This window comes from Balaenoptera physalus (genome assembly GCF_965194825.1).
Source record: "Balaenoptera physalus genome assembly, chromosome: 19".
NCBI lineage: Eukaryota > Metazoa > Chordata > Mammalia > Artiodactyla > Balaenopteridae > Balaenoptera > Balaenoptera physalus.
The window spans coordinates 17,071,729-17,138,724 of NC_138900.1; the positions used below are offsets into that span (position 1 = coordinate 17,071,729).

Genomic DNA, 66,996 nt, shown 5'->3' on the forward strand with positions numbered 1-66,996 from the left:
CCAGTTACCAGCACTGCCTCTCAATGTCAGGGGTGAGCTGGCCCTGGACACCAGGCTCTGCACAAGGACCAGGCCAGGGGTCTCAATCTGCCGTGGGTGGAATCCAACACTGACCCTCTCATTGGCCAGATCCCCCTGTGGCCCGCCCCTGCCCCCATCCTCCCTACCTCACCCAGGCTGGCTTCGTTCACTGTGGCCCCCAGCTTGGCTTTGGAGTCTGTGACTCCCTCACTTTACTCCTGGGGGCCCTGCCCCCCCCCCACTGCTGCTTTCTTCCACTCCTCGGTCAGGAATGATCAGAGACCATGGGGCAAAGACCACAGTGCTTTACTTCTTGTCGGAACAGAATGGATAAATGGGGAGCCAGTCAGCCTTCAGGGAGGGCAGGGCTGGGAGAGTAGGGGGCTCAGGCCACCAGTCCCGGCTCTGGCTCCATCCACATCCTACCTCTCAGGCTGGGCTTTGCTGACTAGTCTGTAGGTCCTTCGAAGGGAGGGAGGAGGCCAGGCACGGTGAGCTAGCGGGGGGTCAGTCTCGGGGTGCCCATCAGGTCATCAGCCCCCACTTCCGACGGACTCATCTGTCATGACTCCGGCATAACCGGGGCAACTGCCTACACTTGCCACCTGTAGGTGAAGGAAATGGTTCAGTCACGAGTTGGAACGATATTGATTATTGTGATCTGGGTGCTGGAGGACAAGCCTCCCCTTGGGAGGCTCCAAGGCAACTCTGAGCAAGTGACAAGAAACTGACGGGGGAAGAGCTGGTGCAAGGGTCTGCAGGGGGGACCTCCCCCCACCCCTACACAGAGGAGCCCTAGCTTGTGTGTCATTCGTGTGTTCAGCAAACATTTATTGTGCACCTACTCTGTGCCAGGCAGTGATCTAGGCACTGGGCACACAGCTGGGAGAAAGAATGGATAAAATCCCTGCCCTAGTAGAGCTTTCTAGTGGGGGAGACCGACAATGAGAAAAAGAACTAAGTCAAGTGCACATACAGTGATGTGTCAGACAGTGATGCATGCTATGAAGAAAAATAAAACAAGGAAGGATGCAGGGAGACCCAGGAGCTGAGGGCATCCTCATGGCAGTGACTGGAGGGGCCTCAATGAGGAGGTGAGGGGGGAGCCACATGGACATCTGGAGGAAGGGTGTTCCAGGCATAAGGAACAGTCAGTGCAAAGGCCCTGAGGCAGAAGTAGACAGGTGGGATTAAGGGAGAGCAGGAAGACCAGGGGGCTGGGCCAAAGCAAATGAGGGGGATCTTAGAAAACAAAGGGGACTTCAGAAAACAGCCGTCTCCCATCTCCTGGCTGCCACCCTTGCCTACACCTCCCTGTCCCTCTGGACTCACCTCCTACCCTTCTCCCGCTCACACTGCCCCAGCCACCCTGGCCTCTTCCCGTGGTTATTGCAACACGCTAAGCTCATTCCTGCGTCTGGGGCTTTGCACTTGCTGCTCCCTCTACCTGTTTTTTTAAATCATCTTTCTTATCAGAATCCATTCTGATTTTACCTCTTTAGAGGGAGTGCCTCTCCCTATCCTTCTCAATCCATCTTTATTTTCCTCCTGGTAATTCTCTTTTTCTGTATCTCTGCTCCACTCTGCTCATTAATGTGTTGAGCTGTTCATTGTCATCCCCCCACCAGCTGTGAGTTCTCCCCGAGGGTGGGGACCAGGGCCCCCAGCATCACAGCACAGGCTGGGCACAGAGTAGGTGCTCACAAACGTCACTGGAAGAGTTTATGGCCCCGGAGCTGACATTTAGGCTCTGCCCTCACACAGACCTGGGCCCAGTCACTCCCTGATGCTTATGTGCTGTGTGACCTTGGACAGACTTCTCAGCTCTCTGAGCCTCACTTTTCCTGCAGGGGAGAGAACAGGGTCTGGCACTAAGTCAGGATCTATAAGCACAAGTTGAACAACTGAGGCAACAGTGCTTGACTCCCTGATTCAACAGGATCAGACACGCATCAGCGATCTCTTTTTAATTCTATCAGTGTTCCGTCTCCCACCTTAAGGCAAAAAGCTGAGGCTGTGCCCATTTTCCTGATGAGGAAGTTGGACAAGAGAGGTCACTCATAAAACTTGGCGTGGGTTGTACAGCTTAACTGAGAGCTTGCAAACCGGTTGCCCGCGTGTTTTACTTAATCTGTAACATTTTTTAAACTTTTTAAAAAATTAGTTTCTCCACTTGTTAATCTCCCTTTGCCCCCCTTCCCAGCTCAACACTGGGCCGTGGGAGGCTGACTTGAGAGGCCGCAGCCCCCAGGCCCTGGAGGGAGAGAGGAGGGCAGGAGGAGAGAGAGGCTGAGGTATCTGATCCCCTCGACCCCTGCCCTGCTCCCTCCCGGTGGGCTTACCAGGAGGCATGGCTGGAAACCTCTCTCTGAAGCCACAGTTCCTGCCTGGGGCCCCCTCCTCCACTTCCATCTCTCATCAGGCCCTGGCGCAGCCATTACCTCTGCTCACTCATACAGCCCGGGGCCATCAAAGCTTCCCGCTATTGCTAATCCTGGGGAGCTGCACCATCGCATTGCCCTGCCACCGCCATGTGAACAAGCGCAGGCTAGCCTGCTGGAGGAGAAGACCACCAGGTGAAGAACTGAGGTGCCCATAGAAGCAGAGCTCCCTGCTGACCCGCGGCTGACCTCAGACGCACGAAGAAATCCAGCTGCAACCAGAAGAACCGTCCAGCTGAGCCCAGCCTAAGTTTCCAAATTGCAGAATTGAGAACTCAGTAAATGGTTATCATCTTAAGCCACTGAACCCTGGGGAGGCTTATATGGATATGCCTCCTTTAAAACAACCTTGCTCAGGGGCCTTCAAGAACCTACCCTCCGTCAGAGTCCAAGCCAAGGCCTCCTCCCTCCCAGTCCTGATGCCCCTCCCGCCCAAGCCCCCTTCTCACTGGTGAGGATGACGATGCCGGTGATGAACAGCACGGCTGCCACCAAGAGCCCCCGTTTCCGGAGGGTGTCCTCGTCTGCAGAGAGAGAAATGGAGGCGTGTGGCGAGAGGGGCCTGCACCCTCCTCTCCCCACAGCCTCCCATGGGTAACTCACCATAGGAGAAGGGGTCGTCCTCGCTTGAACCTGGAGGGGACAGAAGGGAGCAAAGGTTTGTGGAGTGAATCAGTGAGTGAGAGTCAGAGTCAGAGAGGAGACACCTGGGTCTCAGCCTTGGTGCACTTAGAGCAAAACTGAAGTCCTTACTCAGCACACAGTCTGGTTCCCATCACCTCTAACCTTTTCTCCTCACTTGCCCCCCTCACTCACTGTGCTCCACCCCCTCCCCCCACCCCCCGTTGGTAACCATGCAGACCCTTTCTCACCCCAGGGCCTTTGCACTGGCTGCTCCTGCTGCCTGAAGCTCCCTTCCCCAGATGTCCACATGGCTCCCCCTCAGCTCCTTCTCAGTGAGGTCTCCCTGGCCCTTTACAGAAAATACTCTCCAGTCATTCTCTCACCCTAAGCCTGCTTCGTTTTTCTTTTTTTTCCTTTTTTTCTTCATTTTTCTTGATAGCAGCTTAAAACCACCTGATATATAGTTATTATGATTCTTATTTATTGTCTCTCTCCCCATGAAAACGTTTCCTTCATTAGGGAAGAGATTTTCGTCTGTCTCATTCACTGCTGTAACCCTGGCACCTAGAGCAGTGCCCAGCACACAGTAAATGCTCAATGAATATTGCTTGAATGAATGAATGAACTCTCTATATGACCCGTAGGTGTATCATTTCCATCTGTTCACTGGGGTTGGCTGGACAGGAAGTGGAAGATAAGACCGGGAGGGGAAGAATCAAGGTGCCCCTACAAACCGAGCTCCCTGCTGAGCCCAACCTGCTCTCCAATGCACAAGTAAGTCCAGCTGAGACCAGAGAAGCACCCAGCCACGCCCAGACTAAACTTCTAAACTGCAGACTTGAGAGCTACATAAATGGTTGTCATTTTTTTTGTTGTTTTGGTTGTGTCGGGTCTTAGTTGCGGCACGTGGGATCTTCATTGTGGCATGCAGGCTCTTTTAGTTGTGGCATGCGGGAACTAGTTCCCTGACCGGGGATTGAACCGGGCCCCCTGCGCTGGGAGCGCGAAGTCTTAACCCCTGGCCCACCAGGCAAGTCCCTAAATGATTGGCATCATCAGCCGTTGGGTTTTTGGGTCGTCGGCACGCAGCACTCACTCATGCATTCATTCATCTATTCAGACACTCATTGTGTGCCTACCCTGTACCCACCCACAAGAACACCAGCCCTGAAGTCAGGTATTCGCCCGACACCTGTTTACTGAGCACTATTCTGGGCTGGGCAGTACTGAGGCGCTAGAAACACACAGTGAGTGGGAAATAGCCTGTGTCCAGTCTGGGAAGGGAGTTACTGACCAGTCTGCTTGAGGGCGGGGTCCGTCCTGACGTTTTTACGTGGGAGTCGGGTCTTGGGGGGCGTGGGGCCTTGAGTGGGATCAGCAGAGAGAGCGGCCAGAAGATGGTGGAGGGCAGGAGTGAGCCGTGGAGGGAAACAAGAGACAACTGAACGTCTGCGTCCGGGAGAAGCCCCTCCCCCACGCCTACCTTCAGGGCGCAGGCCGGGTATCCCCGCCTCCCACCCACACAGGCAGCCAGGAGTGGCAGGTATGGAAATACTGCGATAAGCCTGCACCCCCTGATTAGGACCAACGGCTCCGACTCCCGAGGAGCCCCTGGCTCCTCTCCTAGGACCTCCCGGACCACCCCGTGATCATGAATAAAGGGTCACATCTGTCAGAGCCACACAGGGGCCTCCAGAACCCTGATCCAGTTACAGAGCCTGGAGATACTTGTTAGAAAATATGTTGAATTTCGCCTCTCCTCCCAGACCAAAAACACCAGAGGGTTCCTCTCTTTAAAAAAAAAAAAAATCAATACCCAAGGAAAGACCTGCCCCTCTGGCACTGAGAAATGTCCTCTGTCATCCCTGACTGATGCCCCAGTGTGAAGCCAGCAAGCAGAGAAGCTGCCTCATGAACTGGCTCCCCAGGCCAGCCTCAGCACCTCGCTTCCTAAATACGAACCGACAGCCAAGGACTACGAGATGTTCAGGAAACCTTTTTCCAAGAAAAGGGATAAGCCAGATCAAGGGTAAAGATGGAGGGACCACAGGAAATGTAATAAAAGGACAGCCTCAGTGGATGGAGGGACCACAGGAAATGTAATAAAAGGACAGCCTCAGTGGATGGAGGGACCACAGGAAATGTAATAAAAGGACAGCCTCAGTGGTACATGGTGCTCATGCCCCCCCACCCCGCCCTCACCCCGGCCACCCTGGTGTGAGGGAACCTGGGCTCAAATTCTGGTTCTGCCACTTTGCACTGTGTGGCCTAGGGCCAGCCAAGTAACCTCTCTGGGCCTCAGTTCCCTTCCCTGTAAAATGGGGTACCGACAGCTCCTACCACATAGGGTAATTGTCAGCAGTGAACGAGTGACCACGTGAAAGCTTAGCACAGTGTCCCGCATGGAGCAAACCCTCAGCACGTTGTTGCTATTGTCTACTTGGCTCTCACTCCTCCCTTCTTCTGGCAACAGTCCCCTTTCTTTGGGGGGAAAAGTTCCTGCTTCCCCAGACCATCTGGGTCTCCTATTGTAACCCAGCCACAAAGGGGAGCATGTGACCCAGTCTCACCTTTCCCTACCTTTCAAATTCCAAGTAGGGCTTCTGAGCTGGCCATTTCCTTGCCAGGTGGAAAACAAGCTCCAGTGCAAGAGAGACAAAGATGAAGAAGGGACAGAGGCTCTGGGGGCGCTGGGCTCAGCAGTGCCTTTTACCACTTGGCTCCTTGAGCCCCCCTCGGCCCAGTTGAATTTCCATCACGTATAACCAGGAACGTGGAATACCACATAGGGTAACCCAGGTCAGCAAACACTCAGAGTAAGTGAACCCGGAGATGTGAAGATGTTTCCTCATTTGGAAAATGTGGAAACTGCTGCTACACCCCCAAACCCCACTGTTGTACAAAATAAAAAAAGCTCCCTTCCCCAAGACACCGTATTTCCATCTGTTGTAAAATTGTTTTAATAGACAGATTCTTTCAGAATGAGATGCTTTACTGCCATCACTGGGAAGTTGTAACAATGATAAAAAATCTACAAGGAAAATGGTGTGACCTTCTAGGTAGTGTTCTTGTGCAGTGCCCAGTCTGAGCAACCGTGCATGCAACTCAGCCTGGGAGTGGCCTATAGTACTTTCCAGTGGGGGCTGCCTCTCACATCTGGATCATCACACAGGCATTAGAGACGCCCTGCTACCTTTATTTCCGCTCATCCCCCTTTCCCACGCCTCTGGTAACATTAACTCACCTGTCCTGAGGGGAGCCACCTCTCCCCTGACTCTTGGTCTATGCAGATCAGACATGGGGCACAGACTCAGGCCTGAGCAGTCAGAGCTGTTCATCTCCCAGGCTCCCATTGGTCAGACATGGGCACATAACCCCAGCTGGGCCAATGAGAGTCAACTCTAGGACTTTCAGCTAGAGATGCACTCTAGCTGCTGAGTTTGTAGCCTAAACTCAGAGCTACGGGACCACCTTTGTCACTAAGAGGGGAAAAGTTGCTTGAGAATGAAGACAACAGAGCTGAGAGAGGAAGCAAGTCAGTCGTGATGACAGAGCTTGAGCTCTTTGACCCAGCTGTGCCTGGAATTGGTGCCTCTGTACTTTACAGAGCGTATATCGCTAATACATCTTTTTTCTTATTTTTTCCAGTTGGGTTTTCTGAGTTTTGCAACTGAACAGCTCCTGCTCTAACATTAAGAAGAGCTACACCAAGGGAAACACCTACAGGTACATTTCCCGCACCAGCCCTTCGAAGGGATCTGAATAAAGAGGGTTCCTGAGTCTACCAAGTTTGGAAAACGCTGCAAACTAGATGCTCCCTCTTGGGATGCCTGCTACAGACAAGCTTTATTACGACTCCGAGAAGTCCCGCCAGAGAGAAACGTGCTTAACTTTAACTCAGAGTTTCCCAAATACCTTTGACCGCAAACCGAGAAAAATTTTTTGAAAAATGTATTAATTCCCCAAACGGGTGCTCTGAGAAACGTACTCAGGGAAATGCCGACCTAGATGGAGAATTAAACACAACTCATACGTTGCTGTTCTCATCCCAGGCTCTACCTTGCGTCCAGCTCTTGTCTGTCCCCGGACCTGTTGTTAGAAGCACATCCATTTCCGTCGGTTGCTGGGTGTGGATCTCCATCTGGTTCGGGGCTGCTTCTACTCAGGTCGGAAGAGAAAGGAGGGGCGGGTGAGAAAGAAGCGAATCAGGGACCTGCAGAAAACGGCAAGGGGCCCTCTCCCCTCCTCAAGTTGGCAAAAATCAAAGACATCCATGTACAAGCGCTGCTGTGGGCGTGAGACAGGGGGACTCTCTCACACGCCGCTGGTGGCGGGGCAAATCAGTGTGCCTTTGCCCCACCGTGTCGTGGGTAAACTTTAGAGCCAGGTTCCTGGACCCTCATCCTAGCCGTGTCACTGGCTTTCGGTGACACCTTGGGTGCGTTACTCTGAGCCTCCTGTAAAGTGAAGATAATGCTCATTTCTACCTCAGAGGGTTTGTGTGAGGATTGAATGAGTGAATGCGGGTGAAATATTTAGAACCATGACCGGCACTTAATTTGTGCTATAAGTGCTCAAGGAGGAGGGGACAGGCTTGCTCATTGTGGCACTGCGAGCAATGGGAAGAACTGGAAGCAACCAAGATGCTCATCAAGATGGGCGTGGCTTCATCAGCTGTGCACCGGCACCCTGCAGAATGCCACGCAGTGAAAAAGACCAACACGGATGCTTCTATAGGACTGTGGGAAGAGCTTCCAAACACATTATTGCATGGGGGAAAAAAAGCAAGTTGCTGAACAACAGTCATACAATATCCTTAAGCTCCCACAACGACACCTCCCAGTTAGTATATTTTCCCCAGGTAATACACATGTGATACAGTATCACTGGGGAACTACTCCCAATATAACACTAACGGTGGGGACCTCTCAGAGAGCGAGGAGAGAATGAGAATGGGGAGTGGATGAAGGGATTTCATCTTGCCTGCAATATTCTTTTTATTTCCAAGGAGAACGTGTCTACGTACCACTAAACATTAATGGACAAAATTGGTGAACACTTTTTGAATGATGTTATACTCCAAGGAAGAGTTAAGAAATGATTTGAAAATTCAAAAAGGGAAAAAGATAAAGAGATAAAAGGAAGAAAATGAAGGGGTTGGCATACAGGGAGTTTCTAGGGTGTCTGCAAAGCTCTATTCCTTGACCTGGGTGATGGTTACATGGGTTCAACTTAGAGTCATTTAAGTTGTACACTTACGGTTTTTATATTTTTCTATAGGCATGTTATTTTTCATGATTTCAAACAATTTTTACAAGAAGTGAATGGAGTTAGCTGGCTGCCCCACGACAAAGTAAACCAGGGGATTCAGCATTGGGGGACTGAAATGGGTAATCAAGGACTCAGAGTGTCAGAGGAAGAGGGGCAACAATGTCTGTCCCAGGCCCACCTCCCCACCCTCTGCCCCTGCCCAACTCATTACCAGCCTGCAGGGTTGAAGTCTGAGGAGTGGGCTGGAGTTCTGGGTGGACGGTGTCTGGAGTCCGGAAACAGGAAGAGAAAAGAGAGAAGATGCAGAGAAGGTGCATGGATGGAGGTACAGGGGGATTTCCATAGCAACTCAAATTTGATGTCATGGAAACGAATTAATCCATCCATTTGCTAACTGCCCAAATGGGATGCCAGTATCTCCCTGGCCTCAGGCCCTTCCCTCCCACAGATGCCTTTTCCCCTACTCAGCACCCACCCGCCTCTGGTAAGAGCCCCCGGAACTTCCTTTGGGGAAACATCCTTCCCTGACTCTCAGTCCACTTGGTTCAATGGGCCTGGCACCAGCCCCGCTGGAAGTTAAACACGAGACCCGGGTCTGGCCAATCAGTTTTCTATGCCTGTGGCCACAATGATCAGCTCACAGGTGGGGGTGTGACCTGAGCCTGGTCAATGACACTCAGTTCTGGGACATTTGCTGGATTGGGGAAGGGGAAATTCTCTTTCCTCTGGATTCTTAGCAGGTAGGATAGAAGCTCCAGGTCTCTATGGGCCATCTTGGCTCCATAAAAGGAGAATCTGCCTGAAAATGAAGCCATCACAGAGAAAACAGAACCAGGAAATGGAGACAGGTTCCTCATAGCATAATTTGAGCCTAGATGGAGCCATGCCTGAAGGTCTATTCCTGGACTTTTCAGTTACACAAATCCAAAAAATCCCGTTTGGTCCAAGTTTGAGACTTTTGTTGCCATTGTTATTTGCAATGACAGAATCTTGACAGACCTGTCCCTCTTTCCTCACCTGGGGCTGGAGTCAGGGCATGAACGTTCTCAGTGACTGGGTCTGCTAGAGTAATGGATGTGGCCTCCTCCAATGTCTGTCCTGGGAAATGAAGGATGAGAAGTCAGGGAGGAGCCTCTGGTCCCCCTTCTCTCACCGATACCCCCACCCTGCCCTCCCTCCTGAAACCTTGAGGGATAACCAGGAAGTCCTGTCTGCTGGTGGAGCAGCAGACAGACGTGTGATTGATCAGCTTTGGTGGAAGTGTTTTAAGAAATGCTAATGCCCCAGCACCCTACCTGAAGCTGCCTCTCCCTGCCCATCCTTGTGGGATGAGAGAGGCAGTTTAGCCTAGGAGCCCAGGTGCTAGACTCAGCCAGGGCCCTGATCTCAAAATCTGTTCCCCATAACTTCCTTGCTGTGTGTCCTGGAGCAAGTGAAACCCCTCTCTGAGTCTCGGCTGCCTCATCTGCAAAGTGGGGATAAAACTTGAATCTACTTCTCAGGACTGTAGAGAGGGTGAAATGAGATGGAGGTGGGAGTGGTCTCCCCCACTGCTCAACATGCAGTCAGTGCTGGATAGAGCTGCTGCCCCCCACCCTGGCCCAGCCTCCATCCTCTCCTTCCTGGACCATCACACAGCCTCCTCCCTGGTCTCCCTGCTCCCATCCCACCCCCTACAGTCTGCTACCCACACACAGCCAGAGGGAGCCTGTGAACCCCTGAGTCAGATCGGGGCCCTCCTGGCTCAGAGCCCTCCTCTGGCTGCATCTCACTCCTAGTAAGAGCCAAAGCCCTCACCTGGCCCATAAGTCCCCCCTCCACCCGGTCCCCTGTCACCTCCCTGACCTCTCCTCTTACCACCCTGCCCCTTCCCACCCTAACCCTAACCCGAACCCTAACCCGAACCCTGGCCTGCCTGCTGTCACTCACACTCTCCAGACAGCGCTCGTTCCTTGCATACCTACTTGGCTTGTCCCCTCCTCTCCTTCAAGTGTCTGCCCAAATGTCACCTTCTGGTGAGGTCTTACCTGATCACCCTATTTAAACAATCCTCATTTCTCTCCTCTGTTTTTCTCTATAGCACTTTTCACCTTCTAGCATACTATATAATTTACTGATGTGTCAGTTACTGTGTGTCTTTCCAACTAGAATGTGCGCTCCTGTTTTATGCAATTGCTGTTTCCCCAGTGCCTAGAATAGGATCTGCTCAGTGAACACTTGTTGAATGACTGAATGAACACAGGGAAACCATTTTATCAAAGAGAAATGGGGCAGCTTCAGTGCAGAGTTTGCTCTGGGTTCCAGGGTTGTAGCCCAGCCCCTCCACTCACTAGCCTCTGGCACAGGGCACTTTCCTTCACTGAGCCTCAGTTTCCTCATCTGTAAAATGGTCACGACAACAGCATCATAGAGTAGAGCTGAAGCTGAAACAAGCGCCTGTCATGTAGAAAGCACCTGCAAAGGCCCACCACAGGTACTGCCTTCAGAAAACACTTCTCAGGCAAGGGTGAGACATCTCCAACTCCTGGACTGGCCCCAGCTCACCCTTTTCCCTAATCATATATCACCCGGGGATCCAAGGGAGCTGCTCTGCTGTGAGTCCGGTGTTCCTGGCTGCCAAGTAGGAAACCGACACCCATCTCCCCGCCAAATCAAACTCCGTGAGTCCTTCTTGGAGGTGAAACAGAGGATGCCCAGCAGGACAGGCCCTGGCCAGACGCGTTGGAAGCAGCCACCCAGGTCTGAGGTATCTAAACAGGGTGTAACCTTGGCCCCCTTATTGGGGCCCCCACTTCCTGGTGCCAGCTCAAGAGGGGACTGAGGACACAGGACAGAGCATCCAAATTCACCAGCCGCCCACCCAGCAACACATGCACTCGAAGTGGGGCTGGGGGCTCTGCAGCAGGGTGGAATCAAGGGCTGGGCCTTACCTCTGGTGGGGAGAATCAGGCCAACGAAGACCAGGAGACACAGGCGACCACAGGGCGACATCTATAGAACAAGCCAGAGCTGGGGTCAGCCATGATGTCAGTGAGGCAGGCCCAGGGCAACCCCTGGGGACCCTGCAGCCCCCTTCCTTACCCTGAGCAGGCACCTCTGGCTTCAAAGACCCCTGCCAGGGTCTTTGGCTGCAGGAAGGAGGGCCAGGGGGAGGGTCTCAGAAGTGGGGATCGCCAGCAGTCACTCCCTCTTTCCCTCTGCAGGTCCCCAAAGAAAACAAGAAGCATCAGACTAAACCAGGCTTCAAGCAGCAGCCACTGCACGGGGCTGAGGCAGAGGAGTACTCAAGCGCTAGCCAGGACCGACCCTGGAGGGCAAGGGGAGGGATCTGGGGCGCCGGAGTAGATCTGAGGACCTCGGTCCCTCCCTCCGGGGCAGTCCTCAGAGCAGAGGAGTCAGCTAGGAGGGGGAAAGAGGAAGAGTGAGTAATGCGCTCCTGATCTCAGAGGAAAAAGTGAGCTGGTGTTAGGGGCCTCCCTGCAGGGACAATAGAGCAGGATGCTGGGCAGATCTGGGAGGGTGAGAGGGATGGAGGCGAGCTGGGGAGACTGAGGCAGGAGGAGAGAAGCAGTGCCGAACCCGGTGGTACAGGAGAGCAGGAGGGACGGTGAGCATGAATGGGGGGGCGGAGAGGCGCCCAGAAGATCGGTCTTTACCCACCTGAGCCCGGCCCCTGGGCAGAGGGGAGCGGATGGAGGAGGATGGAGGAGAGACTCACGTCAGAGCTGGGGGTCCCGAGCCGGCAGCCTCGTGCGGAGAGGGCAGCTGCAGTGGCTGAGTCCGGGCGGAGGGTGTGGCCAGGGGAGCGCTGGCGGGCGGGGACCGAGACGGGCTCAGTCATTTCCTCTTGGGTTTCCTGGCTTCAGAGCCCGGGGTGGGAGCAGGAGGGGGAGACGTTGAGGGCTATGGGGGGGCTGGGGTGAGAGGCTGGGCGGAGGCCTCCACCCACCCGGCCTAGGGGAGGGTGGGGGTGGGGAACAGCAGGGCGGGCAGGTCTGGGCGGGGTGGGGCTCCTGTGGGGAGGGAGGGAGAGCGGGGGAGGGGTCTACTCTGGGGTCTCGGGGATGAGAAGGGAAGGGGCAGCCGGGGGCGGTGGCGCTGAGGGAGGGAAGGGAAGCTTGAGGGGCTCTGAGAGAGAAGGCGGCCAGTGGGGCACTGGGGGTGGGGAAGGAGAGGAAGGGGGAAAATCTGGGGATGGGGGAGAGAGCTCCCCAGTTTCAGCTTTGTCCCCTCCCCCGTTTTGTCCCCACAGATGAGAAGACACAGACAGAACAGGGGGAAAAACCAAATGCACATTTATTAAGCTCAAGACATAGACTCTGAGGGTGCGGGGAACAGGGAGGTGCCGGGGAGTAGCACACAGGGATTGCGGGGGGCTGAGGGTGGACTCCGGGACCCCAGGAGCTGGAGACCTGAGTCCCTGGGTCTGGGATGCAGACGGGCTCTTTGGGGGGTCGTAATTGCCAAGGCCTGGGGAGGTGCAGCGGCTCCAGCCTTGGAGTGGGTGGGACGGCTCATTCAGGGGAGCGCTCCCTGGGCAAGGCTGGGGTCCCCACCGCCTCCACCCGGTCCTCAGGCTCCCGCACTCAGGCAGGGACAGTAGTGGAGGTGCCCACGGCTGGTCTACACGCCGCCACCTCCAGGGGCTGGGGTGAGAGGGGGTGAGAGAGAGAGAGAGAGAGAGAGCCAGGGAGCTTCAGTGGGCAGCGAGAGGCGTGGAGGCAGCCCCCCGCCACACACTGCCAGGGGCCCTTCATGGAAGTCAGATCTCCAGATTGTCACCCTAGAGCTAGCCCTGGGAAGTTGTCTTGCCTCCCTGCACCCTAATATCTGGTCCATAGAGGGACACCTTTGGGGCTTTTGTCCTGTCCCACAGGGCACTGTCTTGAGAGGAACACATCTGTGATGAGGCCGAAGACCCCTGGCCCAGCCTGCGCTTTTCTGGGGTGTCCCCCTGCCAGAAAAGGAGTCTCCATCCCTCTCCCATGCTCCCAACGTCCTCCTATACCCCCACTCCTTTCCAGCACACCACCTCTGGAACATTTGGATACAAAAGGAATTCCCATGTCTCCCACCCACTTGGGCCCATCATTCAGCTGGAATGGGTCAGAATTCTGTACATACTCTTAGACTGTGGCCAGGCCAACCGTACCACCCCCCCATCATCCACAAAGTGACCCATTAATGTTCTTAAATCTCATTAAATAAATATGAAACTAAACACATGAAATTCCACATCAAATCCTCCAAATATGGAGTACCCCAAGGCCCATTTTTTTCCTTCTAAAAACTTTATAAGAGGCAGAGAGATTCCCATCTCTGATTTTTTAAAAGTCCCTGGAAAGGACACAGTTCCACTAAAAACAGGTCGAGATATTTTTACATAATTAAAATTAACACCCCCAAGGAGTCACAATCTTTCATCTACATGCTTATCCCCCCTCCTACATCCTACATCTATCCACCTGCACTCACTCTCCCCCTCCTCCCCCTCCCCCCTCCACCCCCCTTCACCCCACCCCCTCCCACATTCCACCCTCCTCCTCCATTCTCCACCCTTTCTAACGACTCCTTCCCCCTCTTCCTCTCTCCCCTCCTGCACCCTTCACCTCCTCTTACACCCCCATCCTCTTCACTCTTTATCCTATACTTTCCATCTTTCCATCTTCATACTCCTCATATTCTCTCCTATATTCTCTCTTTTCCAATATCAATTTTTAAAACCTGTATTCTATATGTCTCTCCTTTTGTTTTTTGATACAATTATTCACAAGCCTTCCTTCTTCCCTTTTTCTCAGTCATTTCATCCTAGATCTTCCCAACTGAACAGTAAAATCTGGAAAACATTCTATCTTCCTGCCTTCTCTAGTGCTCAACTCTGCCTTCATTCTGACTGCCAACATCCTTCTCCCATGTGGACCCCTCTCTCCACAGGCTGTGGCTTTCTCATCTGGGGAATTAGTTCATCCTTGCTTTTATGAGATTAGGTACTTGTTTCTGGGCAGTTTCAAGGACTCTTTAGGACATTTCACATCCCGCTAACTTCATGTTTTACCATGTTTGATCTGCAGGATCTCAGCTCCATCGTTGGTGGCCCCATTCTTAGGGGCATCCAGTGCAGTTTCCCCTCTGACTCCCCTGCCTGCCCCCACCCATCTTCCCAGAACTACACCCTTTCACACCCTCACCTGAGGAGGGAAGCTCCGACTTACAGGATTTGCATGTTGGGCTGTGGAAGCAAAGATGAGAGAGAAAAGTATAAAGAGGCTCAATTGCGCAGGCTTTCTGGGAAACACCTGGCAGGCCCTGGGGCCCCTTTTGTTTGGCAGCACCCCTGCGCCCCAGGCTGCTCCCATCCCTCCCCGTCTCTCCCCACTGCTGCCGGACCTCTCAGACCTGGAGTCCGCCTTCCTGCACTTCACCTTCTTGCCTGTTAGGATAGAGACAGAACAGAACAAGGAGAGAGGACATAAGGGTCTGGACAAAAGCCAGCAGGGGAACTGTAGGTGCTCGGGGCTTTGGAGCCCAGGAAGGGGTCACACTTACTGATGATGATGAGGATGCCCAGCAGGAACAATATGGTAGCCAGAGTCATGCCCACGGTCTGGACAGTATCATAGTCTGGGGAAGATATTGGAGGACATCAAAGTGGGGGCAGCACCTCAGCTCCCCTGGAGACTTGGCCTGGGTTCAAGGCTGCAGGCTCCTCCAGTGGGTCAACGTGAGGATCAAGTGCATGGCCTTGGGCATTGGGCGCTCCCCTTAACCTCTCCTCTTTACCCTTCTCTGGATTCTTTGGCCGTAGATATAGATATACATATGACCTTCCTCTACTGCATATATATATATGTATATTTTTCAGCAAACAACCTTCTCTGTGGTCTCTCTGTCACCCATCCCCCTACTCAACCCTCCAGCCATAGGGATCCTGTTAACACCTGAGTCTGATCAGGGTCTTCCTGAGTTCAGAGCACACCACTCCACCCGCTCCAACTTCCACTTCCACTGCATTGCAAGGAAAAGCCAAAGTCCTCCCCACAGCCCATGAGGCCCTGTACCATCTCATTCCTATCCCTTCTCAGACCTCATCCCACTCCACTCTCCTCCTCAATCCCCTACTCCAAGCACACCAGCCTCCCTGCAGTTCCTGGAGCCTATCAGGCATGGTCCTACCTCAGGGCTTTTGCACTTGCTGGGCCCTCTGCCTGAAAGCTCCTCCCCCAAATATCCCTCCCTTACCAACTTCTGGGCTTTATTCAAATGTTAGTGACACATTCTCTGGCTGTCTCATTTAGAATTTTCCATGCTCTCCTCAACATTTCCTAATCTCATTCTTTCTTTTATTTTCCTTCATAAGAATTATTCTTGTCTAGTATGCCGTAGTAAACATTTATCGAAATATTAATTTATAAAGCATCCACTCCGTACCAGCAGCAGCCCAGGCCCCTGCCCTCGGGGAGTTGTCATTCATATTGTGATAGACAAAAGAAAACCAAAAAACTCAGTCATGTGACCATGGCTAGATGTGGGTGTAGCCCCTCTTGCTGGGGAGTCAGGAGGGCCTCTCCTAGTAGACAGTCATTATTTGATCTGAGGCCTGAAGAAGAAAAAGGAGCTGTGTGGAGAGCTAGAGGAAGAGTATTCTGGCAGAGGGAACAGTAGGTGCAAAGACCCTGAGGCAGGAAAGAACTTGGCGTATGGAGAAGCAGTATGAGTGAGCAATGGGAGAGGGTAGGAGGGTATTTAGAGGGGGAACTGGGGTCAGTTCTGCTAGACCTGGAGTAATTTTTTGAGCTTCAGTGCTGTGGGGAAGATTTAATGATATCATCCGAGTAACTCTTTTCCACAGTCCTTATAGGTGGGAACCATTACTATTCTTTATTTACAGAAGGGCCCAGAGAGGTAAAGTTCCTTGCTCAAGGCCACACAGCTAGTGAGTGGATAAGCCAGGATTCAAATCCCGACAGCCTGGTGTCAGAGTTGTTTGCTTCTCTGACGACGCCAGTGCACCAGCCCAGAGTGCTGGTGAAGCCTGAAGAGGGTCCATAGAGAGTACCCCCTCCCCAAGTCTGACTCGACCCTCCATGAGCCCAGCTGATGTGAATTATATCCACATGGTCACATGGTCAGTGGGCCAGCACGTAGCATGTAGCCATAGCTGAAGCCACTTCAGCAGTGACCCATGGAGATCTACAGCCACCCCTCCATCCAGCCCCAGGGTACCCTCATCACAGAATCTGCCACTCACCGTAGTAAAATGGGTCAGGTTCCTGAGGAACTGTGGCAAGAAGGCAGAGAAAGAGAGAGAGGGGAAAAAAATTTCAGCAATGAGCTTCTTAACATTTTTGAGGATCCTGATGGGGCCACTGGTCCAGTGGTTTCTGTGTAGGAATCAGATAATGAGACCTCTTGCTCTGGATGATGTCGCCTCATGGCCAGACACAATACTTAAAGAGAGGAGCATAGGCTGGATTCCAGCCCCCACTCATTCTATTGGTTGATACCTTCCCTTGTACAGTGCACAACCTACCTAACCATACATGGCGGTCCTGGTCCTAGCCCCCTGTAGAAGTCTAATGCAAGCATGGACTCATTTCCTGAAATACACATATATACTCCCATTTGCATACGATGCTGAGACTCCAATCCCACTGCTGAGTGGACTGCTGAGTGTATCGGCTTCCCCTGAACACTCCCTGAAACTTCTCAGCCATCTGAGAGCTCCAAAAGGCAGACACTGTGGCTACTGCTCTCATCCACTTGCTCCTGCCACCAAATCCAGCAGAGCACAGCTGTCCAAAATTTTATATTATATTATATTTATTATATTATATCATACTATATTATATATATCCTATATTACTTATTTCTCAGACATCAATTTAAAGATTCAAAATTGACTCTGTAATAACTTTCCCAGTGTGTGTGTATATGCACACATATGTATGTAGCTGTACCACATAAAACATACTCAACCATTGGAAGACTCACTCTGATTTCATAAATGTTAACAGGTGGATAAAACTTGTGTGTGTCTGTGTGTCTGTGGATTTACTTTTCCCCAACGCCCACCTCCCTGTCTCAAACTCTATTCCCCTTCAGGAGAGCTCAGAACATCCTTCTCGTTCAAGAAACCCATCCTGATGCTTCCCTAATTCCTCTGACAGCTTTTAGTACACTCTGCCTTGATTAGAGCACAATTCTGCAAAACATGCACCACTAGGGGAGCGGGGGTGGGGGTGGGGTATCAGGAGTGCCAGGGCGATGCCAGATGTTGTCATTAATGTTCTTCCCCTATCCAGGCTCAGGAAGGATGGCTACCTTGAGGTTGGGAAGGGGGACAGATGACTAATTCAGGCCAATGAACTGTAAGTCCAGTCTGCAGCATTTAAGTGCCCACGCAAGAGCTCTCTTTTGCCTTTGGCCTGGTGATATGAATGTTCAAGATCGTGGCTTCTCCAGTTTTCTTTGATGAGTAGAGACCCCCCAGTTGACCTGTGGTGGCCGTATAGTCTAAATGAGAAATCTACCTTCATTGTGAGAAGCCACTGAGATTTTTGGTACTATTTGTCACCACAGCATACTCTAGTTTAGACTGACTCATGCAGGTGGCACCCAGGCAAGACCCTGATTAGCACTGATTCACAGTGTGTAAGTTCACCCTTCTCAGTTCCCTGTTCAATCTTCAAAGAGCAAGTCTTAAATAGGAGCTGATGTGACTCTACACCTTCCAACCCTTGTTAATCTCCCAAGATAAAACAGGCCTTGTGTTCAGGGCCTTCAGCAGGCAACAATACCTAAATAGACTGTTATGACGTTATTGGCTTTTCTCCTTTATTTATCTAAGCAGCATTTGATGGCACTGAGTCCATGCCAGGCTCTTTTCTAAGCACTTTACAGATATTAACACACTTAATCTTCACAGCAGCTCTCTGATATAGGCGCTATCTTCATTCTCATTCCACAAAAGAGGAACACTGAGGCTCAGAAAAGTGAAGTCACTTGTTTAAGATCATTTTAATACTTGCCTTCAATGTAAGACCAAAAAAAAAAAAAATCCTGATTTTCCATTGTGGTGGCAGTATAAAATAAAGCTAACAAAGTTTTTTAAAAGTTAATTCTTTGGAGGGAAAATGTTAAATAAATATCATTGTGGGGAACATTTGGACAGGGCAAAAATCATGAAGGTGGTATTCATAAGCATCAAGATGGGGAAACATTATTTTAGAGTCATCTGTGCTCTGTCTTAGCTCCCCCACCAGATGGAGAGTAAATTTATTTGATTCATCTCTACTGTTAATCCTGGCATTTATAAAGTTTTTCAAAGAAGTTTTCTAGAATGAATGAATGAATGGATGAATGAATGAATGAACTCCTGCTAGGCTGCAGGGAGACTGCATCAGAAGTGGAGCAGTTGAATTATCCTGCTTTTGTCTCCTGTGTTTCCACACATCCTGCCTCCCCAAACCATCAGAGAAGCCCAGTGGGTGAGCGCCTGCCCCAGAATCCTCTTTGGTTCCTCCCTGGATGCTCCTTGCTCCATGCAGAAGTTCCTTTTCTGGTCTCTGCTGCCCCAGCAATCTGGGTCCTCAGGACGAGGCTGAGCTAAGGGTGGAGTCAGGAGGCAGGAGAAGGAATGTGCACCACTCCTGGCCAGTTGCCAAGGAGACATCAGGAAGGAGGTGGTTACTATGGCAACTGGGGCATCTTGAGAGGTGAAGAGAGGTGATGGGTCTGGGTACCCCAGGCTGGATAGGGTCCTGTGTGGAACTTGGGGGTTGGGTTTCTAACTCTGGGGCCAACCTTGACTGCCTCTGCTCCCTTTGTACCTCCTATTGTTGCCTCTGCAGGACTGGCTTCTGGCCAAGCTGAGGGTCCTTCTTAGGGATAGGGACCCAGGCCCAGCTGTGCTCCTGCATCTTATTTCTGTTTGTCCCCAACACACCCTCCTGCTCTCTGATGGGGTGGGGGATGGGGGGATGCGGGAGCCATCCCCCGCCCCCAAACAATCTATTCATTAATTAATTAATTTCATTAAGTGGTTTGCAACAGGCAACATGCACTTCCTCCCCCGGGGTTCCCCAAGACCTGTGATCCCCTCTCCTGCTGTGACTGGAGAAAGGGTGTGGGGAGGCGGGGGCATCTGTCCTCCCACCTCTGCCCGTCTGCTGCCATTGATCCTGCTAACCACCATCTCCGCGAAAGGAAGCACTAGGCTCCCTCCAGGCTTGCTGCCTCAGCCCTGCCCCCTCTCCCTAGGGTGGCTTCCAGCCTCTGCAGCCGCCCCCCCACCCCCACCCCCCGCCCTGCTTCAAATTCTGCAGATATGGCTCAGTGCAGCAGCCCCCACCTGCCGGGAAAGCGGGCAGGGAAGGAGAGATCAGAGTGCAATTGGGGTTCCCTTCACTTGCCAGAGGTTCCTCAGCACCGCTGGCCTCTCCCCTGGCCCTGCTCTCAGCGCTGGGGACCCTCCCTCACCCACCTCTCCCCCACCATGGAAGCATCCCTCCCCTTGCTCCTCTGCAGAAGTAGGCGCAAGAAAGGGGGCTGTTGGGGCGGGTGCATAATTGGGCTAATGGTGTGAAATGTAAATCTCCATGTGGGCGATGGAGGTGGGGAGGGCATCTGTGTGCACACCCAAGTGCACCTTTCGGACCAGACAACACCCCGAATGTGGGCTGGGAAGGAGGGTCCTGACACCCATCCCTGCCCATGGGGGCTCACTGCAGTGGTACGGGCCCCACCCTGTGCCAACCCCCCCTTCTCTTTTCCATTTCCCTCTCATGCTGTGGGTCCATCTATCTCTCTCTCCCCCTCTGTGTCTTTATGCCTCCCTCTCCATAGTTGCCTCAGTCCCTCTATCTCTCAGTCTCTATCTCTTTCAGGCTCTCTGTCAGTCTCTTTCTATATTCCTTTCGGTCTCCCTCTCTCTTGCTCTCTCTGTCTCTCTCCGTCTCTCTCTCACTTCCTCCAGCTCCTATCTTTCCCTCTTTCTCCCTGCTTCCCACTGAACCTGCCTGTCAGAGATTTCAGGAAACACCCACCGTAGGTGCCAGCACTAGAAAAAAACAGGCATATGGACCCCCTCCCCTTACCCTCCGCAGAGACCCTGATATCTGCGAGAACCTCCGTGGCTGCAGATCTACCCGCTCCCACCTTCGGAGCCCATCTCTTCGAGGCCACTACCACCGCTGTGCTGGACCAGCCACCCGGTTGCTATAGCTACCGGTCCGAACATCCTTTCTCCCGGGACTGCCGCTCTCCAACCACGGGTCCCGCACAGGAACGACACCACCGGGAGAGGGTGTCCAAGAGGCCTGGAGGGGTGCCAAGGGGTGCACTGCAGGGGCCTCCGCCCATGGTAGGAAGGGACATCTCCTTCCCCATTCCCCTCCCCTTCCAGTACTGGAATCTCCCCAGATCCTCTCTCCTAAGCTCTAAGATCCCGGAGCCCCCCTGAGCCCTCTCCCCAGGCGACGCTCACCCTTTGTGGGGACCTGGGTCGGGGTCGCCATGCCAAGCCGGAGCAGGGGGCGGCTGGATGCCGAGGTGGTGAAGGAGCGGCTGCAGCAGCTGGAACCGGGACGGACTGTTGTCGGGGGGAGATGGGGGGAGCCCTGGTGTGGAGGGGGCCGTAGCCAATGGGGGCCCGGAGAGCCCGCCCCCGTCCCGGCCACCCCCGCCCCCGCCCCCGCCCACTGCCGACGTCCCCGCCCTTTCCCCAAGGGTGGGGGCGCCCTCTGCCGGGGCCAAGGGGGCGCCCAGGCTTTCCGCGCGAAGGGACTGACAGATCCACACCGCTCTGTCAAGACAGAAAAGCACGTTTTATTGGAAATCTGAGCGGCAGAGAGGAGTCTGTGGGGGCAGGGCTGGGGAAGAGGACAGTCCAGATGGAGGTGGGCGCGCGGAAGGTGGGTGGGAGGCGTCAGGTGCCAGGGGAATTCTGTGTGGGTGAAAAGGGTAAGAGGCAGGAGAGCCCTCCAAGCCCCCTATCCCAGCCCTTCGCCCCCTCCTCCTCCCCCCTCCCTCCTCCAGCCTAGTCAGAGCTGCAGGACCTGGCTGGGTTCCATCGCACCAGGTGTCTCTACCGCCTGCGGGTGGACAGACCTAAGGGGGAACACATAGAGTTCGGGTAGCAGGAGGGGCACCCCAGCTCCTCTGGAAGGTGGGAGCACAGCAGGGCAACTCCCCGACCTCGGGCTTCAGATCAAGCCCCCAGCTCCACGCGCCCACGGAGGACCAGGAAAGGGGTTCTTGGAACCAGCCCGCATCCCCAAACACCCGAAGTCTCCCCAAACTCACGGCGGATTGAGCTGCGGAAAGTTCCCTCCTCTTCATCAGGTTCCCCAGTCCTGAGAAAGGAGATGCAGAAGGAATTGGGGATGGAAAAGGAGAGAGGCAGCTACACCCGGGAAACCCCAGTGCAGCCCCCATTTCACAGACTTGTGTTCTGAGACCCAGAGATGGGCGAGGAGCAGGTTCCGGGCCGCCAGAGAATCCAGTGCACCCAGGAGCAGTTTAAGTGTTTGGCGGGAGGCGCTCCAAGCCGGTAACAGCGAGTACCTCCCCGAGTGCTGAAGAAGGAACTAGAATTTGGAAGAGGAGCTATAGCCAAAGCGACTTGAGGGCAGATTGCCTGGAGACGGCCTAGGTTAGAAACCCAGAGCTTTCATCTTGCAGTTGAGCGATCTGGGGCGTGTGACCACCTTCCTGTGCCTCGGTTTCCTCATCTGTAAAATGAGGTTAATAACAGCACCTACCTTATAGATATGGTGTGAGGCGTAAATAACACATAATGAAACAGCATCCTGCACGTGGGACACACCCAATAAATACTACCTTTATTTATAATAACATCTACAAGTATCTTAATACCGACAAGGTGTTCATACATCGCCTGGGCTTTACATTTTTATTTGAGGATGAATCAAAGAGCTAGAAACAGGACTCTGAGCTAAACTGGGCCGCCAAGTGAGGTGATCTCATTTCGCCGCGGCTCTTTCTTTCACAGCACTTATCGTGCTTCGTGATTTTATATTTGTGGGTCTGTTGGAGCCCATCACCACCGCCCCCACTGGGCTGGAAGCTCAGCCAGGCAGGGAGGGCAGTTAATTCCTGGCTTGGTCCCAAGGCCTGGCTTGGGGCTGGGCACGTAGTAGGTGCTTGATACATATTTGCCGAGGCGTCTCTCTGGCTCTGGATTGAGTGGACTTCCGGCCTCACCCCCAATGCTCCTTCAGAGCGGGAGTAGGTGAGTGAGGGCCCAGAGAGGCTTCTTACCTCTGCTGCTGGTTGAATTTGCACCGGCATCTTCTGCCTGTGGGTGGGGGCGTGGGGAGGAGTGCACTGAGATTCCGCTCTATGCGGCACAGCGAGCCAGAGCTCGCGCTCGCCAGGGCTGGAGCAGCGGGGGGATAAGGGTGGGGCAGGAACAGGGGGGTGCTGGGCCTGCAGTAGAGACGCAGCGGGCCCGAGGGGGGAGTAGAAGGGGCAGGGCGGAGCCTAGGGCTGGGAAAGGGGAGGGGCAGAAACAGGGGCGGGGCCGAGGGCGGGAACGTAAACGGGGTGGGCCCGGGGGCGGTGATAGAAACGGGGGCAGGTCCGAGGGCGGAGTAGAAGGGGCGTGGCCTAGGGCTGCGATAGGGGAGGGGCATAAACAGGGGCGGAGCCGAGGGCGGGGCCGGGGACAGAAATAAGGGCGGGGCCAAGGGCTCGGATAGGGGCGGGGTTGGAAGCGGAGCGGGGACTGGACGGGGTTGGGACAGACACCCGCAGATTCGCGGCTGGAGTCAGGGTAGGGGTACTCACTCAAGATGATGAGTATGCCCAGGATGAAAAGGATCCCGGCGATGATGAGGCCTCCGATCCGCAGGGATTGGTAGTCTGTGGGCAGCAAGGAGGAGCGTGAATGCAGGGAGGGGAGGAGGAAGGATAGTAGAGGGGCAGAATGGGAAGGAAGGGGCAAGGAGGAAGGATGGGGAAGAGGAAAGGAGATCAATGAGAGGAGGACGGAGAGATGTGGGAGAAGGGGGATCAGGGAGAAGAGAGGATGTAAAGAAAAGGGAGGGGAGGAGGTGGGCAAGGCAAGGAGGAGGGAGGAAACAAGGGAGCAGTGAAGGATGATGGAGAGGATCAGGGAGAGGAGAAAGGCAGGTGGCAGCAGAGGATGAGCTATAAGATACTAAGAGGTAAAAGGAGAAAGAATCAGAGATACAGAGAGGGATGAAATAGACAGAGACCAACAGAGAGACAGAGACAGAGGGAGATCAAGACAGAAAGAGTTGGAGAGCCAGATCAAGAGAAAGAGAGAGAATGAGAATGACAGAGACATAAAACACTGAGAGTCTAGAGATAGATGGAGACAGAAACAGAGAGAGGTGGGGGGAGGGGAGGAATGAGGAGAGGACAGACTAACCCAGCCCAGCACCCCCTAACTCCCAAAGAAAGGTGCCCCTCCCGCCCTCACCATAAGTGAATGGGTCGTGTTCCTGTGGCGCTTCTGGAAAGAGAGAAAGAAATCAGGGTCGGGTGCTTCCTGGGATCCTGGACAAGGAGGGGCATAACGAGACCCTTTGGGGGTTTTACATTCCTGGGCCGAGAGTCTGGGGACTGTTGGACCCTGAGCAGGCTGCCTACCCTCTCCGGGTCTTAGCTGCCCCGCTGCACTGTCCTGGGTGGGGCAGCACCTAACTGCCTCGGCTCTCCGTCTCATTACAGGTTGTCTCTGATTCCGTCATTCACAGGCCTCCATCCCGCCCTCCACCTTTGCCTGACCTGGGGCATCCTCTCCCCTCCCCCAGATACCAGCCTGTGACTGGACCCCACGTGAGACCCCAATTTCCTGGTGCCTCAACTGACTCAGTTCAGATTGGAGTCTCCAACTTGGTTCTCTTGCAGGGTTTCCCCTACCCTTGCCACCCTTGGGGCTGAAGTGGGTAGTGGGACTGCCTTCCCCGGACTCACCTGCGTTGACCATGGCGAGGAGACCCACACAAAGAACCAAGATGTGGCTGAGAGATGCCATTGTCCTGGGGGACACCAAGGGTCAGGACATCTGTACCCTCGTTCCCCCACCTTTGGGGCCTGAACTCTCTTCAGGGGACTGTCTCTGTTAAGTCAGAGACAGTCCAGGGAGTTAATTTCAAAAGCGTCCATCATCCAGCTTGGTCACCCTGAGAAACAGAGGCACCCTCCTGCTTCACCGGGACACAGCATCACCAAAACAACCCACACGGTGGGGGTCACAGAGCAGCAAGGACAGGGGTGAGACACACACAGTCCACAGGGACCTCCCGCAGGCCAGGGCCGTCCCCACAGCAGGCCGCAGATTCCCCACGCCTACCCTGGCGGGGGAGAGCAGGACGCCTCGCCCCACCCAGGTGGAGAGACAGACACACTGCCAGGGATGAGACAGCCCGGACCTGCCCAAGGGCCCACCTGCCCGCACACCACGGCCTCGCCGTGTCCGTAATATCCCAGCTCTCCTGCCCTCAGCCGCTGGCCCGCTCTCTGCCTGACCCTGGGTATAAATATCTCCCACTTCACCCTGGAGGAATTTGCCTCGCACAGGCCACCATGGCAACAGCCTTCCTCCCCCCCCTTGGGGGTCATGCACAACCCTGCCCGGGTGAGGCTGGGCTGCCACATTGCCATGGGCTGCCCCCGTGGGAAAGGCCACACCTTCTCCTCTCCTGAAAGAGATGAGAATAGGGAAAACGTCCCCTTTGCCTGCCTCTGGGTGACATCTTTCATGAACGGACAACGCCAGGCGAGTGACATGAGGCCCAGGCCAGCGGGGCTGAGAGATAGAAGACAGATGCCAGGGGCAGGAACGCGCGCACACATGCACACGCGCGCACACATGCACACACGCGCACACACACACAGTGGGGCTGGAATGGAGACAACGCCCACTCCCCAAACTTCTGGTTGGAGCAGGACATGGGGTGGAGACCCAGGCACACGTTACTCCTCATCTGGGCCTCCTGCACCCCCAAACAATGACGCAACCCAACCTACACCCTACACACGTGAGTGTCCAAAACCCACACCCAGCCAGGGTGCACGTGCCACGGCAGGAGCAGGGAGGAGTTGCACCCACACTCCCACCCCTGGGAGAACCCCAACGTCCCAACCACACTCTCTTCCTCTTGGGTCTGGCCTGCCTGGGAAGCCACTCCTGTTCCCAAAATAGGCGGCCCAGCCAGGCCAGGGGTGAGGCCTGGAGGGGAGGGGCAGGGGACGCTCACCCCAGTCAGGCTGTCCCCTGCCGAAAGAAGGCCCCAAGCGTCCGGCTGTGCCCTGGGGCCGAGCACTTTGGACCCCCTGGCCCAGAGCTGGCCGCGCTGCCCTCAGCGGTCTCCCCTCCCCGCCCAACCCCACCCCTACCCTCCGCAACCGGCAGCTGTAACTGGAGCCGGGCTGGAGGGGGGCCAGGGGGCGGCCCCCAGCCCAGACCGCCCTGGCCCGCTAGGTTAACTCTCTCAGCTCAGAGGGAGGAATCGTAGGCAGCCAGCCGTGGGGAAAGCTGGGGAGAGGAGGTGCCGGCAGGGAGGACTGTATTACAGGCGCACAAACACACACACACATACGCTCACACATGAGCCTCGGGCACACTTCAGAGGGCTTCTGAGCTGGGGGGGCAGGGTGGGTGTCAATGATTTTCCACGCTGCTCCCTGGGAATTGGTCCCAGCCTGGGCTTAAGTTCACCTGGCCTGAGCGCCTAGGAGTCCACTGACCCCTGACCCCAGGGTCCTGCGGGGCCCTTGTCAGCACCACAGGGTTGTTTGGAGGGCATTTCAGCCCTACATATACATTCAGTGTATGTAGGTTGTCTTCTACTGACTGTGAGGTCCCCCAGGGGTACACACCACACCACACCACACCCACACACACACACAGAAACCCAAAGACCTGGATAAACAGGCACAAAACAAGACAAATACATGCATGTACATACATACAAATTCAGAATAACACATCCATCGAGAAACCCAAAGACACTCACCAGCACTTCTTACAACAGTCACAAAACACTAAGACAAACACATTTGTATACACACAAAACACACACGTGTTCAGTGAGATGGATGCCTGTATAGAGGCACAAAGACACAACCACACAACTGTGCACTCTTACAAATGGTCACAAAGATACACACTCTTGCGAGGACAATACTGACAAATGTCTGTACAGAAACACACCAACACATGCACACTAAACATAAATACATTCAAAGGCACCGCCACAGCCAGCACTCCTACACAATCTCAGGCATGTGAAGGCACACAAACTGTGTACATTTGTACACAGACACACACACACATTTATGTGGGCTCATGGAGAAGCAGAAACACGGTCAAGGACACAGGCATACAACCAACCATGCTGTGGTTTCATAACCATAAACACACACACACACACACACACACACGCATCCTCATGCACCAGCAAACAGGCACACAGCTGGTCACACAGTCACAGACATACAGGCCTACGCTCTGTGTTCACACACTTGGAGACACCACCAAATGTACGCTGATGTGTTTAGCCCAGAACCTCCCCGTCCCTGAGCTCATGTGATCCCTAAAACCCCCTGCAGGACAACACACCTGGCGTCCTCATGGGCGGGCCAGGTTACCAGGCACTGGTGACAGAGTAAAGGGGGATCAGCTCTGGGCTCTGCCATTCCTAGTTGTGAGAGCTCGAGCAGCCCAAGAGACCTCTCTGTGCCTTGGTTTCCCACCCTACAAAATGAAGAAATCACTAAGGTAATACGTATCACCCTGGGCCAGGCTCAGAGGTCTCTGAATCTGACATTGTCTTTTTTTTTTAATATTTATTTACTTATTTATTTGGTTGCGCTGGGTCTTAGTTGCAGCTCAAGAGCTCCTTAGTTGTGGCACGTGGGCTCCTTAGTTGTGGCATACGAACTCTTAGTTGCGGCATGCATGTGGGATCTAGTTCCCTGACCAAGGGTTGAATCTGGGCCCCCTGCATTGGGAGCTCAGAGTCTTAAGCACTGTACCACCAGGGAAGTTCCCCTGACGTAGTCTTATCATTAACTCCATTTTAGATATCTGCAAACCAAGGTTTAGCAAAGTGGAGATAATTCTCCCAAGGTCCCTCTGGTGGTTAAGGACGGAAACTGCCCCCACCTGAAAGGGACCTGGGCCCAGATACCACACTCTGCAGGACACAGATCAGGAGCAGGTAGACGAGCTCACACCCAGGCACAGGTGGCCCTGACACACACACGCACGCGAGCGCGCATGTGCACATGGTCTCAGAGGACCCCGGCAGCTTCAAAAGTCTCCCTCATGAGCCTCTGCCCCTTGTGGCCCTATACCCCAGAGTCACCAGCAGTCCCTGGTTAATGATAACCCTAATATTTATGTAGCCCTGGGGAGGGGTGACAGAGGGGCAAGGGGGGCCAGCAGGGAGGGGGGCACCTGGCTAGCTCTAGCCAGTGCTGGCCTCCCTCCCCTCACAGGGCCAGCTGCTCCAGAGTGGAGAGGCCCAGCCACTTTCGGGCTGGGTGATGGGTCAATGACTTAACCTCTCTGTGGCTCAGTTTCTCCTTCTGTAAAATGGAGATGATAATACTATTCAACTCAGAGGGAGGTCGGGATGATTATCTGAAATGATCCATGGAAAATATTGAGAACAAAGCCTGGCACACAGTAAGTGATCAAAAAAAAAAAAAAAAGTAAGCTGTCACCATCATCATCCTTGTCATTCTTATCATAAACAGGAGGGAGAACCCTGCTGGGCTGAACACTCTGTGAGTATGGATTTAGGCCCATCTGTCTCCCCTCGGTGTCCCTGGCCCTAAGCTCTTTATCTATCTTTTTCAAAGACCCTGTAAAGAAGTTTATCATCCCTGCTTTAAGGCTGAGGTAACAGAGACCTGAAGGGCCTTGCTCAAATCACAGAGATGTTCAGGTGCAGGACAAGCACTTGGGTCCAGAATCCACCCCAAGCTGTGAGGTGCCCACCCTGCTCTGAACACTCTCTATCCTCTCGGATAGAGGAGGAATTCTCTACACATCTGAGAAGTGGGTGACACGATTGCCCCATTTGACAGATGGGCAAACTGAGGATCAGGGACCCAGATCTGAGTGACCCCACCTGGTGTCAAGGGGAGGTCACTTTTAATACCTTTAAAAAATATTCAAGTTTAATAATTTATGCTTTACCAGTAAGACACACATTTCTACTTTTCTGTAAAAGGCGTTAGTGGAACAGTCCTGAGTATGCCGACCCGAAGCTGACCCAACGCTGCCTGGGCCTCACCTGCCCGCAGTTTTGCCCGGTGCCCTCCAAAGCCCCGACTAGCCCGTGTGCCAGGCCTACCCCGTGCCCTGCTTCGTGACCGGTGACCCGTAGCTGGTGCTGTTAGGCCCCTTGTCCTCCAAGTGTTCTGGGTGTGTGCAGCAGTGCCAAGAGAGGCTGTGTGTTCTCCCCATGCCTTAGTTTTCCCATCTGTAAAGTGGGGGTTAATAATACTACCCATCTCAAGGGGTTGTTGTGAGGACTGAGTAAATTCATGTCAAGACTGATGCATAGTAAGGGCTCAGTGAGTATTATTACTACTACTTCAGATTGGGCAATATCATTTATTTATTTTTCTTATTTAATGAACAGAATCTATCCAAACTGCTAAAAGCTTAGTCCAAATGAAAACAGCCAATACCCATGGGTTCTGATCTCCAAAGGAGGAATGCAAAATCATACTGGGAGGCTGTGCAGCCAGCTGCCTGGGCTTGAGTCCTGGCTCTGCCCCAGCTAGATAACCTAGATCTCAAATGACTTGACCCCTCTCTTCAGTATTTCCATCTGCAAAAGAGCCATATGATAGCATCAGCCTCGGAGGGCTGTAGTGAGGTCAGCACGAGCTAATAGATGAACTTGTAGGACATGGCGTGGTACAGAGTCAGTGCTGAAGAAACGGGTGGCATCATTATCATCCTTTTTTCCTTGGGTTGGCTCCCTACCCCTAAGTGAGTGGTGGGTACTCAAGGAGTTAATTTCGGGCAAGAGAGGTTGTGGGTTTGGGGCAGGGCGGCTGCCCTGCTGAGTGTCGCCACCAGAGGGAGCAGCTGGACTTGAGCTGGTCCCTTCAAGCCTGGGTGCCAGCGCCCACCCAACCCTACTGGGACCAGGGGAGGGGGCTGGCTGGGAGTGGCCACCGCGGCTCCAGCCCTTAGTGGTCTCTCCTCCCACCCCCCTCCTGCCTGCAGAGCCATCCGGCCCCCACGCTGGTGACACCCTCCTCACACTCCGTGAGTGGGGTGGAGTGGGGAATCTGGGGAGGGGGCTGGCCAGGAGGAGCCAGGGCAGCTCCAACCCTCCGTGGCCCCTCCCCTCCCATGGGGCCCTCTGGCCCCTTCCCCAGGGCTGCTCTTCCTATGGCCTCTGACCCCCTCCTCCTTGCCCTGCTTTGCCTGGAGCACCCAGCGAGTCCCTTTCCCAAACCTCCTGGGAGAAGGGACGTGGGAGGAGGGGAAGAAACTTCCAGGGAGCTGGAAAGGGGGGGTAGGGAGACAGAAATAAAGACACCAGACAGAGGGAGACACACACACACACACTCAGACACACACAGAAAGAGAGGCCAACAGACAGAAGGAGCCAGACAGAAAGAGAAAAAGAGAAACAGAGACAGAGAGACAATTCAGATAGAAATAGAGAGACAGAGATAGAGAGTGGGAAGCAGACTAACTCACGGAGTCAGAAGTATAAAAAGGGAGAGAGACAGAAAGACAGGGAAAGAGAAATAAACAGAAAATTAGACACCAAAGAGATACAGGAAGAAAAACAGACTGAGGAGAGACCCAGAAAGAGGAGAGAGAGAAGCCAGGGCAGAGCGTGCCAGCTGGCGGCATGGAGGGTCACCTGGCGTGGGAGATGTAGTGGCCGCGACCTGGGCCAAGCTGGGTGGGCAGAGAGAAGCCGGTGCCTCGGCGGAGGTCAGGGGGCATGGGAGGGGCAGGAATCCTGCTGCTGCTGCTGCTGGCTGCGGTGGGCGTGGGGGAGGCCTGGAGACCCCCAAAGGGAAAGTGTCCTCTGGGTTGCTCCTGCTCCAAAGACAGTGCCCTGTGTGAGGGCTCCCCGGACCTGCCCGAGAGCTTCGCCCCGACCCTGCTGTCGCTGTGAGTGTCAGGCCCTCCGGAAGCCTGAGGCTGGGGGTGGGAGTCCTGGGACCCCAGGGGCTGGCTCCCCAAGGAAACAGGGACCCATCAGGATCTTGGGAGGGGGGCAGCAAAGGATGTCGGGAGGCCTGAAAGGGGGCTGCTGGGATTTGGAAAGGAGCGCGAGGGAAATTCCAAGGGCAGGGGCAGCATCGGGGCCTGGGAGGAGGGAGAGCCGTGGGGTGGGCTGAGCGCTGCCAGGATCCTTGCCAAGTGAGGAGGGCAAATGCCTGTCTCCCCTGGGATGTAGGGGAAATACACACACCCAGGGTCAGGTGGCATGCCAGGGTCCCCTCCGCCCCACCCCCGGACACAGGAGACAGCTCTGGGATGGGACTGGCACACTGGAGCGGTTTTCTCCTCGCCCACCATTGCCCACATCCCCAGCTCACTCGTTAGGACTGGAGTCACCCAGCTGAAGGCCGGCAGCTTCCTGAGGGTACCGTCACTGCACCTGCTGTGAGTGGGGCCCGGCTTAGCGACGACCACCTGAGGGAGGGGGTGTCCGTGCACATGCGTGTGGGGGAGGCTTGGACACACATACGTGTGTGTGCGTGTCCGTGAAAGCATCCGTGTCACGCACATACTCACGTTGCATGCGTATGTGTGTGTGACCGTGCCCACGTGGGCTGGGGTTGGGAGGGGGCAAGGTTAACGTGTCAGGTAGGGAGCAGCAACCCTGGAAAAATTTCTTTCTAACTTCCTTGCCAGCCTCTTCACATCCAACTCCTTCTCCGTGATCGAGGACGATGCGTTTGCGGGCCTGTCCCACCTGCAGTACCTGTGAGTGAGACCAGGAGATGGGAGCCCGGGAGAGGAAGGAGGAGCCCCTCTGTGTCTCCTAGAGTGGGGGAGATAGGGGCTTGTTGCCCCGGGGAGGAAGTGTCTGGACAAGGGGCCGTCCTGGAGGGGGCAAGAGGCTGGGCCTCTTGAGTGGGGTTGGGGCTCCTGCTCAACTGCCCTCTCTGTTTCAAGATTCACAAAAGGCCTGGACGACCCATGACTGTTTCGGGTCCTACCTGACTTTCGGGAGCCCAGGGAGGTTACAGGAGGCCAGAGATAAGGAAGTGTTTCAAATTAAGAGGAAACTATTCTGAGTTAGATGGTGATGGTGGTACTGATGGTAATGGTGGTGATGACAGTATGACTATGCCAGCATTAGTGCTGGTGCTGGTGGTGATGATAATGGTGGTGGTGGTGATTCTGTTGCAGCTGCTCACAGGGAAGTGGTAGCATTATTGAGGATGGTGGAGTGGGGATGATTTTGATAAAAATGGTGGACCCAGCGGTGATGGTGCTATTGGTGGTACGGATGATGAAGTTTGAAGGGTTGGTGTTAGTGATAATTATCAGTATTCTGGGCACTGGTAATTATTGTATTGGTATTGGTGTTGGTGTTGGTGATGGTTTTGGGTAGGATGTTGGTGTTGGTGTAATGGCAATGTTGTTGGTATGGGGTTTGGTGGTGATGGCGGAGATGTTCGTATGTATGGAAATTGTGGCAGTAGTGGTGCTGGTGGGTGATGATGTGAGTGCTGGGGGTGAAGGTGATGTTTCTGGTGTTGGCAGTGCTGGTGCTAGTGCTGAAGCTTGTGATAATGGTGGCAATGGTTTTGGTATTGATCACAAAGGCTGTGTTCTTGGTGATGCTAATCAGTGTTGCTGGTGTGGGTTTGGTAATGATGGTGCTGGTGTTGGTGTTGGTATTGATGATGGGAATGGGTGGTGATGGTATTGGTGACAGTGGTGACATGGTATATTGTTGGTGATGACGGCAGTTATTGGTACTGGGGTTGATGACGATGGTAGAGGCACTGGGCATAATGGATGATGGTGGAGGTATGGGTGGTAATATTGGTGCTAGTGCTGGTGTTGGTGATCATGGCAGCAGTGGTGGTGATGGTGGTGGCAGTGTTCACGGCAATGAGGCTGGCAATGACCCTAGGGTCAGGTTCTTGGGTCCTGAAACTGTAGGCTGGGACCTTGGTGAGGAGAGGTTCCTGGGAGGTTTTCCCTGGGATTATGCAAGGTGTTGGGGGAGAATTCGGCACATTCCAGTGGCCTATGGCTTCCGTGGGGTGAGTTCCCCAAGCACTGCAGGGCCACGGCAGGGAACCAAGGGCCGCCCCCTGACCCCGCCTTCCCTCCACAGCTTTATCGAAGACAATGAGATTGGCTCCATCTCTAAGAACGCTCTCAGAGGACTCCGCTCACTCACACACCTGTGCGTGCCTCCATCGCCCCAGCCCGCCCTGACAGGCACCCCGCACCCGCCACCCAGGCACGCAGCGTATCCTGGGAGCTGCTGATGGTTTCTCCTTCTCTCCCCCCACCAGAAGCCTGGCCAATAACCATCTCGAGACCCTCCCCAGATTCCTGTTCCGAGGCCTGGAGACCCTGACCCACGTGTGAGGCTCAAGGGGGCTGGGAGGGTGGGGGGATTTGGGAATGCTTGGGTGGGGGAAGGGGACATCTGTGCCCACTCTTGGTTGGCACAAATGAGTATGACTGCGATGGTTCCTACATATTTTCCACACCACTTGGGGGCCCTATCCTGAAACCTTGCCTGGGGACGGGTGGGGAGCGTGGCCCCCAGGGAGTGGAATCCGGGTCGCAGCCCCTCCCCGGCCTCTTGCCCCAGGGACCTCCGCGGGAACCCGTTCCAGTGTGACTGCCGTGTCCTCTGGCTGCTGCAGTGGATACCCACCGTGAACGCCAGCGTGGGGACTGGGGCCTGTGCCGGCCCCGCCGCCCTGGCCCACATGCAGCTCCACAACCTCGACCCCAAGACGTTCAAGTGCAGAGCCATAGGTGGGGGCTTTCCCGGTGGGGTGGGAGGGACAGCAGGTGTTCCCGGAAGAAAGTGGGAGATTGGGGAACGGCTGCCAGGGCTGAGGGGCTCACCTCCCTCCCTGCTCTGCCATTTCCTGGCTGTGAGTCTTCTGAGCAAGCAGCATCACCTCCCTGAGCCTCAGTTTTCTTATCTGTAAATAGGGGTAATAAACAGTGACATAGGGCTGCTGTGAGACTTCAGTGATGTACTTGGCTCAGGGCCTGGGAGGGGAGGCCCCCATAAATGTTCATTCTCGTCTTTGTTGTTATTGATATAAAATCGACCATTTAAAAAATACTTCCTATGATCATTTTGCTTTTCCACAAATATATTTTGGTACCTTTATGGGTACTGGGCAAAGCAGAGAGCACGGCAGTGATGAAGCCAGTCCTGGGTCTTGCCCTCACAGAGCCCACAGCCAGAGGCAAGCAGAGAGGGATGGCCCAGAATGATCAGGGCTGGGATGGGGGCAGCACAGAGGGGTCAGGGCCGGGATGGAGGGAAACCATGGAGCTACGGGAGCCCAGAGCCAGAGCGGGGGCCAGGCACAGCTGGAGGGTCAGGAAGGAGTGGACATTTGAGTTCAAACCTGAAGACCATTACTAACATCATCATCATCAAAGCGTAAGACATGTTTTTGGTCTTTGGGATTCACAGAACAAGGGAATTTAACTTAGTCACTCTTCATTCCATTATTCAACAAACAGTCACCGAGGTCCACTCGGTGCCCATCCCTGTGAGAGGCGATGGGCACACTGTGGTGACCAAGGGCCTTGGCCTTGGCCTCATGGGGTCACAGTCCTGGGGCTGGGGAGACAGACATTAAATAAAACATTGCACCAATAAGTGTATGGTACACATTGTGATAAACACAGGGGGTGATGAGAGAGTTTAGGGGGTGGTCCTGCCTTACCTGGGGCATCAGAGAAGGCTTCTCTGAAGAGATAGCACTAGATGAGGATGTAGCTAAGTGGAGTACAGAGGAAGGGGCCAGCATGCGCAGTGACCCCCAAGGCAGCACAGAGCTTGTCCTGAATGAGGATCAAAGGGAGGCACGTCTGGTTTGCGGGAGTGAGGAAGGGAAGGACACAGACGAGGTGGAAGGTGCAGGCGCCTCACTCTGCAGGACTTTGAAAGCCACAGAGAACAGGGCGGACTTTATCCAGAGGGCTGTGGGAAGCCATGGAGGGTTTTGAGCAGGGAGTGACATGATTTGATGGCCGTTTTTAAAAGATCCCCTTTGGATGGGTATGCTTAGTGGTTTGGTTCATTGCTTCAACCCTGGTCCCTAGAAGTAGGGCCTGGCATGTAGAGTGAAGTATTGTAAACTGGAGTCCACCACCCAGCTCCACCGCCACCACACTGGGCAATCTGGGTGCGCCATTACCAAAAATGCTATGTTGCTGTAACAAAGAGGCTGTAAATACCATGAATTAAAGAAAACAGAAGGGTCTGAGGTGAGCAGTCCAGGCGGGTGGGACAGCCCCTGGGTGTTATCCTGCTTTCCACGGCTGAAACCGAGCTGTGGCCCCGTCCATATGCCAGTTCACAAGGAGAAGGGGAAAGGGCCAAGTCCAGGATGAGCCATCTTCCTGCAAGCAAGGCGAGCTCTACAGCCATCACTCTGCTCTTGTTCCATTGGGAACCTGGTCTGGTCATGGCCACACCGGACCTCAAGGCCGGGGGGCAGCGTAGGGGGAGTGCTGGGCTCATGTGTCCTCTGGCTGGGCAGCTGTGTGCCCAGCTGCTATCCTACCTCCTGGAAGACGGGAAGGATGGATTTGGCTGGACAGCTGGCTGCCTGTGCCTCTTAGCCTCAGTTTCCTCATCTATAAAGTGGATATAATAACAGAACATAACCCACAGGGATCTTGTGAAATTAAATGAATGAATAAATATGCTACTTCTAAGCAACTATTTGATGAGGCCACGCAGCTTAGAAAATAGAGTACCGCCGTGTTGTTGTGAGTTGATACGTCCATAGGTAAAAAGATTCCACTGTATGTCCCTGTGAGGTCAACACCGTGGTGGTCCTCATCCCAGAGGTGTGCAAGCCGGGGCTCAGTGATGAGGACCCGTGGGGTGCCCCTGGCCTGCCTGACTCTCTCCCCTCCCCGCTGCACCCCCTCCCAGAGCTGTCCTGGTTCCAGACGGTCGGCGAGTCGGCGCTGGGCGTAGAGGCGTTCTCCTACCAAGGGGAGCCCCACGTCGTCCTGGCACAGCCCTTTGCCGGCCGCTGCCTGATCCTGACCTGGGACTACAGCCTGCAGCGCTTCCGGCAGGAGGAAGAGCTGTCTGGTAAGCCCACTCCCATCCTCCCGCCTGCCAGGTAGCCTGCCCAGCTGGCCTGACAGGCGCCCTGCTCCCTGACTCCCCACAGCGCCCTCGGTGGTGTCCTGCAAGCCGCTGGTGCTGGGCCCGCGCCTCTTTGTGCTGGCCGCCCGCCTGTGGGGAGGCTCGCAGCTGTGGGCCCGGCCCGGCCCCGACCTGCGCCTGGCCCCGCTGCAGGCCCTGGCTCCACGGCGGCTGCTGCGGCCCAATGATGCCGAGCTCCTGTGGCTGGACGGGCAGCCCTGCTTCGTGGTGGCCGACGCCTCCAAGGCGGGCAGCACCACGCTGCTGTGCCGGGACGGGCCCGGCTTCTACCCGCGCCAGAGCCTGCACGCCTGGCACCGGGACACGGATGCGGAGGCCCTCGAGCTGGACGGCCGTCCCCATCTGCTGCTAGCCTCCGCCTCGCAGCGGCCCGTGCTCTTCCACTGGTTTGGGGGCCGCTTCGAGAGGCGCACAGACATCCCCGAGGCCGAGGACGTCTATGCCACACGCCACTTCCAGGCCAGCGGAGATGTGTTCCTGTGCCTGACACGCTACATCGGGGACTCCATGGTGAGGCTGAGCCCAGTCCCGTGGGGCAGGCACAGGCCGGGCCTGACCTGCAGCAGCGGACTCCCACTCAGGGCTGGCCTTTCAGCACTGACCCCACCTTGCGCACTGACCTCTGAACTCTGACCCGCCTCACGGGCTGACCTTCCTAATGTGCCGATCTTTCAGCTCTGACCCCACCCCAACACTGACTCCAAGACTGTGACCCCTCGAGGCTGGCTGACCCTAAACCCCTCCCCATCCCCCAACACTGACACTGGCCCCGAGATTCTACCGCCAAACTCCGACACACCCCAGCACCTACATTTAATCACAACCATCACACCCTGAAGCCCCAGGGCTGACGGCCCACCCCCTCCAGCACTCTCTCTCTGGAGTGAGGTACAGCCAGGGGGAGGGCTCTGAGCCTAAAAGGCACTGATCTGACGCAGGTGTTCACAGGGTGTCTGCATGGGGAGCAGACTGTGGGCACAGGGACAGGGGCAGGGAGACCAGGGAGACCAGGAAGACCAGGAAGACCAGGAAGGAGGCTGTGTGATGGTCCAGGACGGAGGTGACTGTGGCTGGGCTGGAGTGCGGCCAGAATAAATGAGAGACATAAATACCACCGTAGGTGAAACTGACAGATTCCAGGGCTGACTGATTCTATGTGGGGTGTGAGGGAGAGAGAAGGGCTCAGAATGACTCCAAGTCGGTGGCCTGAGCAGCTGGGTGGTGACATTTATGAAGATAAGAAAGCTGTGGGAGTTTGGGGACCTACAGGCCTCTGTTCCCAAGCTGTTCCAAGACCTCCAAAGCCTAGAGGACCACTGACGGGCAGGCCTGGCCCTCTTGGACCCCAGCCCTAATGAGCGGCCACCCTCCGCAGGTCATGCGCTGGGATGGTTCCATGTTTCGCCCGCTGCAGCAGCTTCCCTCTCGTGGTGCCCACGTCTTCCAGCCACTGCTCATCGCCAGGGACCAGCTGGCTATCCTGGGCAGCGACTTCGCCTTCAGCCAGGTCTTCCGCCTTGAGCCTGACAGGGGGCTCCTGGAGCCACTGCAGGAGCTGGGGCCCCCAGCCTTGGTGGCCCCCCGTGCCTTTGCCCATATCACCATGGCCGGCAGACGCTTCCTCTTCGCTGCTTGCTTCAAGGGCCCCACACAGATCTACCAGCATCACGAGTTAGACCTCAGTGCCTGAGACTGGAAGGGACCCTGGACATGGCTGGCAGAGGGTTGGCATGGGGAGTCCTGGGCCTCTGGATGCCCCATTGCCTGGACTCCTGGCCCTACTCAGAGGTGACTGCTGGTCCTGTGAGATACTGACCACAGGCCAAGTTCAAGGCAAGAGCTGCTCCTCCAGTCTTAAGCAACATCTTGGCTGGGGGCAGATGACCCCTCCCCCTCCAAGGATGACTTGGGGGCTCAGGCTGGGGCACCGCCGCACAGAGCCAGTACAGAAATCATGGGGGGGGGGTAATGTGCAGCGCTCCATGAGGTCTGGAAGCGCCCCCCTCAACCCGCTCTCACCCCTCCTATTCCCTGTAAAAGTACTACGGAGAGGATAGCTTTCCTTTTCCTTCTAAACTCAATCCAGCCAATCGCTTTTAGTGCCCGCCTCCATGACGTCATCAGTAGCTGGGCAGTTTTCCCTGCCGGGCTTGCTAACTTCCTCTGCTGCTTGTGCGCATGCCTGCTGCCGAGGCGGAAGCCCAGTGTGTCTTCCCTGTTGCGCTTGCGCAGGGAATAGGCGGGAAATTGAGAATTGTTGCCCGGAGTCCGAGGTACCCGTCCTCGGTCGGTGAAAGGGGCGAGGACAGAAAGTGTATGAGCTCAATAAACGCGCTGTGCACCCGCCTCACCGGTTGTTGTGGGGTCACTGGGAGAGGGTGTCTGCTGTGGCATGGGGTGGGGTGAGGGAGGAGGACTGGTGTCCCAGGAACGGTATTATGGAGCGGGGGGAGGAGTCCCAGGGTACATTTTGGCTGCCCTTGTTGAGCTTTCAGGAGGTTTCTAAGGAGTGTGGGCTCATGCTTATGGGGGGCCTCGTGGGATGTCCAAGGGATTTAAGGGCATTACTAGGGGACAGGTCGTGGGCTTATTGTTGGTCTCATGTCTTATGTATTGTAGGAGATACTTCGGGGTGTTTTGAAGGATTTTAGGCATTTTTATGGCTCTTGGGGACATTTTGGAAGTCTTATTGGGTATTGGAGACTGTCTCAAGGGAGCTTAGGGCTTGTTGGAAGTTCTCACACCATGTGGCCATTATATGTTATTAGGAGTATCATGGGGAATAATTTAAAGGTCTTACAGGACCATTTCAGCGTTAGGAAGGGTCTTTTATAATAAGATGGGGTCTGAGGTGAGTCGGAGGGTCACTATTATAATCATAAGCTATCTGGGTACACTCCCATTGTGACAGGATGATCCCACATCCTAGTTTTCCTGGGATGGTCCCACTGTCCACCTGAGTGTCCCAGCAGTCCATCTGGCTAGAGCTCCCTTTCACTCTCAAAATGTCCCCCATGTGGCTACTAGAGCATTTTAAATGGCAGATGTGGCTCCCATGGCCACGGAGGCAGAGGTCAGGCCCCATGCCGTCCGCCAGGTCATGAGGAAGCAGGCCTGTGGGCTTGTCCCAGTGGAGAGATTCAGCTGCCAGCTTCCATGCTGGCCCCCATGCACATACACTTTCTCCTGGCCCCCCAAAACCCCAACGCGCACATAAGGAGTTTCGAGGCTGCTTGGGCATGAGGCAAGATCATTTTAGAGTGAACATTGAACAAAGACCCCCTCCAGTGAGAGATGAGATGGAGCCCTGGCCAGGGGGTCTGAGAATTCCATCCTGGAGTTCAGGCTCCTGTGCAGAGCCAGGACTTGGGGAAAGAGTGGCCCTCAGTGCTCTTTCAGCTGATCCATCCTCAACAGTTATGGGCAGAGCCTGGGAGAGGTGACAGGGTCAGCTTGTGAGAGTGGATCAGGTTATTTCTCCCCAGGGGGCATACACACACACACACACACACACCTCATACCCTGTGTCCCAGTCAGCCCCATTCTGTCCCTGTCTTACCTGAAGTGATGAGAGGTGGGGCATCCCCTGGATGGTGGCTAGGAAAAGAAAAGTGGTGAGATCTCCGTTCGCCCCCGTTTATCCTCTCCCTCGAGGCTAGAGGATTCTCAGCTTGCCCCGACGTAGCTTCCTAGCTATGTTCCCACAGAGTTGTACCATCCCAGGGACCAAAGCATTTCGTGATTGGAGGCCCTCTGAGGATTCATGGCTCTGAAGAATAAACCTGGAAAATCTCAGTAGCAGGAATTCTCCAGGGCAAGACCCAGAGACCTGGCCTTTTTTTTTTTTTTTGCGAGATTTAGCTCTTTACCCCTGAAAGGTGTGTGTCCAGTGTGAGGCAGGCACAGTGCCTGGAACCCGTCTTACCGGGGCTTCCGGCTGAACTTGCATTTGCATTTCCCACCTGTTAGGAGAGAGGGCGATGTCAGGGGAGGACACCCACCGCCCCGCGCTGCCCGCTGCCCCGCCAGCTCCTCACTCACTCATGAGGACGATGATGCCGATGGCGCACAGAACCGCTGCGACGATGAGCCCGCCGACACGCAGGCTGAACCAGTCTAGGAGAAACCCAGAGGGGGCCCTCGGTGCCAGCCCGTGCCCGCCTCATCCAAACCCCCAACCGCCTGATGATATGCGTTAGGCACCCCTGATGTGGGATGCAGCAGTGGAGAGAACAGACGGCCCCCCAGCCCCCGCGCTCACTTTCCAGTCTCTACACAGCAAGCGACAGAGATCTAACGTGGGGTTAGGTAGAGAGAAGCGGTCTGAAGACAAGTAAGCAGCGCCGGGGGACGGAGGGTCAGCAGACAGCTCTTTCAGGGACAGTGGCCAGGGAGGACCCGGCTGAAGGGGCACCTTTGAGCGGAGGCCTGAGGAGGGGAGGGAGGGAGCATGGGGCTACGTGGAAGAGAGCATGCGGGTGGTTCCAAGGACCAGGCGGGCATGTCTTGTTCCCTTAATCCACTGTGTTTACTGTTCAATGCCCCAATCCTCGCCCCCGGGTCACCCCCATCAGAGCCTCACCCAACCCTGTGTGGGACCGTTGGCACGAAATCGGTCTGAGGGGTGAGTGGGGCTGCAAAGGGAGGGGCACAGGCTCTCACCATAGTAGAAAGGACTGTTTTTATCTGCAAGGAAAGAAAAATAGGACATGAATCCAGGATAAGAGTGGGGATGCAGGGGTCCTGGGGGAGACTTTGGGGGCGGGACTGGTGGAAGAGTCGGTCTGACTCACCTTCCGGGTCGTTGGCATCCAAGGCAGGCAGGCCTGGCGGGGAGAAGCAGGGTAGGAGAGAGATGGGGGTGCTGGCCTCGGCAAAGCTGGGGACAGGGCCGTTGGAGCTCCAGGCCTCAGCGTAGGGTCCCCTGATGGACAGTTCCCCACCTCCCACGGGCACAGGGGTCCAACCCCAAACTAGCTCCTCTGCACGTTCCACCTCGGAAATGAGGGTTTCCCCCGACTCAGCCCCACACCTGAAATAGGTTTTCACCTGGGTGGCTTTGGGCCACCTAGCCAGCCTTTGGCCTGATGTTTCCAGACACCTGGCTAATCCGCACCCCCTGCAGAAACGAGCGATGGTCTTGTCAAGATGACAGGTGGCTTCAGCTCCCGGGCATTCTCAGCCGTCATCTCCTGGTTCTGCCACGCCCACATCCCACCCATCCCTCACCATTCCCCTTAAAGTGACTTACTAATTATAAACTTAGTACACTTTATTTAAAAATGCAACTTTACATCACTACCCTGAATGGAATGGCAGTCTTGCCCAATGTAATGGATAAAAACAGATACAATGAAAGCAAAGGACTAGGATTGAATTCTGGCTAGAAGCAGTGGGCTGCCTTAGCTCTGAGCCTAAGCTCTGTTCTTTCTTTGTTAAAGGGAGGTTCACATTTTTATATTATATTTAAAGCACAAACACATGGTGCTTACTCTGTCCCAGGCACTCTTCTAAGTGCTTTGCAAATAGTAACTCGTTTAATCCTCACAGTGACTCTATAAGTAGGTGCTACTATTGTCCAGATGGGGAAACTGAGGCACAAGGGGCTTTGGTAACTTGCCACATAACCTCGAAACTTTTACCTCTCGTAATCAAGTGTTAAGAAGTGTTAAAGACACAGTAGCCCAGGGCTGAGACTTCTTGATATCATCAAGGAGACATCAAGACCATGCATGACGAGCTGTGTGAACCTCTGCTGTAAGAGGTCCTCCTTTATGTGTTCCTTGAAATCACCAGTGTGGCACTTCCCACCTTCCAGGAGATGCTGTCCTGAGACTCACCACCCCACAGGGGAGGCAGAAAGCACGAGAGAGCCACACGCAAGCGTGGTCAGCATGCAGCTGAGGGGGTCAGGGGAAAGGCAGTCCAGGAACGGGCACTCACCTGCCAGGAGGACGAGCAGGCTCAGGGCCACCTCTTGCATGTCGGAGAGCTGGCCTGGAGGGATCTAGGGGGAAGGTCCAGCTTTAGCAGGGCCACCGGGATGCCTCTGGTTCCCAATCCCCTGCTACTGTGCTCCTTATCCAGGGTACACAGCTCAGCCCAGGGCAGAAAGCCTGGCCTTGAAACTCGCTGGGCTGAGAGATAAGGAAGAAGGAGCCGGAAAGTGCAGTGGGGGCTGGGTGAGAACGCAGACCTGAAGGGGGAGCAGCAATAATAACTCGCTGGACGTGGACTTGAGGCTTTAAGTGAATTGCCCTGGCAACCAAATGAGGAAGGTGCCGCCCGCTGTTATTCCCATCTTACAGATGCGGAAACTGAGGCTCCAGAGGTGAAAGTGGGTGCTCAAGGTCACCTTGCCAGGAAGCGGGATTTAAACCAGACCTGGCTCTGCGGAGGCTGTTCCTAACTCAGGACTCTCTCAGGGCCTTGGGGTGTTGTGGGAAATGGGGTGTTGGGAGCCAGGTGGCAGGAGGCCCGGTTCCTGGGAGTGTCTCCCATAGACAGCTCGGAGCCTGCCCGCCCTGCCCAGACTTCGCAGAACTTGGGCTGGGCCAGGGCTGGGGACTGAGCTGGCTCCTCTTGTTGCTCTGGGCAGGATGTGGGGAGGAGAGAACTCAGAGAGGATGGGGGGAGGGGGAGGGGGGAGGGAGAGGGCAGCCCCAGCCTCATCTTCTGCCCCACACTCCTCTCACCCCACCGTCCTGCTTCTGCCCGACCCCAGTTCTTGGTCCTGCCTCTACTCCTACCAAGCTCTTCTGGCAGCAAACACTTCCTCTTTCCCCAGGTAGGCCTGCCCAGCACAAAGAACACGCTGACGCCCCCTTCCTGGCCCAGTATCAGTCCCCCTGTGTGTCCCCCTGTCCCCTCCCCCGCCCCTGCCCCACTGCCACAGCATACATTGTCCCAATCTTGATAGCAAGAGCTCACACTTAGATCCACCTTGTACTGGGCACCGCCAAATGACCTTGCTGGGTTTTCTCTCATGTAATCCCCCAAGAATCCCGGAGGCCATTGGTTATAGGCCCCATTTCACAGACAGCAAAACACATACCCTCCCTAAGCCTGGTAAAAAGCCCATTGACATTCCCTGCTCTGTCTCCTGCCCACAGCTGGAGAGCACATCCCGTCTCTCTCTCTCTCTGGCCTCCATGTAACCCCCTCCCTGAATTTCTTTCCTGGGAACCTTCTTAGCTTCCCAGTTCATCCCATATACCAGACTCACAGTTTTAATTTGAGCATTCATTTCTTTGAGCATTCAGGCAGGAAAAGGGCCTGTAGCTTTGGGGAACATTACTAAGGCGTTTAAGACCGCCCCCCAAATTTGGGGTGGTGCGGGGAGAGTTGGAGTGTGTATGTGGGCAGGACAGCCTAGTGGTTCCCGGCACAGGTCTGTAGAAGGACCACCTGTAGTCTAAAGCGAACACGTGTGCCTTTGTCACCCCACGATCACACTAATACTAGTAATAAGAGCAGGTGCTGATTGAATGTTTACCCCACACCAGGCTCTGTTCTCAGCTCTTTGCGCTTGTTCACGCATATAATCTTCGCAGCTTGATGCAGTTGGCACTATGATTAGCCCACGTCGCTGTCGCAACCCTGTCACCCCTGCGAATTCAGCTTAATGCTCTGTACTGTCACCCGGGACTCAGAGTCTCAGCGCTTCAGCCTCTTTCCATGGGAGCCTCCAAGCCTCCCTGGCCGGTGAGGGCTCCGTACACCCCCATACACCCCCTCCCCAGGCATCTCCCAGCATCCCCAGCACAAGGGGCACTGATGGGTGGTCTCAGCCGTACCCCAGCCCCTGCACGACATTTCCACCCTACTGTCCCATGGTGTGGGCTGCTGGGAGCTGGCATCCGGGCATCTGCCCCCTCCTGCCCTGTTCAGGCTGTTATTGGAAGAGGCCCCCGGGCAGCTCCAGAACTGACTGCCGTCGGTGTGAAGCCTTGGAGAGAAAGCCTGCAGACGGAGGCTGCGCCCACCCTTCTCTGCTCCGTCCTGGCCCCAGAGATCCCAGTGCTGGTGTGAGGACTTTACGCCGTCCACCCCCTACTATCGCTCTATTTCTCCATGATGGTGGCCAGGCCCTTCAGGCCTGAGCAAAATGACTCCCTTGTGTCCCTGAAGTCTCCACGCCACCTCCCCATTTTAGAGCTTCCCCAGGAAGCCACCAGCGCCCTCCCCAAGAGGCCTCCAGGACCCACATATTCCCAATGCGCGGACGCCCTGAGTCTACCTAGTCATCCACCCGATCCAGATACTTCTGTTCTACTCAGAAACCCCGATCCACCCAGACCCCCCAGTCCAGCAAACACCCCAATCCCATCTGTGGGCCTTACCTTCACCCCAGCTGGCTCACCCAGCCTCCTGTGCGGAGAATGATGGGGAGGGGGGGCTTTCTCTAATCTGCTCCCCCAGCAAAGGACCTTGAAGAGGGAAGGTTCTAGGGGTCTTTAGCAGAGAGCAGTGGAGGGAGGGGCAGAGCCAAGAAGGGGTTGGAGGGAGGGGGGCCCCAGCCCCTCACCTGCGTGCTCCACAGGCCGCGCGGAGGTTCAGGTTCCGGGAGAGAGCCGGGCTGCTTAGCCTGAGTCCTGCCTTTATCCGCAGCCTCCACGCCCTAAGCAAACCTGGGCAGGTAGAGAACTAGTCTGACTCCCTAAAGCTCAGGGGCTCTCTCACCTCACACCTGCTCTTAAAGAGACAGTTCCAACCCCCAACCACTAGTGGCAGGGAGCTCCCTGGGGTCTCTAGGGTCACAGCAGCCTTAGGCGAGGCAGAAGGAGAATGCGATGAGGGCTGGAACTCTGCCCCGCACATCCAGGGAGGCGGCTTTCTCCAGTCTCCTGCCCCTCAGAAAAGGACCTGGAAGGAGGAGGGGTTCAGGTCTTTAACGGCAGAGCTTCTGCCTGGCGGGCGGTGGGGGGAAGGCCATGCTTTGGTTGTAATAACCTAATCTCTTTTACTTAGATTGTGTGTTGTCCTTGGAGGGGGGATGGGTGGCCATTGCGGGAGATCTAAAGTCCTCCTCCGGGCCACTTGTTGCTGTTGACACAGTTTGAGGGTCAGCAGAAGATGCTGATAGGACCAAGGTCATGAGGTGGGGACGGGATGCACGGGGGGGGGGAGGGGGGTAAGTGGGGATTGAGCTGTTGGGCCGTAGACCATGACTTCTCCCCCATCGTGCCCATCATGGCCTAGGGAGACTGGGACCTGGTTCCCAGCACCAGGCAGACCTTCCCAGCCTGGGTTCTCCCCAAGGGTGCTGGGAGCCAGATGTCTCCACAGTGGGTGTTGGGACGGGGGCTGTCTCTCACCCCAGATAAGGCCATTGCACTGTGCAAGGCTCCCTTCCCCTCCTTCCTCCCTCTCCTGCCCCTCCTCCTCATGGCATTCCTTCCAGCTGGGGTCTGTGCAGGCCCCCACTTGTTCCCCGTTGGGGTGCCCCCTCCCCCCAATTCCGCCTTTTTAGACAGAGGGACTTTTGTCTGGGGGCTGGATGGAGAACAAGGCGCCTTTGAGTGTCTGGCGGAGGATTGGGGTCACGGGGAGGGGCAGGGCCTTCCTAGGGTGGTTCTGCACTGGCCACCAGCTGGACTCCAGGCGACCCCCAACACCATCGCGGGGGTGGGAGGGGGGTGCAGGAGCCAGGCCGGGGAGAGGGTACCATGGGGAGTGTGGAGGGCAGGACAGGGAGAGGGGCTTTTGAGGTCAAGGCTCTGCTGGGGGCAGGGAAAAAGGACCCCCCCCCACGACTTCTCAGCAGGGAGGGGGAAGGGTGGGGCAAGGAACGCCCGCCCAGCTACACGCTTTCTTTATGTGGGTCCCTTGGGCAATTTCTCAATCCCAGGCCCTCGACTAAGACAGGGTCTCCCTACAACTCCCACCAAGGAGGGGCCAGTCCCTGCCAAGAGTGGGGCTCAGTCAGGGTGGGGCTCAGTCGAAGCAGGAGGTTCAGAGGGAGATAGAAACAGAGAAGGGGAGGCCTGGTGGGGGAGGATCCCAGTCCAGCTGAGGGGGTCTTTGTGTCCGGTCAGATAACATCTCTTGCCCAGACATTTCAAGATTGCGATGTTCCTTTTAAGACCCTTCTGGTGGTCTTGGGGATGGGGTGGTGTCTCCCTCTGCTGGGAAGTCCAGGAACTGCATGCGTCCGAGACAGAAGGGGCGAGTGCTGGGTGGCTAGGAGGGATGCTTCAATCCTTCACCTGTGCCGGAGTCTGCACACTCAGATGCCAATGGGGCCAGGAAAGAATCATGAATGAGTGAAGCAGGACAGGCATGAGACTATAAGGTACGGTGGCAGCTGGGCAAACAGAACTATTGTCCTGTCTAAAGGGCAGCCACCGGGACTTCCCTGGTGGCGCAGTGGTTCAGAATCTGCCTGCCAATGCAGGGGACACGGGTTCGAGCCCTGGTCCGGGAAGATCCCACATGTCGCTGAGCAACTAAGCCCGTACGCCACAACTACCGAGCCTCAGCTCTAGAGCCAGTGAGCCGCAACTACTGAGCCCGCATGCCACAACTACTGAAGCCCATGCACCTAGAGCCCGTGCTCTGCAACAAGAGAAGCCACCACAATGAGAAGCCCACGCACCGCAATGAAGAGTACCCCCACTCGCCGCAACTAGAGAAAGCCCGCGCGCAGCAACGAAGACCCAATGCAGCCAAAAATAAAAATAAAATGTTTAAATGAATAAAGGGCAGCCACCAAAAACACTGGCTCAAGCTCATGTGGACAGATACAGAAGTACCTCCCAGACATCTTGCTATGGGAAAAAAAGCAAGATGTAGAGACACATACTACCATTTGTAAGGGGAAAAATAATGTATATTCATATACTTATAAATGAATGAAGTATCTTTGGAGATTGGCACACATGGCTGCTTCTGAAGAGGAAGACCGAGAGGCTGGGAGATGGCTGGGAAGGGAGACTCACTTAAGCTCATGCACCCTCTTCTACCTTCTGAATTTTAAATCCTACAAGTGTACTACTTTGAAAAAAAGTTTAATTAAAAGAATTTCAAGGATAACCTCTACACAGTTCTAGCCAATTGCTTCTATACTTTCAAAAGATGTCAGGAACCTGAACCTTTATGTAGAGTTCCCAATATTAAAAGTTGGCTCAAGGAATACCCTGGCGGTCCAGTGGTTAGGACTCGGCACTTTTACTGCTGTGGCCGAGGTTCAATACCTGGTTGGGAACTAAGATCCCATAAGCCACGTGGTGCGGCCAAAAAACAAAAAAAGGCTCAGATTTTTTAAAAATTATGCAGGTCAGACAAAACAAATCTAAGGGCTGGTTTCAGCCTGGGGGGACCACCAATTAGAGCCTTCTGCAAACTTCATTCCCTGAAGTTTTAATCACATGGTCTTGCATTTGGATGTTTATAAGCCTATACCTAACCCAGGGTGGAACAGAATGTGCCCCATCCAAGCGGATGTTGGGCAGGGGCTGGGACTTAGGGCAGGACTTGAGACTCCCGTGTGGATGGGTACAGGTGTGAACACTGAGACCCTGGGGAAGGTCTGCAGGGAGTGGAGTGCATATGCAGCCTCTTGCATCTTATTGGGGGTTGAATCTCTTTTGGGATGAGTCTTCTAGGCCTGCTTGACTTCAGTCATATTCAACATGTGTCCAGTTATTTATATATGTATATGTGTTGTGTGTTTATGTTTATATACAAATATATGTGTTATATATTATCATATTATATAGATAATAAAGCCATTTGGAATATTTCTCCTTCATTTTGCTTATGAGATCATTTGGGGTTTTTTGTCTGTTTTTTGGTTTTGGGGTTTTTTAAATTAATTATTTATTTATTTATGGCTGCGTTGAGTCTTTGTTGCTGCACGCAGGCTTTCTCTAGTTGCAGCGAGCGGGGGCTACTCTTCGTTGCGGTGCACGGGCTTCTCATTGTGGTGGCTTCTCTTGTTGCGGAGCACGGGCTCTAGGCGCGCAGGCTTCAGTAGTTGTGGCTCACGGGCTCAGTAGTTGTGGCTTGCGGACTCTAGAACACAGCCTCAGTAGTTGTGGCGCATGGGCTTAGCTGCTCCGCAGCATGTGGGATCTTCCCGGACCAGGGCTCGAACCCGTGTTCCCTGCATTGGCAGGCAGATTCTTAATCACTGCGCCACCAGGGAAGCCCGAAATCATTTGCTGAAGCAGAGATTAGCTGTGATTTCTCAGTATCCTGGGAATTCTTGCGAAATGAGCAAAACCAAACCTACAGACAGTTTCTGAACATCACAAAGTTTTCAGGAATGCCGAATTCAAGTACAAAATCAAGGCTGTGGGGTGTTTTGTAGTCACCAATTCAAAGTTTTAGTAATTGGGGTTTTGCCATTTGCTTTTGCTAGTCAGGGCTCAGTCATTTTATTGCTCTTCTCTTGAGGCTGTATTTCTTCAGGATCCTGGCAAATTCATAGGCCCTAAATGGGCCAGCCTGGGCTGTGGGAGCTGGAAGCACCCGGACCCATGAGAGGGGTCCTGGTGGGGCTGGGGCCTCACCTTCCCAGGTAGAGGCTGAGAGGCTGGGCTGGGGGGCTGGGAGGCTGGGAAGGCGTGATCACAGTGACGCTCCAAGCTCCTACTTCCTGGGCAAGACGGGGACAGAGATACCCCTGGGCAGACAAATGAGGCCTCCTGCGGCTCTGTGGGGCTGCTCCCCGTGGCCTCAGAATTCAGTACCTGTGGGAAAAAAGAGGGAGCTGGCAGGTCCTGTCTTGACACTTTGGGGGTGTGGCTGTGGGCATGTTGCTGTCTGCCTGGCTTCCAGGCGCCACATGAGGTGCCAGACAAGGCGACTTAAGGTTAACAGGCCCCTTGAGATCTGCACTCTGTGCTGCTCAGTCATCACCCGCCAAGAGAAGTTGGAAAGGTTGATTTTTACGATGAAATCTCCTGATTTTTAAATGTTGGTAACTGACTTTTAATTTCCCTAACACTTTGTGTACCAAATGAAATGTGTCCAAGGTCGGATCTGGCCCTATGGCCACCTGTGTGAGTCTCTATCTTAGGGACTAGGCAAGCTCGGGGTGGGGCAGGGGGGAGGTTCAGGTACCACCATCCCCCGCCCCCGCGCTACCCCTCTTCCCCTCCAGGCATGTTTCTGCCTCAGGGCCTTTGCAACAGCTGTTCCCTCTGTCTGGGATTCTTCTCCCACATGTCAGTACATAATGTCTTATTCCCTTACCTCCTTCAAGTCCTGGCTGAAGACGTGGCCTTCCCTGATCACCCTATTTAAAATCACATCCACCCTCTCCCTTTCTATTCCCTTCTGACTTATCTACCTTCAAAGCATATTCCAGGAAACTCCTCTTTGCTTCTTTGATTATCCGCCTCCCCTGCTGGCATGTCAGGTCCTCCCCCAAATTTTCATCTGAATTATATATAGAACAACGCCTGGCAGTAATGGTGCTCCTGAAGTATTTCTTAAATAATAAGAGAAAGGAGCTCTTATGCCCCCCGTCACCATCACAGAGGCCTTGCCGGAGTGAGGCGGGGGGTGCTAATGGGGGCAGGTGGGCAAGGGGGACCACATTTGCTGACAGTCCTGGACCAGTTTCCTCATCACTGGGGATGGGGGCTTGGGCTGATGGCTAGGAGTCCTGAGTGTGAGTTGGAATTATAGGGAAGCAGGAGAGGGGATTGGGGGTTTGAGAGGGGAGCCCTGCAGCCTCCTCCCAGCCTGTCTCAGTCCCTGAGACAAGGATCTCAAACTGGCGGCCCCCGGGCCAACCCAACGATTGTACATGTTTGCTTGAGTTCAAAGAGTGTTGCAAAAATTCACTGTTGCCAACATTTAAACTCGGGATATTTCAACATAACAAGCTGCATGTTCAGCTTCTCGTGGAAGATCTGGCCTAACTGGGCCACATTCCACCTTGGCATTAGTTGTTGGAGGGGCATGTCTGTCTCTCCGGGGTGACCCAGGCCCCATCTTCCCCTGATAGGAAGCTTCAAGGGAGGGAGGGAGGCAGAGGGAGACCCACAGTTGCTCTGGTCCCAGGCCTGCTCCTGTCACCTCCCATCTGAGACCCACTCTCTGCCTATGTGGCCACCATTACAGCAAAGACCCTGGACACACGCATCCTGGGGGACTCATCCCTGGGGGATGTATCATGGTGCGGTTCAGGCAGGAAAAATCCCCAGGACTGTCATCCCGAGTCTGCCTGAGGTCAGGGGAAAAGGCATGATTACAGAAAAACCTGGTGATATTTTGAGACTCCCTCCCAAAAAGTCTTTGGCAACTAGCATCAGAAAAGACCAAGCCTTGTAAAATGCCTGCACACAGAAGGGGCAGGAGAACACTTCTGAGATGCAAGAACTCAGAAAAAATTATGAACATAGGTAGAGACATAGAGAGGTAAAGCAAATGAGGCAAACTATTAAGAATTGGGGAATCTCCGTGAAGCGTATTTGGGTTCATTGTACTGTTTATGTAACTTTTCTGTAGTTAAAAAAAAAAATCAAAATAAAAGTTGGGGAGAATCAATAAAATTTTTTTAATTAACATTTACACAAAAATAATAAAACACAAGATCAAAAAACAACGGAGGAAAAATAAATTCAGAATTGGGTAACCTAAATGTTAAATAAACAGAATTTAATTGAACTTTGGATATCATGTATTTATGTATATACTATACAATAAATAAATATTATTTATAAATAAATATATATATACATTTTTTCCCTTTTAGATAAAAGCCTGTGTTCTTCCCCCCCACACACAATGTCTTCCTTTTCCTTCTCTCGGATCAGTCCCTGACCCCTTGGTACCCACTCTGCCCCTCCCGCTAGCCGTGGGTGCCTTACCCACGCCTGGCTGCCCGGCCCTGGCCTGGTAGGGGGGCCCTGAGGCTCTGAGGCTGATGCTAGGGCTGGCAGGCTCCTGCTTGGCTGCAGAGGCAGGGAGATGAGTCTGCAGTTCTAAGAGCTTGGCTGGCAGCCGCTGCCATGCAGAGGCACTGACCAGGCAGCCCTCTGGCAGCCAGGGCCCCTGACATCTCAGTCTTCCCATCTCCCTTCCCCCTGCACCTTGGCATCCAAGAAGGCAGTGCTGAGAGCCAACTGCACACCCCTGTACATCCCTGAGTCATTACCTGCTATTGCTAACTGCCTCTCTCTGTTGTCAACTAACAATCCTGCAACGTGTGGGGCTGTGGGACTTACCACTTGCTAGGCAGGCATTGTTCTCCCAGTGGAGGAAACTGTGGCACAGAGGAGCTCAGTCACCTCCCCACAAGACACACAGTTATTTAAGGGTCAAAGTTGGGATTCCAAGGCAGGTTGTCTGGCTCCACACCCTGTGAGCGTGTAGGACCAAGGGCCCTGCATAATTTTGTGGGTCCCAAGAACAGACAGCAGGTCAGAAGAGGGAATGAGACACCAGAGAATATTGCCAGAACCAACCACTCCTCCCCTGCCACTGCCCCCACCCTGGCCCAGCCTCCATCCTCTCCCTCCTGGACCATCACACAGCCTCTGCCCTGGTCTCCCTGCTCCCATCCCGCCCCTTACAGTCAGCTTCACACACACAGCCAGAGGGAGCCTGTGAACCCCTGAGTCAGATCAGGGCCCTCCTCTGGCTGCATCTCACTCCTGGTAAAAGCCAAGGTCCTCACCATGACCCGCAACCTGTAAGTCACTCCCCTACCTGGTCCCCCATCACTTCTCCTCCCCATCGCTCACTCACTTACTCAGCTGTAGACACACTGGCCTCCCCGCTGTTCCTCCAACCCACTAGGTGCCTTTCCAGCCCCAGGACCTTTGCACTTGCCGTTCCCTCTACCGAGCTCACTCTTCTCACAGATGTCACATGGGTCCCTCCCTCATCTTCTTTTTTCAGGGCTTTGCTCAAATACCACCTTCTTGATGAGGCTTTCCTTGGCTACTTGATTTAAAACCACATCTTCAAGGGCTTCCCTGGTGGCACAGTGGTTGGGAATCCGCCTGCCAATGCAGGGGACACGGGTTCAAGCCCTGGTCTGGGAGGATCCCACGTGCTGCAGAGCAACTAAGCCCGTGAGCCGCAACTACTGAGCCCGCGCGCCTAGAGCCCATGCTCTGCAACAGGAGAGGCCACCGCAGTGAGAAGCCTGCACACCGCAACGGGGGGTAGCCTCCGCTTGCCGCAACTAGAGAGAAGCCTGCGTGCAGCAGCAAAGACCCAATGCGGCTAAGAATAAAATAAATAAAATTTAAAAAAAAACAAAAAAACCACATCTTCAGTCTGGAAACCACCTCGCCCCACCCTGTTCTCTATTTTTTTCTGTAGCGCTAGCATATATCACCTCCTGACGTGCTGTGTAATTATATGCTTATTGGTTATATTTATTCTCCCTCCCACGTCCCGAAATGTCAGCTCTGGGAGGGAGGGGCCTTCCTTGGCTGTTCAATGGAACACAGTCCTCTGTGTCCCCAGCACAAAGTCTGGCACATAGTAGGTGCTCAGGAAATATGTGTTGTGTGAATGAATGAAAACCATTCTTGAGAGTTACTATGTCCCAGGACCCATAACAGAAGAATCAGTTACCCCCCTCCCCTTTCCTTTAGTGGATCACACTTTGGAGGCACCCAAACCCACAGGTGGGGAGGGAAGGATCTCAGAGGCAGAAAACCTAGGTTCAAATCCTAGCTCCACCTCTTTCTCACTGAGTGACCTTGGGCTAGCAAGTCTTCTTCCCCGGGCCTCAGTTTCCCCATCTATACAATGGGGATAAGACTAATACTCACCCGGTAGGGCTGCCCTTTGGATTCAATGGGGTTGTTGTGTGGGATGCTGACAGCATGACTAATTCTGAAAGCTGGTTCCCTTCCTGGAAGGGGGTGGGGTGGGAGGGGCACAGCTGTGTGTTTTCCAACAGCCAACAATGGAACTCTTGTAGGAGGAGCCCTCAGGCATGGAAAACACATCCACCCCTGTGGGTTTCAGACAAAAGTCTCAGGTCTCAGAAGGGATGTTTTCCAGCGCATTTACATTCTTTGAAGATTGTTGCAACAAGAAATACTGGTTTGGGAATATGAGCCCACTGGAGTGGGCTCCCATTTTATCCTTCTCCCTACAATGAGCAGCTGTGAGGGTTGGAGGGATCTCTCCTACGTACAGCTCCTAAGGCTAGGACCAGATAGGCTTAAGACAATCCCTGGGCCACAGCGATTGGCTCAGTGGGGTCCAATCAAAGTGAAACACAGGAATTTTGGTTTAGTAGTTGAGGGAAGAAAAGATTTGGGTTTTGCTTCGGACAGTGGAGAAAGCGCATTTGAGGCCTGGAAGTTGAAGTCATTTTGCCACCACCAGAAAAGCCTGCCTGAGGACAAAGCTAACACCATGGAGGACCACAGACCAAGAGAAATGCTGATAAATAGAGTCTGCACCCTGATCAAGTCATGCCAGCTCTCCCTCTGGAACTTTCAGTTATACACTCTAAAATTTTGACTTGAGTTAGTTTTAGTAAGTTTTCCTGTTATTTGTAAACAAAAACAACCAAACCGGTATACAGAAAAATTCTGTGGACCCAGAATTACTACACTTTCCCTAGGATATGTCACATGATTTAGTACTTAGTTTCAGCCAAATCATTTCTTTTAGCTTCAGTCAGCTCAAGCATCTCCAGGGGTCAATGAGTGCTTACCTTGGCCAGATCAATGCTCTCTCTCTCTCTGTAAACAAACCTGGGTCCCATTCACTTGGATAGACATCTTTGAAATGGACCTGTCCTCCCTCCCAACCTCCACCTTGAAAAAGAACAATGTGCTGGAGGAGCCACAAGACTTTGCAAAGACAGAAGCACAAATGCCTGGGAACTCAGCAGTCCTCCCATTGAAGGTGTGAGTGCCCAGAGGCCTGGCAGGTGCCTGGGGAGAGCGGGTGGCACCCAAAAATGCCCCTCAGGGTCCCACACTCCTGCCCAGACCCGCAGGAGGAGGGGGAGAAGGGCACAGCATTGGTGGAAGACACGCAGTGTCAGTAATGCCCACGGTGTTCCCCCGGTGGTACCTGCCCCCATGGAGAGGCCACACTGGACGGTGGGCACGCCGTCAGTGCCGCTGAGCACAAAGCCTGTGTCACACTGGCAGCCCTCCTGTTGGGCAGATGTCGGGCAGGGTGGGCTCAGCGCAGGAGCTGGGACACGAAGAGCCGCAGAGCTTGTGGTGGCTGTGGGGAGGGCAGACCAGCTCTGGAGGAAGACAGATGAGAGTTGATATCTAGCCAAGCATTACTCTTCTGGAAAGTATCCAACCAGAAGAGGACCAAGGGAGCAGAGGGAGGGTTGAGGGGGCCGAGGGCAGGTCATAAGGGCAGGGGGAAGGTGGGGGTATCATCAGGAGGTAATGTGAGAGTGATGATGACGCTGGTGATGGTACTGATGATGGTGTTGATCGTGGCGATGGAGAGGAGGATGGTGGTGGTAATGATGATGATGGAGGTGATCATGGTGATGGTGATGCTGGAGATGACGATAGTGATGAGGATGGTCTGAGATAACATTTCCTGAACACTTACTATACACCGGGCTCTGCTCTATGCTTCCTCAGGGTATTATATTTTATACTTATTCATATCTTCTTCCTGAATTCACTGAAGAAAACTGAGTTAGCCAGAAACCATGCAAGGTCATTATCATCTCATTGATGAAAAGAACTACCCATAATTGAGCAGATACCAGGCGCTTGCTTTTCATATAGCATCTTGTTTACACCTCACAGCAACCCCAGGAGACAGGGACTTTCATCACCCCCTTTCATAGATAAGGAAACTGAGACCAAGAGAGGTTAAGTGACTTGCCCAAGGTCATACGACTACTGAGTGTCAGAGCTGGGATTTGAAGGCTATTGGGTTCCACTGTGCCTGGACTCCCACTTAGCAAGAATCATCTGGGGAGAGCAGCGCCAACCCCATAGGAAGGACAGACTCCCACATTTGCCTGGCCTCCCGTCATTATGTTTTTTCAATTGGGGTATAGTTGCTTTACAGTGCTGTGTTAGTTTCTGCTGTATAGAGAAGCGAATCAGCGACATGTATACCTATATCCCCTCTTTTTCGGATTTCCTTCCCATTTAGGTCACCACAGAGCACTGAGTCGAGTTCCCTGTGCTATACAGCAGTCTCCCCTCATTATTACATCTGCATCAGCCATTTGCCTGCCTGGCTCCACTGGCATTTGGGTTTCTGAGCCCTGAAGAAGCAGCAAGAAACCATCTGGAGGGTGTAGACACACATCAGGAAATGTAAAGACAGGTGAAGGGCAGCAGACAGGGGTCAGAAGGGTGGGCAAGTCAGTCCACATGAGGGCTCAGGTGCTCAGCCAAAGGCTTGCACTTCCTCCTAAGGGCAGCAGGAATCAAAGCAGCATGCATCTTGCTGACTCTCTTGCCCAAGTTATGCAACCTCCCTGTGCCTCAGTTTCCTCATCCATAAAACAGAGGTAATAATAGCCCTTCCCTCGGCAGGTTGTGATGGGGACTGAATGAGCTAATGCATATGGTAGAGTCACTTATGCCACTGAATGCCCACGTGCTTCCCCGTCCCACCACCACCCTTGCAGGTGGGTGGGACCACGATGAGTTCTGGCCAAAGTGCTATGACTTCCAAGGTGAGAATAGAAGAGCAGGGGGTGCACATGTTACCGGCGTGGCATCACGGGCTGGAAATGAACTTGAATCGTGTCCTGGACAATACTGTGGAATTTGTAGGAGAGAGACTAACCCTTGGTCATGTTTGGGAATGGAAATGTCAGGTTGGTTGGTTACTGCAGCGGAACCTAGACTATCCTGGCTGATTCGATGTCACTCAATGTCAGCTGTCATTTTTTTGTTGTTATTGTTGGCTGTGCCGCACCGCTTGCGGGATCTTAGTTCCCCAACCAGGGATCAAACCCATGCCCCCTGCATTGGGAACGTGGAGTCTTAGCCACTGGACCACCAGGGAAGTCCCCCAGCTATCATTTTTAATGACACATTTTAAAGAGGGAGAGTCCTCAAGGGGGCAGTTATCCAGCAGGGTGTGCAGTGACTTTACTTGGGTGGCACAGACTTAGGAGGATTTCCTGGAGGTGGTATTGGGCCAGCTGGTGAGAACAGGCTGAGAAGGACCCTCCCCTGGCAACACCCACTCATCACAGGCCACAGGTGCCTCCAGGGCTGCACGGGGAGGCCTCGTCACTGGCATTCCTGGGCATAGCTCCCCAGAACGGCACACAAGGTCTCCCGCGATCCTCCTGTGGCATAGAGGTCGTGGACGCAGTTCTCCAAGTGGATCCGAGGCTCCATGTCCTCACTGCAGGTCCCATAGGGCCTGTCCGGGCCCCAGCAATCTGCAGAAGGCCTGGAATAGGACTGCCTTGTCAGGTCTGTGTCTTGCGGGAACAGAGGGTGGCAGGCCTGTGGCTGAGCCGTGGGCATCAGAGAGCCACGTGCTGTTGGAGCCACAGAAGCCAACATGAGTATCCGTGTGAACGTCCCCAGCCAGGCCACAGAAGTTGCCAGTGTAGTTCTCAGGCGCTGTCACCCAGAGAGCACGTGAAAGGTCACAGAGAGGCCAGGGGCCACCTGACTCTGATGGCCGAGGACGTGGAGAACGTCCGGAGAGTGCCCCCAGCCAGGGTCGGGACCCGTTCACCTGGAACACAGGCACCCAGGTTGTGTCAGGCAGACCTGCCCAGATACCAGTCCCTCTGGGGCCCCCCTGCTTCTGCCCCCCACCCCGTGATCCGCTCTCCACGCGGCATCCATTGAATCCTTTAAAATCACAAATCAGATCCTGTCCCTCCCTTGCTCCAAACCCTCCCATGGCTCCCTAGTACACTCAGATAAAATCTAAACTCCCACCTGTGGCCTGTGCCACCCTACAAAACTAGCCTCTGTCACTCCTCTGTCCTCATCTCCTCTCACTCACCCCCTTGTTCACCCTGCTCCAGCTACACACCAGGCACCATTCCAACCTCTGGACCTTTACGCTGGCTGTTCCCTCTGCCTGGTTACCCTTCCCTCCTGTGTCTACCTGACTCCCTCCCTCATCTCCTTCAGGTCTCTGCCCCAATGCTTCCCTGCCCTCCTTCTTAAAACGTAACACCCCAACGCATGCTCTTGTCTCCTTTCCTGCTTAATTTTTCTGCAGAACAACTGTATTACCTTCTGACATACTAGAAGTGTACTTATGTACTGGTTTATTATCTTTCTCCCAGGGGGTTTTGTCTATTTTTCAACAAAATAAACTAAGTCCCTGCCCTTGGAGGACTCTTATTCTGTCAAGAGGAAGACAGACAGGAAACAAAGAAGTGATCAATAGAAAAGATGATTTAAGGACTTCCCTGGTGGTTCAGTGGTTAAGAATCTGCCTTCCAATGGAGGGAACGCAGGTTTGATCCCTGGTCAGGAAACTAAGATCCCACATGCCTCGGGGCAACAAAGTCCACGTGACGCAACTACTGAGCTCATGCACTCTGGAGCCCAGGCACCACAACTAGAGAGAAGCCCACACGCCGCCACAAAGAGCCCATGCACTACAGTGAAATATCCCTCATGCCGCAACTAAAACCCGACGCAGCCAAAAATAAAATAAATATATTTTTTTAAAAAAGAAAAGATGATTTAAGATACTGATACATTACTTTGAAGGAAAGAAAATGGGGGATTATAATAGAGAGAGACTGGGAGGGATGGCTCCTTTCATGGGGGTGGTCAGGGAGGGCTTCTCAGAGGAGGTGACATTTGAGAGAATGAGAGTGCATCAGCTATATATGAGCCTCTCCAGGAAGAGTGTTTCAGGCCAAGGGAAGAGCCAGTGCAAAGGCCCTGAGGCGGGAGCCTGCCTGGCTGCTGGAGGAGAAGCAGAGAGGTTGGTATGGCTGGAGCAGAGTGATTAAGGGGGTGAGTCGGAGGAGATGAGGGCAGAGAGGTCACAGAGGCCAGTTTTGTGGGGTCACATGGGCCACAGTTCTACTCCGAGTAAGGCAGAGCCATGGGAAGTCTTTGAGATAGGACCCTTGTGACCTGACTTTAGATTTTTCAAGATTGTATCTTTACTCTACGGTGAGGGACGGAGCACCGCTAGAAAGCTGGTTTGCCTTTGCAGTTATATGTTTGATTTATTTATCAAACACTTTATGCCCTTACTAAATGCCTTGTCCTAGGTAATTTATACCTTTTTATCTTCACATACAGGTAGGCCCCTGTGACATATTAAGAAATATACATGTTGTCTCTGCCCCCAGTTTCTGGGACACAAAACCCTTGTATTTCCTCAGTGATAGGGGTGCAGGGAGCATCTTTTGTTTTGATATTTGGTCCTTGACCCTTGTTCCTGGTACACAGAGCTCCTAAATCCCTTGGAATTTCCTGGGTGATAGGAGTGTCTTTTGTTCTAATGAGACAATGCTTGGTGGGCTTCTGGATGGGGGCCGGTCCCTTGAAAAATCAAGCCAAGATTAGAAGCTTGTTGCTATGATTAGAAGCCTGGAACTTTCTGTCCCACCCCCCTTCCTCTGGGAAGAGGAGAGGTGGGTAGGGATTGAGTCACTGATCACGCCTCTGTGATGAAGTCTCCATAAAAATACTTCAACTATGGGGTTTGGGAAGCTTCAGGTTGGTGAACACATCCACATGCTGGCAGGATGACACACCCCAATTCCACGGGGACGGAAGCGTCCATGTTCGGGACCCCTCCACAGACCCCGCCCTATGTACCTCTCCACCTCTCCCTCTGGCTGTTCATCTGTATCCTTTGTAAGAACCTTCATAATAAACCAGTAAATGTAAGTGTTTCCCTGAGTTCTGTGGGTCATTATAGCAAATTGTTGAAACAGAGGAGAGGGTTGTGGGAACCCCTGATTTGTAGCCAAATCAGACAGAAGTGTGGGTAACATGGGGACCCACTACTTGGGCTTGGCATCTGAAGTGGGGACGGTCTTGGGAGATTGAACCTTTCAGCCTGTGGGGTCTGATGCTGACCCAGGTACAGAGGGTCAGAATGGAACTAAATTGTAGACACCCAGCTGGTATCCACGGAGAATTGCCTGAGTGGAAATCCCACACGTCTGGCCACAGAAGTGTTCACAGTACCATTATCCCCCATTTTACAGATGAGGCAACCAAACCACAGAAATGTAAAGCCACTAAGCCAAGGTCACTAGCAAATGGCACAGTGGGATTCAAACCCAGGCCTCCAGGTCCAGCACCACTTCACCCCATGGCCGGCTAGAGCATAGGCTAATACCGGGTGGGCCCGGTGTCCATTTGTCCCTGAATTGTGGGCCCAGAACAAGAGCATAAGTGGAGGCCCATATCTCATATGTCTTCAAGCTGCCAAACTGCTAAAGGAAATATGTTCTATCCTCCTGTCTTGACACCAGGACCTTCCTAATGCCCAGAGGCCAGGTGTGACTCCTCAGTGTTCCTGGACAGGAAATGGTGCCCAAGGACAGGCTGCCCCAGGCCCGCCTCCTACCTTCCAGCCCTGGCAGAGGTCCTGCATATTCATACGACCCAGCCTGCCCTCCTCAGCCCAGTTTGGTTCCACCCTCCCCTGCAGGGGGGCCTTGGCTTGTGCTCATTGCCGCTGCCTGATCCATTCTCTGGAGCAAGGTCTAGAAGGGGTTGGGAGGGACAGCAGGCTCCTGGGGGCACTTCTCAAAGGGCCTTGGACTCCGCCACCCGTGGGGAGGGATGCAGTCAGAGGTGTCCGGAGCGGGACCTCTGAATTGCAGGGCTGGGGCAGGGACCCTCTGCCCAGTTCTAAGGGCGTCAGAACCCCAGTATCTCTGTTTCCAAAGGGAATGCCCTTGGGCTACCATTTTGTCAGCCTGTTGTTATTCATGTTCATTATGAGTTGGCCGATGCCTACCTGGACCCCCCCAAATTGTCCCACCAGCAGTGACAGCCGCCATCCTGCCATGTCCACATACACCTGCTGGACCCACGTGGCACCCCAGCGCTCCACTCAGAGGGTGAGGGGGTGTGTGGTGTGGCAGCATGTTCTGGTCAGTGTCTCCCGGCCAAGCCCTCAACACTGGTGGCGAGTCCCACTGAATGTGTGCCGGTGAGGGTCTCCGCAGAGTCAGAATGTCCTGTAGCGCATGGGGCGGCAGCCCCAAACACCCCTGCGCTGGTAGCACAGTTCGTGGGGCCCGCAGGCCTGAGGGTGGCACTCGAGTGGGTGTCCAGGCCTGTGGCCCACGCACCCCTGGTCGCAGGTGGCCGTGGGTAGCACCCCAGCTCCCAGAAGGATGTAGCAGCCCTGCGGGCAGCAGCCGCAGCAAGTGTGCCATACGCAGATGCCCGCTTTCAGGGCAAAGCCCTGGCAGCAGAAGCAGCCCGCCGTGCACTGGCAAGCCCAGGGAGCGGAGGGGTTAAGGCTGGCACAGGTGGCTGGGCAGGGTGGCCCACAGAAGTCATAGTAGCTGTTGGCAGGACACACCATACCTGGGGGGGGGCACCACCCTGAAACCCTGGATCCCTCAATCAGAGGGAGAAAAACCTAGGATGGTTGCAGGGCGGGGCGGAGGGGGAGGGGGAGGGGATGGGCCTCGGGATACTTCGGAAATCGCCGTTGATCCCGGTTAATGCTTTCCCTCCATGTGGTTTATTAATATCACATCCACGGGCCACTTAAAAATCATGGCACATGATGAACAATGAGGGCTACTCGGGATCAAGTACGGAGAGGTAGGAGGGGAGATTAGACAGGGGCTGAGAGGAGCCCTGACTCTAGGTCTCCCTGGGGGTGAGGGGTTTCCAATCAGCCGAGGAAGGGGACATCCTAGCTGCCCAAGGGGTGAGGTTCTCGTCAGAAGTGAAGAGACACCTACTGCATCCCAGGCTGGCTCGCCACTCAGGCAGGCGGACGCCACGCAGGGTGCGGAGCTCGGCGTAGGCCTCCGGCAGCACACAGCACGCGGTTGCCGGGGCCGTACTGGCAGAGGTTAAAGACACAGGCCTGCATGGAGGACACGGGGTCCTCGTACCAGTGGCACTCGGCCAAGGGCCCGGAGCTGTTCGCCAGAACTCTGTAGAGCTGCTCCCCCACGGGGCCTGTCCTGGCAGGGCTTGGAGCCCCCCCATGTCCTGCTGACAGCTGGGGGGTCATGGGGACTCAGCATGAACACCTCCAAGCCTCACATCCTGCCCCCTGCCGGACCAGCTCTGCCAGCCCTCCTCCTCCAGCTCCTGCCAGCCTCTCCCTTCAGGCCCTGACAGCCCCTGGCACAGTTTTATAAAGTTTAAAATACCCCAACCCATAGTAAAATGATTTTCATACTGTCGCTCAGCCCAGAGTAGCCAGTAGAGCATGGGTTCTGGAATCAGCTTTGTTGGCTTCAAATCACAGCTCTGCCTTTGGACGACTCTCTAAATCTGTGCCGTCCAATACAGCAGTCCCCAGCCGCCTGTGGCTATTGAGCACTTGTGATACGACCAGTGTGACTGGAACGAGAGGTTTAATTTAATTTAAGTTAATTCACATTTGATTTTAAGTGGCACATGAGGTTAGTGGCTGCTGCATCGGACATCTCAGGACTAAAGGTTCGGTGACGGGGAGGATTTGCTGTCTCCTTTTGGCAAAGGTGGTCGAGTGGAGTATTTAAGATCAAGGACTCTGGAGCCAGGCTGCCTTGGTTCTAATCCCTGTTCCATCATTTGCTACTGTGAGAACTTGGGCAAATACTTATCTTCTGTGACTCAGTTTCCCCATCTGTCAATGGGTATCATAGTTCCTGGTAATAAGGGGGACCCCATGTTTGCTATTAGCGGCCTCTGTTTCAGCCTGTCTGTCCTTGAGGCACCACCCGCCGTTTGCCCCCAGCCCCGCACTTCCCCCAGCCCAGGCCTCCCTGGTCCAGTATGGCCACTCACCCAGGCCAGCTGTCCCAGCTCTGCCAAGTGTTGCCAAAATCAGCATCGCTGGAGCCGGGCACCCTGCTGGGGAGCACCTTGTCATCACCAGGGTCACTGCTGAAGTTGCCCCAGAGGCTGCAGAGGCGGCCCCGGTACTCAGGCCCCACCTGCAGGAAGAGCGTGGTGCAGCCGTTGAACCGTAGCTGGAGCTGGGTGCCCGCCACAGGTGGGCCTCGGGGCCCAGCTGCACCGGGAGGCCCACCACCTCGCCATCCACCTGGGCATGGGGGGCGCTCAGGGTCTGACTCCTCATGCCGCCTCCTGCCCCTGCCCAATGCCGCAGGTATGGGGGGAGGGAGGGAGCAGTAAGGGGCATCTCCAACTCCACGTGTCCAAACCTGAGCTCCCATCATACCCCAAGCCCTGCCCCTCGCCTTCTGCATCTCAGGCAGGGACAGCTCCATCCTTCAGGGTGCAGGGGCCAAAACCCAAGACATCCTGGAACTCGCCCTCTCTCTCACCCCACATCCGATCCTTTCGAAATATTTCAGAAACCCTCTTCTCCCCATCCCCTACTACCCTCTCCCTGATTCCAACCCCTGTCACTTCCCGCCTGGCCTATCCCATTAGCCTCCTCTATGGTCCACCTGCTCCCCAGATGCCCTCAATAGTCTGTTCCCCACATGAAGCCAGAGGGAACTTCACCCCATTTAAAATTATAACCCCCAACCCATACACACACGCAGTCCCAATCTTCCTTTGGTGTTTTATTTTTCTAGGACTTATTACCATCTGATATATTATATATTTATGTTTTACTGTCTGTCTCCCACTGTTACAATGTGAAGTCAGGGAGAGGAGGGACCTGTCTGTTTTGTTCTGTGCTGTGCTCCCAGAGCCTAGAACAGGGTCTGACACAAAGTCAATGTAAAGTTTTGTTGAATGGATGGATGGATAGAGGGAGGAATGAACCGAAGTATGGAGGGATGGAGGGATCGGTGGTGTGCTATACTGTTAGAGATGGTTTGATGCAGGGGAATTTCAATGAAGGGAGGAGTAGATAGAGGGGCAGATCAATTGAGGAGTGGAAGGATGGAAGGGTAGGGGATGGATGGATCAATGAATGGATGGAAGGGTGGATGGATGGACTGAGGATGATTGTATGGAAGAATGGTTATAAGGATTGATGGATGGATGACAGCATGGACTTAAAGGCATGAAGGTGGGATGAGGGATTAGCCTGGACAGGACTGAGAGTGGGCCTTACCCTTCTGCCCTGTCACCTGAACTTGCTGCCCCCATTCCAGGATCACACGGGTCTTCAGTCCCCAGCTGCTGAGCTCCTCCTCCTTGCGGTACAGGAAGGACACGTGCAGGCTGCAAAAGTTCCTGTTGGAAGCTGCTACGCTGAAGGAGTGAGAAGCCCCCAGGGATGGGATCTGTCTCGCAGGAATGGGCCAGGTGGTAGGTGCAGGTGCCTTGGAAGTGAAGGTGAAGTAATGAGGGTCTCCGGTGGCCACACAGGTGCCTAGGGGGCTCGGGCAGTCCAGCTGGCCACCCCGCAGACCACAGACCTCCCCAGTAGGGCACGGAGCTGCCGCGGAAATGTCCTGGTCTGTCGCAGCTGCAGCAGCAGGTGCATCAGTTCATCAGGGAGGGAGGCCAGATAAGCATCCCTTGCCCAGCCCAGCTGACCCAAACAGGGCATGGTGGAGGCTTGGGGCAGGCAGAAGTTTGGGTCTGGCCGCAGGACCCGAAAGAGCAAAGGCCGAGGGGCTTGTTCAGCGAGGATGGGCATGAAGCGATGCTGAGAGTCAGCAACAGGCATGCCTGACGCTCATGACGGGCCCAGAGAGCAGCAAACTGTGAAACACGTGTCCCTCGGCAAGAAGCGCCGGCCAGTGGTTAAGAGCACAGCTCGGGGTCAGAGACAACAGGATTCCAGACCTGGATCTGCCCCTTGATCGCTCTGTGCCTCTGGTAGTCTCGGCTTCCTCCTCTGCACAATATGGGTATTAAAATCACACTGTTTGAGGGTCAGTGTGATCATGTGCATGAGGCACTTGGCACCCAGCTGGCCCACAGTAAGCTGTCGACACACATTGGCTAATATTACTGTCAATAACATGCTGGCTCAGTGCTTGGTACAGAATGAGGTCTCAGAAAATATTACCTGTTATTATGATGACAGGATTACATACGTAGTAAATGACCAAAACATATTCACCATTGTTGTGATATGTCATTAAGCACTTAGCACAGGAACATAGCAAATGCCCAGTACATATTGGCCATTATTATTGTTATCACCATCCTCATTATTTTAATATGCTTACAAACAGATGACACATAAGAAATGCCCAAAATATACTAGCCATTGTTGTTGTTGTTATTAAAATGCTTAGCCTAGACATTAACACACAGTAAATACCCAATATATTTTCATTACTAGTAGCATTAGTAGTAAGGGACCTGACATACGGTCAGGTCTCAAATATTAGCCACTAAAATAATACCACCACCAACAATAATAAAGCACACAAAGTTTTGTACTTATTAATGCTAAATAGTTTTATTTGTTGTGATTATTGCTCTTTATTATTGTTATCATCATCGTTACTATTATCAGTTTTTATTTTACTTTCGGCCGCACTGCACTGGCAGTGAAGGCACAGAGCCCTAACCACTGTACTGCCAGGGAATTCCCATCATTATTATTATGAAAGTTTGGTTGGGGTCTCGAATTTAGTAGGCACTCAATAAATGATGGCTTGGGAATTCCCTGGTGGTCCAGTGGTTAAGACTCGGCGCTTTCACTGCCGAGGCCCAGGTTCAATCCCTGGTCAGGGAACTAAGATTCTACAAGCCGTGCGGCACAGCCATAAATAAATAAATAAATAAATAAATAAATAAATAAATAAATAAATAAATAAATAAATAAATGATGGCTAAATACAAACAATACTAGTAACAATAGTAATAATAATAAGCACTTATCACACAGTGCTGAGCGCAGGGACACACATTGTAAATCCCCAATCTGCCATCCACACCAGTAGAACATGCTGTCCTGGATTGGGACCGCAATCTTAGCAGGATTGGGGGGTTCTTGACCCTCAAGATGGGCCCGCCCCCATCACTAGAGCAAAGCCCAGCCCCCCACTCACCTGATAGGAGCGGCCACACTGCTCGGGGCGCACGCACCTGGCCCGGGGCCCACAGGTGCGCATCGTCGTGGCAGGCGCAGCCCTCAGCACAGGCAAGGCCGCCGCTGGGCGGGTGCAGCCGGACAGGGACGCCGAGGTGCCGTGCGCGGCAGGGGTCCAGGCAGAGCTGGTAGCCGCTGTGCTTGGGGCCCGTCGCAGCTGACAGGGCGGAGAAAACGAACGCAGCGACTAGAATCTGCACCCCGGTGCCCCGGCTCCCTGCCTCTGTGCTTCAAGTCCCGGCTCTGTCCCCGACCAGGATCCTGTTGCTCTCCTCTCTACTAGCGCTCAGCCTCCCCATCTCTAAAATGGACTCCTAGGACTTCCCTGGTTGCGCTGTGGATAAAACTGTGCTCCCAATGCCAGGGGCCCGGGTTCCATCCCTGGCCAGGGAACTAGATCCCACTTGCGTGCCACAACTAAGAGTTTGCATGCTGCAACTAAGGAGCCCACGTGCCACAACTAAGGAGCCAGCGAGCTGCAGCTAAGGAGCCCTGGGGCTGCAACTATGGAGCCCACCTGCTATAACTAAGACCTGGAACAACCAAATAAATAAATAAATATTTTTAAAAATCAACTATACTCTTTAAAAATAATAATAATAATTAATAAATAAATAAAATGGACTCTTTAGTACTGGCCTCAGACTTGTTTTGAGGACTAAGCAAGTTAAAATAAACTATGGGTTTGGGACAGCACCTGGCACATCATGAGTCCATGATAAACGTGACCTATTGTTATTCTAGAAACAGCCCCTAGCCTATCCTTCCCTCTCCAGGAGCACTATCCCAGCCCTCTCTCCCCGACTCCAAAGCTTTGAAGGGCTCCCTAGTGCATGGTACCAGAGAGTCACATCTGGATCTAACATCATGGGGACAGGGCATGGTTTTAGGGACGTCCTGATCCCCTGATGGTCCCATGAAGACTTTTGGTGCCTTTGGGTTGGGCGAGGGAGTGGTGCCCCCCAGAGAACATGCCTTGTCCCTATTGCATCCCTAATGTTCGAACCTCTGATATCCAAGCATTAGGGAGTCAGGAAAAATTGTGGTGAAGTGGAGGAGGGCAGGATATTTGGGGGACAATCAGAAAGATATGAATATGGACTCAGTTTTTCATATCAGGGAATTCTTGTTCATTTTGTTAGGTGTGAGCAAATCATGCCTTTTTTTTAAGCCCTATCTGTTAGAGAATCATGCTGGTCTATAGGCTTCCATGAGGTCTGGGACTTGCTTTACAAAAAGTGAATAATAAGGTGAGGAGTGTGGTAGGTCAAACAAAGTTGGCCACAACTTGGCCATTGTTAAGCTGCCTGTTGGGTACAAGAACCTCCACGATACTATTCTCTGTACTTTCGTTTGTGTTTGAAATTTTCTATGCTAAAGAATTAAATAAGAAAGAAAGAATTGCAGGATGTTGCTGTAATAAAACTTCTTCCATCCCTGGAGAAAGAAAGTCTTGGGTTCCAGTCTAACGATGTCCTTTATTAGCTGTGGACAAGTGACTTTAACTCTATGAGCCTCAGTTTTTCCAGCTGTAAAATGTGGGTTTAAAAAGTCATTGTCTGTCACTCATGGGGTGTTTCTGAGGAGGGGACAGCAAGAAGTACATGAAGCCCTCAGCCCCGTGCCTGGGACAGTATAGATGCTCAGGAAGTATGAGCAGTTTGGGGGATTGCTGGCATCTCTGGGAATTAGAAAGGTGGACACCTCAGGTTAGGCTCTCTGAGGGTAGAAAAGGACCCTCTAGCTCACTTGACAGGAAGGCAGGGAATAGCACAAGCAATCACAGAGTCAGCCCAGGGGTGGAATTAAAATATACAGCAGTCACATAGAATTGCTCCAAACCAATTAGCACACGTCCAGCTGGAACCTGGGAAGAGTCTGGAAGCCCTTGCTATACCAGGCTTTGGAATGTGAGAAGAAGTTGGGGGCCCTCAGGAGTACAGAAGTGTTTCGGTCTGTTAACAGTGGGCGTGGCCATCTAGAGCTTGTGATGAGTTCCTGCCCTACTCAACCATGACCCACCACAGAAGGAAGAATTCCTCCAGGGTCCAATGGTGATATTTGCACCCTGGCAGACTGCGGTGTACTTCTGCAGGGCCAAGAGGGCCAAGCAGAGGATGCGGTCACTGCCCCCAGCAAGACACAGATCACAGATACCACTGAATATGTATGCATCTGGGTTGGTTTCG

General features: G+C 53.9%; 5 protein-coding genes and 1 long non-coding RNA gene across 40 annotated transcripts; 1 reads left to right on the top strand and 5 right to left on the bottom strand.

The window, feature by feature from the left end:
- Positions 1–310: 310 nt before the first annotated feature.
- Positions 311–12,269, bottom strand: FXYD5 (FXYD domain containing ion transport regulator 5). Of its 16 annotated transcripts, none has more exons than XM_082437199.1 (10): positions 12,076–12,200; positions 11,439–11,554; positions 11,288–11,348; positions 9,375–9,455; positions 8,569–8,622; positions 7,146–7,244; positions 4,381–4,449; positions 3,066–3,095; positions 2,912–2,986; positions 311–626 (listed from the first exon to the last, which is right to left on the bottom strand). In XM_082437199.1, exons 3-10 carry the CDS (start codon positions 11,346–11,348, stop codon positions 577–579), a joined length of 519 nt encoding a protein of 172 aa, XP_082293325.1. In that variant the 5' UTR covers positions 11,439–11,554; positions 12,076–12,200; the 3' UTR covers positions 311–576. The 16 variants fall into 16 exon arrangements, with proteins under 16 accessions (XP_082293325.1, XP_082293326.1, XP_082293329.1 ...); XM_082437200.1 differs by having other exon boundaries at positions 12,018–12,162; XM_082437203.1 differs by lacking the exon at positions 11,439–11,554 and having other exon boundaries at positions 12,076–12,229.
- A 366-nt stretch (positions 12,270–12,635) lies between these two features.
- On the bottom strand, positions 12,636–21,045 carry FXYD7 (FXYD domain containing ion transport regulator 7). Of its 3 annotated transcripts, none has more exons than XM_082437214.1 (6): positions 20,842–21,045; positions 16,606–16,635; positions 14,904–14,978; positions 14,754–14,787; positions 14,546–14,586; positions 12,636–13,003 (listed from the first exon to the last, which is right to left on the bottom strand). In XM_082437214.1, the coding sequence occupies exons 1-6, from the start codon at positions 20,870–20,872 to the stop codon at positions 12,981–12,983; spliced, it is 234 nt and encodes a 77-aa protein (XP_082293340.1). In that variant the 5' UTR covers positions 20,873–21,045; the 3' UTR covers positions 12,636–12,980. The 3 variants fall into 3 exon arrangements, with proteins under 3 accessions (XP_082293340.1, XP_082293339.1, XP_082293341.1); XM_082437213.1 differs by having other exon boundaries at positions 14,745–14,787; XM_082437215.1 differs by lacking the exon at positions 16,606–16,635 and having other exon boundaries at positions 14,745–14,787.
- A 117-nt stretch (positions 21,046–21,162) lies between these two features.
- On the bottom strand, positions 21,163–25,739 carry FXYD1 (FXYD domain containing ion transport regulator 1). 2 transcript variants are annotated; one of them, XM_082437211.1, is made up of 7 exons: positions 25,607–25,739; positions 24,321–24,385; positions 23,824–23,856; positions 23,166–23,240; positions 22,638–22,674; positions 21,660–21,709; positions 21,163–21,464 (listed from the first exon to the last, which is right to left on the bottom strand). In XM_082437211.1, exons 2-7 carry the CDS (start codon positions 24,379–24,381, stop codon positions 21,442–21,444), a joined length of 279 nt encoding a protein of 92 aa, XP_082293337.1. In that variant the 5' UTR covers positions 24,382–24,385; positions 25,607–25,739; the 3' UTR covers positions 21,163–21,441. The 2 variants fall into 2 exon arrangements, with proteins under 2 accessions (XP_082293337.1, XP_082293338.1); XM_082437212.1 differs by lacking the exon at positions 25,607–25,739 and adding an exon at positions 24,795–24,885.
- Positions 25,740–30,249: 4,510 nt separating this feature from the next.
- On the top strand, positions 30,250–38,104 carry LGI4 (leucine rich repeat LGI family member 4). Of its 7 annotated transcripts, none has more exons than XM_082437248.1 (9): positions 30,250–30,510; positions 30,937–31,008; positions 31,261–31,332; positions 32,702–32,773; positions 32,886–32,957; positions 33,191–33,360; positions 35,516–35,680; positions 35,763–36,268; positions 37,134–38,104. In XM_082437248.1, exons 1-9 carry the CDS (start codon positions 30,338–30,340, stop codon positions 37,446–37,448), a joined length of 1,617 nt encoding a protein of 538 aa, XP_082293374.1. In that variant the 5' UTR covers positions 30,250–30,337; the 3' UTR covers positions 37,449–38,104. The 7 variants fall into 7 exon arrangements, with proteins under 7 accessions (XP_082293374.1, XP_082293377.1, XP_082293376.1 ...); XM_082437249.1 differs by having other exon boundaries at positions 30,463–30,510; positions 30,800–31,008; XM_082437251.1 differs by lacking the exon at positions 32,702–32,773.
- An 892-nt stretch (positions 38,105–38,996) lies between these two features.
- On the bottom strand, positions 38,997–44,579 carry FXYD3 (FXYD domain containing ion transport regulator 3). Of its 11 annotated transcripts, none has more exons than XM_082437265.1 (8): positions 44,286–44,433; positions 41,702–41,765; positions 40,552–40,584; positions 40,421–40,444; positions 39,800–39,874; positions 39,684–39,720; positions 39,318–39,355; positions 38,997–39,188 (listed from the first exon to the last, which is right to left on the bottom strand). In XM_082437265.1, the coding sequence occupies exons 2-8, from the start codon at positions 41,739–41,741 to the stop codon at positions 39,169–39,171; spliced, it is 267 nt and encodes an 88-aa protein (XP_082293391.1). In that variant the 5' UTR covers positions 41,742–41,765; positions 44,286–44,433; the 3' UTR covers positions 38,997–39,168. The 11 variants fall into 11 exon arrangements, with proteins under 11 accessions (XP_082293391.1, XP_082293384.1, XP_082293388.1 ...); XM_082437258.1 differs by lacking the exon at positions 44,286–44,433 and adding an exon at positions 42,984–43,023; XM_082437262.1 differs by lacking the exons at positions 39,684–39,720; positions 39,800–39,874 and adding an exon at positions 41,860–41,954 and having other exon boundaries at positions 44,286–44,579.
- Positions 44,580–48,061: 3,482 nt separating this feature from the next.
- On the bottom strand, positions 48,062–52,600 carry LOC309648705. The gene is made up of 2 exons (XR_014256756.1): positions 52,504–52,600; positions 48,062–48,453 (listed from the first exon to the last, which is right to left on the bottom strand). It is a non-coding gene; the product is annotated as an uncharacterized lncRNA (long non-coding RNA).
- Positions 52,601–66,996: the final 14,396 nt, after the last annotated feature.

Coding starts and splice junctions, on each gene's coding strand:
- FXYD5 (XM_082437195.1), bottom strand. CDS start 12,198: ATGACTGAGCCCGTCTCGGTCCCCGCCCGCCAGCGCTCCCCTGGCCAC. Junction 7,245..8,568: donor GACTTCAACCCTGCAGGCTG/GTAATGAGTTGG, acceptor CGACCTGAGTAG/AAGCAGCCCCGAACCAGATG. Junction 3,096..4,380: donor CCCCGCCCTCAAGCAGACTG/GTCAGTAACTCC, acceptor TGTCCCCTCCAG/GTTCAAGCGAGGACGACCCC.
- FXYD7 (XM_082437213.1), bottom strand. CDS start 20,872: ATGGCGACCCCGACCCAGGTCCCCACAAAGG. Junction 16,636..20,841: donor GACCCAGGTCCCCACAAAGG/GTGAGCGTCGCC, acceptor TTCTTGCCACAG/TTCCTCAGGAACCTGACCCA. Junction 13,004..14,545: donor GTCGGAGCTTCCCTCCTCAG/GTGAGGGTGTGA, acceptor CTCTCACCCCAG/CCCCTGGAGGTGGCGGCGTG.
- FXYD1 (XM_082437211.1), bottom strand. CDS start 24,381: ATGGCATCTCTCAGCCACATCTTGGTTCTTTGTGTGGGTCTCCTCGCC. Junction 21,710..22,637: donor AAATTCAACCAGCAGCAGAG/GTAAGAAGCCTC, acceptor CTCCTTTCTCAG/GACTGGGGAACCTGATGAAG. Junction 21,465..21,659: donor TTTCCGCAGCTCAATCCGCC/GTGAGTTTGGGG, acceptor GTTCCCCCTTAG/GTCTGTCCACCCGCAGGCGG.
- LGI4 (XM_082437248.1), top strand. CDS start 30,338: ATGGGAGGGGCAGGAATCCTGCTGCTGCTGCTGCTGGCTGCGGTGGGC. Junction 35,681..35,762: donor GCAGGAGGAAGAGCTGTCTG/GTAAGCCCACTC, acceptor GACTCCCCACAG/CGCCCTCGGTGGTGTCCTGC. Junction 36,269..37,133: donor GCTACATCGGGGACTCCATG/GTGAGGCTGAGC, acceptor CACCCTCCGCAG/GTCATGCGCTGGGATGGTTC.
- FXYD3 (XM_082437255.1), bottom strand. CDS start 43,016: ATGCTCAAAGAAATGAATGCTCAAATTAAAACT. Junction 41,766..42,983: donor TGAATGCTCAAATTAAAACT/GTGAGTCTGGTA, acceptor CCTTCCCCCTAG/ATCCCTCCAGGCCAGCTCTC. Junction 39,356..40,420: donor AAACAGTCCTTTCTACTATG/GTGAGAGCCTGT, acceptor TTCTTTTCCTAG/CCACCATCCAGGGGATGCCC.